The following is a 72,089-nucleotide window of genomic DNA, read 5'->3' as shown; positions in this document are numbered from 1 at the left end:
GAGCATTTTTCATGTGTCTGTTGGCTGCATAGATGTCTTCTTTTGAGAAGCTTCTGTTCATATCTTGTGCCCACTTTTTGATAGGGTTGTTTTTTTTTCTTGTAAATTTGTTTGAGTTCTTTGTAGATTCTGGATATTAGCCCTTTGTCAGATGGGTAGATTGCTAACATTTTCTCCCATTCTGTAGGTTGCCTTTTCACTCTGATGGTAGTTTCTTTTGCAGGGCAGAAGCTCTTTAGTTTGATTAGATCCCATTTGTCTATTTTGGCTTTTGTTCCCATTGCTTTTGGTGTTTTAGTCATGAAGTTCTTGCCCATACCTGTGTCCTGAATGGTATTGCCTAGGTTTTCTTCTAGGGTTTTTATGGTTTTAGGTTTAACATTTAAGTCTTTAATCCATCTTGAATTAATTTTTGTATAAAGTGTAAGGAAGGGAGATTCAGTTTCAGCTTTCTATATATGGCTAGCCAGTTTTCCCAGCACCACTTATTAACTGGGGAATCTCTTCCCCATTTCTTGTTTTTGTCAGATTTGTCAAATATCAGATGTTGTAGATGTGTGGTGTTATTTCTGAGGCTTCTATTCTGTTCCATTGGTCTACATATCTGTTTTGGTACCAGTACCATGCTGTTTTTATTACTGTAGCCTTGTAGTATAGTTTGAAGTCAGGTAGCATGGTGCCTCCAGCTTTGTTCTTTTTGCTTAGGATTGTCTTGGCAATACGGGCTCTTTTTTGGTTCCATATGAAATTTCAAGTAGTTTTTTCCAATTCTCTGAAGAAAGTCATTGGTAGCTTGATGGAGATAGCCTTGAATCTATAAATTACTTTGGGCAGTATGGCCATTTTCATGATATTGATTCTTCCTATCCATGAGCATGGAATATTTTTCCATTTGTTTGTGTCCTCTTTTATTTCATTGAGCAGTAGTTTGTAGTTCTCCTTGAAGAGGTCCTTCACATCCCTAGTAAGTTGGATTCCTAGGTATTCTATTCTCTTTGAAGCAATTGTGAATGGGAGTTCACTCATGATTTGGCTCTCTGTTTGTTTGTTAATGGTGTATAGGAATACTTGCAATTTTTGCACATCGATTTTGTATCCTGAGATTTTGCTGAAGTTGCTTATCAGCTTAAGGAGATTTTGGGCTGAGATGATGGGGTTTTCTAGATATACAATCATGTCATCTGCAAACAGGGACAATTTGACTTCTTCATTTCCTAATTGAATGCCTTTATTTCTTTCTCTTGCCTGATTGCCCTGGCCAGAATTTCCAACACTATGTTGAATAGGAGTGGTGAGAGAGGGCAACCTTGTCTTGTGCCAGTTTTCAAAGGGAATGCTTCCAGTTTTTGTCATAAATAGCTCTTATTATTTTGAGATACATTCCATCAATACCTAGTTTATTGAGAGTTTTTAGCGTGAAGGGCTGTTGAATTTTGTCAAAGGCCTTTTCTGCATCTATTGAGATAATCATGTGGTTTTTGTCATTGGTTCTGTTTATGTGATGGATTACGTTTATTGATTTGCATATGTTGAACCAGCCTTGCATCCCAGGCAGGAAGCCGACTTGATTGTGCTGGAGAAGCTTTTTGATGTGCTGCTGGATTAGGTTTGCCAGTATTTTATTGAGGATTTTCACATCAATGTTCATCAGGGATATTGGTCTAAAATTCTCTTTTTTTGTTGTGTCTCTTCCAGGCTTTGGTATCAGGAGATATTGGCCTCATAAAATGAGTTAGGGAGGATTCCCTCTTTTTCTATTGATTGGAATAGTTTCAGAAGGAATGGTACCAGTTCTTCTTTGTACCTCTGGTAGAATTTGGCTGTGAATGCATCTGGTCCTGGATTTTTTTTTGGTTGGTAGGCTGTAAATTATTGCCTCAGTTTCAGATCCTGTTATTGGTCTATTCAGAGATTCAACTTCTTCCTGGTTTAGTCTTCGGATGGTGTATATGTCCAGAAATTTATCCATTTCATCTAGATTTTCTAGTTTATTTGCATAGAGGTGTTTATATTATTCTCTGACGGTAGTTTGTATTTCTGTGGGATCAGTGGTGATATTCCCTTTATCATTTTTTATTGCATCTATTTGATTTTTCTCTCTTTTCTTCTTTGTTAGTCTTGCTAGCAGTCTATCAATTTTGTTGATCTTTTCAAAAAAACAGCTCCTGGATTCATTGATTTTTTTGAAGGATTTTTTGTGTCTCTATCTCTTTCAGTTCTGCTCTGATCTTAGTTATTTCTTGCCTTCTGGTAGCTTTTGAATGTGTTTGCTCTTGCTTCTCTAGTTCTTTAAATTGTGATGTTAGGGTGTCAATTTTAGATCTTTCCTTCTTTCTCTTATGGGCATTTAGTGCTACCAATTTCCCTCTACACACTGCTTTAAATGTGTCCCAGAGATTCTGGTACATTGTGTCTTTGTTCTCATTGGTTTCAAAGAACATCTTTATTTCTGCCTTCATTTCGTTTTTTACCCAGTAGTCTTTCAGGGCAGGTTGTTCAGTTTCCATGTAGTTGAGTGATTTTGAGTAAGTTTCTTAATCCTGAGTTCTAATTTGATTGCACTGTGGTCTGAGAGACTGTTTGTTGTGATTTCTGTTCATTTACATTTGCTGAGGAGTGCTTTACTTCCAATTATGTGGTCAATTTTAGAATAAGTGTGACATGGTGCTGAGAAGAGTGTACATTTGTTGATTTGGGGTGAGAGTTCTGTAGATTTCTATTAGATGTCTGTTGTTGCAGAGCTGAGTTCAGGTCCTTGATATCCTTGTTAACCTTCTGTCTCATTGATCTGTCTAATATTCACAGTGGGGTGTTAAAGTCTCCCATTATTATTGTGTGGGAGTCTAAGTCTCTTTGTATGTCTGTAAGGACTTGCTTTATGAATCTGGGTGCTCTCGTATTGGGTGCATATATATTTAGGATAGTTAGCTCTTCTTGTTGAATTGATCCCTTTACCATTATGTAGTGGCCTTCTTTGTCTCTTTTGATCTTAGTTGGTTTAAAGTCTGTTTCATCAGAGGCTAGGATTGCAACCCCTGCTTTTTTTTTTTTTTTTTTTTTGCTTTCCATTTGCTTGTAGGTCTTCCTCCATCCCTTTATTTGGCACCTATGTGTGTCTTTGCACATTAGATGGGTCTCCTGAGTACAGCACACTAATGGTTCTTGACTCTTTATCCAATTTGCCAGTCTGTGTTTATTAACTGGGGCCTTTAGCCATTTACATTTAAGGTTAATATTGTTATGTGTGAATTGGATCCTGTCATTATGATGTTCACTGGTTATTTTGCCTGTTTATTGATGCAGTTTCTTCATAGCATCGATGGTCTGTACAATTTGGCATGTTTTCGCAGTGGCTGGTACTGGTTGTTCCTTTCCATGTTTAGTGCTTCCTTCAGGAGCTCTTGTAAGGCAGGCCTCGTGGTGACAAATCTCTCAGCATTTGCTTGTCTGTAAAGGCTTTTATTTCTCCTTCACTTATGAAGCTTAGTTTGGCTGGATATGAAATTCTAGGTTAAATATTCTTTTCTTTAAGAATGTTGAATATTGGCCCACACTCTCTTCTGGCTTGTAGGGTTTTTGCTGAGAGATCCACTGTTAGTCTGATGGGCTTCCCTTTGTGGGTAACCTGACCTTTCTCTCTGGCTGCCCTTAACACTTTTTCCTTCATTTCAACCTTGATGAATCTGACAATTATGTGTCTTGGGCTTGCTCTTCTCGAGGAGTATCTTTGTGGTGTTCTCTGTATTTCCTGAATTTGAACGTAGGCCTGTGGGAGAAGTTTCAAATAAGCCCAATTCAAAATGAAAATGGAGACGTTACAACCAACACCACAGAAATACTAAAGATCATTCAAGACAACTACAAGCATCTCTATGCACATAAACTAGAAAATCTAGAGGAAATGGATAAATTCCTGGAAACATATGACTCGCCCAGCTTGAATCAGGAAGAAATAGAAACAGGCCAATAACAAGCAGTGAGATGGAATCAGTAATTTAAAAAAATTGCTAATGAGAAAAATGTCCAGAGCCAGATGGATTCATAGTTGAATTCTCCCAGACATTCAAAGAAGAATTGATACCAATCCTACTGAAACTATTCCAAAAGACTGAGAAAGAAGGCATCCTCCCTACCTCATTTTATAAGGCCAACATCATGCTGATACAAAAGCCAGCAAAGGACATAGCAAAAAAAAAGAAAACCACAGACAAACATTACAGGTGGTAATACTGGAGGTTTTTCCAGGTAACAGAGCAGAGTTCTGTGAGTCAGCACTAACAAGGGCATGGTGGTGGTGAGTAGCAGAAGATGTGCCTAGAGAGAACGGCTGTAATGTATGACCCTTATGTATCCTGCAAAGAAACCTGACCCATTATCTTGTAAAGTTGTCAGACTGGTGTTTGGTTGGTGAGAGGGGCTAGTGATTTATAATGGGGTCACAATTCAACAACTGCAAAGCCTCTGATTCCATTTTTACCTACAGAGGTAGAAACTACCCAGATCTCATCTTTTCAGTCTGTTTAATGAGATCTCCTTAATCACAGAAGAGTCACCCATATGTTAGACATATGCAATCCTTGGTCCTTCTTTCTGTCTTTTCCCAAAATGATTTCTGGCCCCTGCCCCAGGACAAGCTTTCCCTCAGCAGCTCTGTCCGCTAGCACTGCATGTGTGGTCCCTCACAAACCTAGGGTGCTTTGTCATGATCTCTGTCCCTTGCCTTCCATCAGTCCTTCCTCCATTCTGAACTTCCAGAGTGGGCTTGCATGAATGAGCACTGGGTGAGTTGGATGGAGGAATTTCTCTTCAAATCCATTTGTAATGGTGATACACTTTTCCCATGGTACAATAAAGGGATGCCTTGCAGGTTTTCAGAGATTCAAAGATTCAAAGATAAAAGATATTCAAAGACAAAAAGATGTCATTTTGCTTGAGAAAGTATTTCTTTTCTCTTTGTTTCCAGAACTCAGGCATGAAGCCTTGGGGATTCCATCAAAAAGCACTTCTCTCAGGGATGTGATGCTGAATTTTCTTTACTATTATCACAGAGAGTGTCTTCAGGGAGCAATTTCAAAAACTTCATTTGCATGTGAACCTTTCAACAATGATAATTCTCATTTCAAGTGTCAGAGAAAGGAAACTAAAATGAAGATTTTGCTTCATTCTGTGTATCTATACCCAATATAATTTTCAGGCCTGGGTAGATAATCATGAGCTATATACTTGGTGCCATTGAACCCATCTAGAGATGCACTCAGGCCAAAATAATCTTTCAAATTGCTTTCATTAGCCACACTGGTGAGAATGTACCTCACTGGCATTTTCCCACCTCTAGACATTAGTGTCAGTCCAAAGCCGATATCCAACAATACCCAAAAGGTCTGGGATGTGTTTTGCAGAGTGTAGGATTACTCTGCGAAAATGCTTGGAGAAAGATGTAAGTACAGTCATGCCCTTCAGAATGACATCCCTGTCAATGCTCAACTGCATACATGACGGTGTCCCCATAACATTATAATGGAGCGTGAAAATTTCTGTCACCTAGTGACATCATAACCTTTGTAAACATTATAGTGCAATGCATTATTCACATGTTTGTGGTGATGCTGCTGTAAACAAACCTACTACACTGACAGCCATTTTAAAGTATAGCACCTACAATTATGCACAATATATAATACTTGATGATGATAATAAGTGACCATGTTACCAGCTTATTTATTTGTCATGCTATACTTTTAATCATTACTTTAGAGAATGCTTTTTTTACTTAAATAAAAAAGTAAACCATAAGACAGCCACAGGCAGGTCCTTCAGGAGGTATTCCAGGAGAAGGCATTGTTACCATAGGAAATGACAGCTCCATGCATGTTATTGACCCTGAAGACCATCTGGTAAAACAAGATGTGGAGGAGGAAGTCAGTGATATTGATGATCCTGACTTTGTGTATGCCTAGGCTAATTTGTGTGTTTGTGTCTAGTTTTTAACAAAAAAAAATTTAAAGCAAAAATAAATAAATAATTTTTAAGATAAAAAACTTATAGAATAAAGATGTAAAGAAAGACAATTTTTTTCTAATGCTGTACAATATGTGTTTTAAGTGTTACTACGAAGAGTCAAAAAGTTTAAAAATATTTAAAAGTTTATAAAGTTAAAAAAGTACAGTAAACTAAGGTTAATTAATCATTGAAGAAATAAAAATGTTTGTATAAATTGGGTGTAGCCTAATTGTCTAGTATTTATAAAGTATACATTAGTGTACAGTGATGTCATAGGCTTTCACATTCACTCATCACTCTCACTGACTCACCCAGAGCAACTTCCAATCTTGCAAGCTCTATTCATGCCAAGTGTGCTACAGTAGTTTTACTGTGCATTTTCTACGTTTAGATACACAAACATTTATCATTAAGTTACAATTGTCTACAGTGTTTAATGCAGTAACCTGCCATACAGGTTTTAGCATAGGAGCAATGGGCTATACCATACAGCCTAAGTGTGTAGTAGGTTGCACCATCTAGGTTTGTGTAATTATACTCTATGATGTTTGCACAATAATTAAACCATCTAACAATGCATTTCTCAGAACATCTTCCCGTCATTAAGCAACACAGACTGTATACCCATGGCTAAGTTTCACAGACTTTTCACAAATGATTCTAGCCTCTCTTTCAATCTATGGTTTCTGTGGTTGTGAAATAGCTGAGAATAGGTGGGAGAATTTTATAAGCTTGTGTTTCCCTACCTGAGGAAATTGACTTTTTTTACATTCCTGTACAAATAAAATATTTTCTTTTTATAAGAAAAGAGCACTTTGGTTTGTTAGCCATATAATTCATTACTTAACATCTACCAAATCCATGAGACATTGCTACAGATGTCTGCACAACAAAATATCAGATTACCACCTACATCCTGCAGTATGTATGGGAAATTGCTTCCATCTTATCTCTGACAGTTATGCACCATAAACCAGTTTCTACTACCCTAGAAACCTAATTCCACAGCAGTTTTACTCATCATCATCCCTAGCCTACATTGGGAGCCCTGCAGAGCTTTCCAACCATGGCAATGACTTTTTCAACAGTGTATTCCTCAATGCATTAATAAAATGAGGTCCCTGGAGCCCTAGGGTGATCCAGAAGAGAGATTGTGGGGTGGCGGGGGGAGCAGGCGGTGATGGTTAGTTAGGCAGTGACAGAGCGGATTACACATGTGGCATCAGTTACAATATATCTATCTTCATATACTTTCAGACATCATCTTCTGTAGTCTGTCAGGTTGATCAAACATTTTTACCTCCATAACTGTAGAGAAAAGAAAGAGAGATCAGACTGTTACTGTGTCTATATAGAAAGGGAAGATATAAGAAATTTCATTTTGACCTGTACCCTGAACAATTGCTTTGCCCTGAGATGCTGTTAATCTGTAACTTGCCCCAGCCACTTTGCCCCAGCCTCTTTGCCCCAACCTTGAGCTCACAAAAACATGTGTTGTATGGAATCAAGGTTTAAGAGATCTAGGGCTGTGCAGGATGTGTCTTGTTAACAAAGTGTTTACAGGCAGTATGCTTGGTAAAAGTCATTGCCAGTCTCTAGTCTTGATAAACCAGAGGCACAATGCACTGCGAAAAGCTGAAGGGACCTCTGCCCTAGAAAGCCAGGTATTGTCCAAGGTTTCTCCCCATGTGATAGTCTGAAATATGTCTTCCTGGGATGAGAAAGACCTGACCGTCCCCCAGCCCGACACCTGTGAAGGGTCTGTGCTGAGGAGGATTAGTAAAAGAGGAAAGTCTCTTGCAGTTGAGACAGAGGAAGGCCACCGTCTCTTGCCTGTCCCTGGGAACTGAATGTCTCGGTATAAAACTCAATTGCACCTTTGTTCTGTTCTGAGATAGGAGAAAAACCGCCCTGTGGCAGGAGGCGAGACATGTTGGCAGCAATGCTGCTTTGTTATTCTTTACTCCATTGAGATTTTCGGGTGGAGAGAAACATAAATCTGGCCTATGTGCACATCCGGGCATAGTACCTCCCCTTGAACTTAATCATGACACAGATTCTTTTGCTCACATGTTTTTTTGCTGACCTTCTCCCTATTATCACCCTGCTCTCCTACCGCATTCCTCTTGCTGAGATAGTGAAAGTAATAATCAATAAAAACTGAAGGGAACTCAAAGACCAGTGCCGGCGCAGGTCCTTGGTATGCTGAGTGCCGGTCTCCTGCGCCCACAGTTGTTTCTCTATACTTTGTTTCTGTGTCTTATTTATTTTCTCAGTCTCTCGTCCCACCTGAAGAGATACACCCACAGTTGTGGAGGGGCTGGCCCCCTTCACATAACTATAACTGCTTTCAGTTTAACATTCAGTTAAACAGCTTAAAAAATTATTGCCATTATTCCAGGAACTCAAGCGATCACATTAAATCTCAAATCCTTGGTGAATATGCCCATGTCAATCAACTTGGCCATATGAAACTTAATATTTTTTTCTCTTTGGTCCCATGTCTAAGAATCCATTCCTGAACTTGTTCCCCAGGCACTTGCCAATAGAAATTGATAAGGTCCTGTAAATATTACCAGATCATATTTTTTTTTTTTTGAGACAGAGTCTCATTCTATTGCCCAGACTGGAGTGCAGTGGCGTGATCTTGGCTCACTGCAAACTCCGCCACCCGGGTTCAAGTGATTCTCTTCCCTCAGCCTCCTGAGTAGGTGGGATTACAGGTGTCTGCCACCACGCCTGGCTAATTTTTTGTATTTTTAGTAGAAACAGGATTTCACCATGTTGACCAGGCAGGTCTCGAACTCCTGACCTCATGATCCACCCACCTCAGCTTCTCAAAGCACTGGGATTACAGGTGTAAGCCACTATGCCCAGCCTACCAGATCAGATTTGATATCTCACTGTCTGGGCTATGACGATTTTTAAGTTTCATCACGAACCCAGAAGCAATGTGGATGATGGGATTAGGCATTGAGGAGAATGGTAACAGCGTATGATCTGCTCTTTCAGGTGCAGTCAATAAAATGTATTCATCCAGGGAAAGTCCTTGTTCTCTCAGGTTCTGGAGGAAAAAAACTATTTTTAAAGAGAGGCTCAAGAGAATTTGAGGTTCAGAATTCTCAGACTTGTCTTTTTCAGCCTAAATGCCCTCAATCCTATGTCTCAGGACATCACATCTTTCTCATTAAGTACTTGCTGATGTTAAGCATTTATTTGGGCTACATCTTTGCAATGCCAGCATTCAGGACATAGCATTTTTTTTTTTTTTTGTGGACAGGGTGTTGCTCTGTCACTCAGGCTGGAGTGATGTGGTGAAAACATAGCTCACTGCAGCCTCACATCCTCAGGCTCATGTGATCCTCTCAGCTCAGCATTCTGAGTGGCTGAGACTGCAGGGGCACACCACATGCGGCTAATTTTTTATTTTTTATAGAGATGAAGTTCTCACTATGTTGCCCAGGCTAGTCTGGCCTCAAGTGACTCTCCTGCCTTGTCCTCCCAAAGCACTGGGATTACAGGCATGTGCCACCACGCCTGGACCATAGTACTTGTTTTTAACTATATTTTTCCAAGGACTGCAGAATATAAGAACCATTTTGACTTCCTGTTTGTTTTTCAGTTGGATGGTAACAGATTTTAATTTCAGCAAATTCAGCTCATCACATAATATTTATAATCACTATATTCATGCCCTTTGTCACAGTTAATTTCTCCCTCAATGCCTTGTCCTTGATCTGCCTTTCATACTATGATGCCACTGGTGATCATTTAAGTAAATTTGATGTCACAGGATTTCATACATTATTAATGTCTCAGTTCTGTCCATCACATGTTTCTCCACCTAATCTTCAAATATGTAAACAACCCAATCCCATGTGAATATTTATCTTCTTGGACTACTTCTAGGACCAGTGGTAGTCATAAATCTTGCAAGTAAAGATGGCCATTAAAATTGGTTCATTTGAGCCAATTTTAATAAAGGGATTACTACAAAGAAACATATGTGATGTAGGTAATTCCAAGGAAATTCTGGGAATAAGCCTATTTAATGGTTAATTTTAGGTATCAACTTGACTGGATTAAGGCATACCTAGAGAAATAATAAATCATCATTTTAAGGTATGTCTGTGAGGGTGTTTCCAGAGAAAATTGGCATGCAAGACGGAATGGATTAAATGAGGAAGACCTGCAGTTAATGCAGGTTGACACCATCCAATCAACTGGGGGCCCAGATAGAATAAAAACAGAGGACATGTGAATTGGTTTGTCTCTATCCTAGAGCTGGGATATACTCCTTCTCCTGTCCTTGGGTATCAGAACTCCAGGCTGTCTAGCTTTTTAACTCCAGGATTTACACCACAAGCCTCTTGGGTTCTCAGCCCTTTGAACTTGGACTGAACCACACTACTGGAATTCTAGGGTCTCCGGTATACAGTCTGCCTTTTGTGGGACTTCTCATCCTCCTTGATCATCTGAGCCAATCTTCATAATAAACCCCCTCTTGTAAACCTCTATGTCTGTCTATCTGTCTATCTATCTATCTATCTATCTATCTCCTATTTGTTCTGTCTCTCTGGAGAACCCTTACTAATACACCCTAGAACTAATAACTTCTGAGAGCGTTTACCACCTCTATCCTTAACTGTACAAGAAGAGAGAGAGGTTATAGGCATTGAAGAAAGAGTTTTGAAAAAGGGTCACCTGTTAGGAGCTACGGTCTAAGGCCATGGATACACCAGCTGTGCCATGTCTGTAGATAAGGAGCCTGGGGGAAACTCTCTGCCTTCACTCTCCTCCCTGCCGTTGATAACCATTGGGTAAACCTATTAAATAGTAAGCAAAGATCCCACTGATGCAATTAATACAGGTGAACATCCTGGAGCAGAAAAAGGAGTTTAGAAGGATGGAGAATGGATTTGGAGGGAAAAATGAGATATATCCAACATACAACAGAAATACTAGTAAGGAAGATCATTTGTGCTTTAATATGCAAATATAAACATATGAATATTAATAACACACATAATATATGTGTATACATATTATAGTTAAGCTTCTACACAACTCAAGGGAGAATGAGAATAAAAATTAAACTGATTATATTTTTCACAAGGGAATCATAGTCTCCAAAATTTTTCCTCCTTTCTTAGTAATAATCCCCAATTTGTCAATACACAATTTTGTTTAATTGCCTTGTTAGCTATTCTCCAAACTGTGAAACCCTGAGGGGTTTCAGGAATCTGTAACCCTGGGAATTCATATTCTGACATAAAAGAATCTGGGAAAGGCGAACTTAAATTCTATTGAGATGATGGTGTTGCTGAGAATTTTAGGTAAGTTGCTTAATTCAAATGTTAAATGTAGATGGAAAATTTTTCTTCTTCCTCATAACCAGTCCAATAACCATTTACATAGTAATATACGATAAGTGTTAAAGAAAGCTTTTTTTTTTTTTCCTTGAGACAGAGTCTCACTCTGTTGTCCAGGTTGGAGTGCAGTGGTGGTGCTTTCATGGCTCACTGCAGCCTCCATCTCCCAAGCTCAAGCAATCTTCCCACCTCAGCTTCTGGAGTAGCATGGACTACAGGTACATCCCACCACATCTGGCTAATTTATTTTTATTTTTTGTAGAAACAAGATTTCATCTTGTCACCCAGTCTCGTTTTGAACTCCTACACTCAGCCTCCCAAAGTGCTGGGATTGCAGGTGTGAGCCACTGCCCCTGTTTTGAAATATATTCATCATCTTCCTGTTTTAATTTCTAAAACTGCTGGCAGCTCACACACAGAAGTAGAATTTCACACTATTAGATTCAAAAAAAAGAGCAATTAACAACACAGAAAATTGCAAGGGAAGAAAAAAAAAACAAATGCACAAACAGACAACGATTAGGAGCCACTAACAAAAGAAATAGTCTTGTTAATATCTCAAGAGCAAGAATGAGAAGAAAGAATAAAATAGAAGATATTATTAGTCTAACGGCCAAAAGACATCAAGAAAAGCTTAACATGTTGCTTTTAAAGTTTGATCATCTTTAAGAAAGTGTGAAGGCATATGGTAATTTTAAGGAAACCTCTAACAATAGAAGCATATCTCTAAATACAAAAAGTTGTATTTTAATAATTTTGGATGAAGAATGTACTTTTAGCTTTTAATATAAAAATATAATATTAGTTAGGAAGGATAGCATGTTAGCTGGTTAGTATTTCCTGCCAGCTATTATAGTCTTCTTGTTCTGATTAAGAAATACAGAAGTTGGCTTGTCAAACCATCCTCTCTACCGGTGTACATAAGTAAGTATCTGGGGAAACACAAAGGAAATGTGTGTTTTACCATTTTGTGTGTGTGCGTGTGTGTCCCAGGGTGTGTTATGAGCATTGTTTTTTCCAGTGAGAAGAATTATATACTTTTCTTAAGAGTCTCAGAGGTAGCTGAGCTCAATAAAAATTATCTTTTCTGAGTAATGAACCTCAGAGCAAAACATGTGAACAAAGGGATGGAAGAGTCAAAGGGAAAGAGCATCACCCTGGGCTCCATAAGAATAGTTAGACCTGTGAACTATTGAGCACAGTGTACTGGTGATGGGATGGAGAAGAGAATGCTGATAGGAGAAGAAAGTACATCAAAGTGTCAGTAGGTGATAGTATGTAAAAATTTAATACATTGAAATGTTTTACATAAAAAAGCAATCCATCCCAGCATTTTGGAAGGCTGAAGCAGGCAGATCACTTGAGGTCAGGAGTTTGAGACCAACCTGGCCATCATGGTTAAACCTTGTCTCTACTAAAAATACAAAAAAAATAGCTGGGTGTGGTGGCACATGCCTGTAATCCCAGCTACTGGGGAGGCTGATGCAGGAGAGTCACTTGAGCCTGGGAGGCAGAGGTCTCAGTGAGCCGCCGAGATTGCACCACTGCACTCCAGACTGGGCAACAGAGCGAGACTCTGTCTCAAAAAAAAAAAAAAAAGCAATCTATTGCTTTACAACAGTGTAACATCATTAGTTACAATGTACTAAGCACATTATATACAATATCTCTCTAGATTTTTCTACCATCATATGAGGAAATTATTATCCCATTTAATAGATAAGAAATAAAATTAAAGCAATTTAAACAAGTTTTCCAAGGTCCCTATTATAGAAATTGTTGCCATCAGGATTCAAATGTAGATCTGTTTATAGATCATCTTATAAAATTTATAACTTTAAAATTAAAAAGAATAAAATGTATAACTTTAAAATTAAAAAGAATAAAATGTATAACTTTATGCATCAAATCTTTACAATTGTTAATTTCTTGAGTCTTCACAATATTCTAATTCAGGCAGGGCTCCTGGAATAAATACTAATATTAATAACACTATCAATTAATAATGTCAACCTAAATAGCAAACAGAAAGAGGTTCTCTACAAGAAAAAGATACTTGGGGGGAAAAGATAGCATTGCAATGAAAATATGTATGCCCTATTAAAACTGTGAGCGTAGTCACAGAGGTAAAGAAAGACAAAGAATTTTAAAGAAAAAAAAATGATGAGGACTATTAATTATTTTGAAATAATGATCCTTAGATACAAAGATCAATAACAAGGGTGATGCCAGTCCAAGGTTGGACAAGCAGTTGCTAGGCAGATATTCGTGCAGAAATACTTTTTATGCAAGGTTGTGATGGACTTTGTGCAAGGCTGTTATTTTTTGCAGAATCTTTTGTGATGGTTTTGTTCTCAGGCATACAAGCTTGAGAAACCTCTCTTCATGCTTTCCCCAGCTCGCTTTATCAGTTTTTTATTTTTATTTTTTTTTTGTATATTAGTGACTCCATTTTGATTCTGACAACTTTCATATTGTCTCTCTTTTGATCAAGACTTTCTCCAAAGGCATCACTCAACGATAATCATGTAGTTAGATTTTGATATCCCTTGGTGCTGAAATGGACCTATCTCAGGGCTGGTGTCATCCCACCTTAGGGGGAGAGTTTGGTGACTAGCTGTCAGTGTTAAAACCTCTTTAGCCACACTGAGCAACAAGGGAAGTTTGAAGGGAGTGGGTCACAGGCTAAGTCTACCTGGTGTTTATTATTAAGTTGAATTTTGTCTGTTCTGTAGTCTTTTGCAACCATACCAAAGTGCTGGGCCAACATTATATCCTTAGGAGTTCTACTTCTGCAAATATTTAACAAGTAACAGCTACAAAGTTTAAAAAGGGAAAATACAAAGTAAAATTAATAGTAATATCACAATTCCAGTTTATATAATAGTTTTCCGTCATAAACCCAGGCTTAAAGACAACCAACCGAATAAAGCAAATGACATTAGAGAATTAGGTGAGACTTGTTGTAATCAGATGGCCTGTTTTCTCATTTTGCGTATGTGGGTCCCAACTTCCCCAGAGGAGTTTATCCAAGTACATAATGTAGCATTAGCAATAGCACAGACATTTTCTTATTTAACCAGTGGATAATAAATAATTTCTTATATTAGGTTTTGTTAAGATATCAGCATAAACTACTGATTGTAAAACTTCAATTACACTGTTATTTTGCCAAGTAAGAAAGGTAGCGTTAAGAGGAGTAAGAGTCTCATTACGACATGGAGTCATTCTGATCTCTTTAGGAAAGCTGTATACAGTGACCCAAAAAAAAAAAAAAAAAATGTGAACTTCTCCTCCTGTTAGAATGTCTCTGGTCACGACCTCAGGTAGCTTGGTGAACTTTTTGGGTGGCCCACACATCAGACACAATTCTTGTCCCTTAAAATTCATCTTGTTTCAGCTTATAAGGCTTTAGGAAAAAGTTGGGTTTTGTTGTTAGCTGTAGCCAAATATTGGAGGAGAATTCAGGTTCTAATCCTGTCTATAGATACATAATAAGAACTTAAAAGTAATGCACAGAACCACAATCTAATAACAAGTGTATTATAGCTCTTCTTTAGAAACAATTTTTCTCTATACATTCAGGATCTAATCTAGTCAACAGGTGGATAACAAGAACTTGAAAACAATGCATAGGACTACAAACTAATGTTTATTATACCTTTTTTTTTAGAATCATAATGTTTTATTTCTGTATTGATGACATAAAAATCTCCAAGTTGACACCTTGTTGAGGCTAGGAAGCCAAACCAAGATAGATTTTACATTTTACTTCCATTCTTAAGGTTCCTAGGCCTGCCAGGAAGTGACAATTATTATTTATTCACTGTAAGGATGAAAACCCTATGAGGCCAGGCATTTAAAGTTCATTCTCAAATATTTTATTTTAGTCAAAACCTTGGCAATATAACCAATGTTTCCAGTTTTATTCTCTTAAAAAGAGAAAACAAAATTTTATTGAATGTATGTTAACAATCCTATTGTTATAAAGCAATAAGTATACTCATGAATAGTTTCCAAATATTGGAGGAATCAAGTAGGGAGAAAAATAAAATGCTTCCACCTTTGTTCACAAAAATATACTTTACTGAATTGTTATAAACTATAGATAGTGTATGAGAGAAAATATCCTTAAATCTAGAAAACAAATTGTTTAAGAATCAACAATTATTTAAATAAGTTCTAAAAACATGAACATCGATTATTTAATTTTATATAATTAATTTTTTGTTTTGCTTCATCTTGATTAACTGCTTCATGAACTCATCAGTTTCTTTGTTAGAGCTCTGAACATTTTGATTTTTGTCTTTCAATCTTAAGGGTATCAGAAATCTATGTTCAAGAGTACTTGTTATAGTCTTTTCCATGAAAAGCAATATAGGTGACTACAAATGATTTTACAGAAGATTCAAAACAACTGTGGATGACAAACACTTAGAATAGCCATGGTTAAAAATGTAATGAGAATTCACAATTGACAAGGGATTTTAATTCAGTTATTTTTATTTATGTACTTCTTTTTTTTTTTTTTGAGATGCAGTTTTGCTCTTGTTGCCCAGCCTGGAGTGCAATGGCACGATATCTGCTCACTGCAACCTCCACCTCCTGGGTTCAAGCAATTCTCCTGCCTCAGCCTCCTGAGTAGCTAGGATTCCAGGCATGGGCCACCATGCCTGGCTAATTTTTTTGTATTTTTAGTAGAGATGGGGTTTCTCCATATTGGTCAGGCTGGTCTTGAACTCCCAACCTCAGGTGATCCGCCCGCCTCGGCCTCCCAAAGTGCTGGGATTACAGGCATGAGCCACTGCGCCTGGCCTATTTATGTACATTTTAAGATGACAACAAGAACCATAACTGATAGCATCACATCAGGACTTCGAGACTTTTATAAATTTTATATAATCTTTAGAATACTCACATTAATAACATATTCACACACACATAACTTTAGAAAAGGTTTAACATAAGAAACAAAATTATGACTCATAACATTAAACTTAGCATGTACATAATTTTTGAAAAAATTAGACAACAATATATCTATAGATGTAACTGAAAGAAAATCTAGTATCATTTGTCATTTGACAATTCTTCAATTTACCAAATAAGCCTAACCATTTAATACTTCTACAAAATGAGAGATACATTCTTTAAGTCTCTCCAAGGACTTAACTGAAAATCTCTAAGTTAATTATAGTCAAAAGATTTAATTTAGGATTTTGATCCAAGGGAAGCCTACCAGATGTCAAAGGTTCAAAACACTTGATCAAAATAGAATCACAGGTCTCTGTAAAATACCAGTCATTAACCAGAGTAATAATCAAAAGACTTCAAAATCAATGCGAAAGTTACATGCGTATAAGAACCTTAACCCTGTTAAACCTCAGTTTTTCTAAGTAATCAAAAATCTAATAAAGACAACGCAGGAAATTATCTTTATAAAATTTTAAATCTTTATTTTTTATAAAGCCAGTTATTAAAAAGGTAAAGAAAAACGTACCGCAGTTTCATTGTTTTTCCTTAAGGGAAGCTCATTTAGATAATCTGGAAGTCAAACCTGATGAAAAGGACACCTGAATTTAACCAGACACAGGAGGAGTGTGTCCAGGTTGTAAGCTTATACTATGTTATAGAGGAATGTAAACAAGAAAACTAATATATTGAAGAGAGGAATACATGGCTCTTATTAACAACATGGAAAGTTTCCTGGTCACAATTCACACACAGCAAGAAAAACCTAAAGTATGAAATCAAATTATACTGAAGGAAAACATTGGTTTTCTAGGCCTTTAAGATAAGTATTTCAGCATCAGGCTATAACAACGGTGTTAGAACCAGGAAGGAAAAGTTACAGGAGTTGATGAAAAGGTTGAAAGAAAGAGCTATCACTCCAGCCAAGCAAAAAAACAAATAAACAAACAAACAAACAAAAAAACCACACATTTTTAAGGGAAGAAAGAGAGCTGAAGACAATGATTCATGACCCGCCAATTATGTGCAGCAAGATACAGCAAAAGTTAAACTTCTGAGACATAAATCTGAAATGTTTCCAGAAAAAATTTACCTCCAAAAATTAAAGTACCATTCTGAATGAAAAAGACAGCATTTCAAAACTAAAACTAGAGAAATTAAATAAATCTCAGGAAGAAATATGGCAGAAATAGAAATTGTCTGTAGTTTAGAATATCACCATTAAGAAAATATGTTTCAGAATTAAAAATCAAAAATTTTTGCAGTCTTACTAAGAGCAAATCAATATATTAAGAAAATCTTTTTCTAATATAGGGGACCAAATTTTTTAGTTTAATATTAGTATATTTTCAATATTAAGTCTCATTTTTTAGAAAGTCATAAATTTTTTTAAATTATAGCCAACTTGATCACATACAAAATTTCTTTTATAAATTCCCCCTTTCACAAACACCATACCTACTCAGACCATTTACAGCATGCTTAAATTTTCTGTTATGTCTTATACTTAATCTTTCTTAAATAACCAGTCATTTTACTTTAGAACAAAAAGTTACCACAAAAGATTCTTTCTCATACAAAATTTTGTTCTTTTCAACATTTTTTGCAAAACTATATTTTCATACCCATAACTTTTTTCCTATCTCTTTCTCTCTCCTACTTATTGGTACTTTTCAATCACATTGTGGCCTATTGTTTTATACTTGTTAAATTTATATTTTGCAAAAAAAAACTTCAAATAACTCTAAATTAGGCAAAATTATTCTTTTTTCTTGATAAAGAATATGCTTTTATGCCTTTCTTATAATTTTTTATTACAACACATCTTACTTTTTTGAGAGATTTTATATTATAGTTCTAGAGATATTAATTAGTATTTTTAATTTAATAGCCTTTTTTTGTCTCTTTTTTTTCTTTTTATTATTATTATTATTATTATTATTATTATTATTATTATTATACTTTAGGCTCTATGGTACATGTGCGCAATGTGCAGGTAAGTTACATATGTATACATGTGCCATGCTGGTGCGCTGCACCCACCAACTCGTCATCTAGCATTAGGTATATCTCCCAATGCTATCCCTCCCCCCTCCCCCCACCCCACAACAGTCCCCGAAGTGTGATGTTCCCCTTCCTGTGTCCATGTGTTCTCATTGTTCAATTCCCACCTATGAGTGAGAATATGCGGTGTTTGGTTTTTTGTTCTTGCGATAGTTTACTGAGAATGATGATTTCCAATTTCATCCATGTCCCTACAAAGGACATGAACTCACCATTTTTTATGGCTGCATAGTATTCCATGGTGTATATGTGCCACATTTTCTTAATCCAGTCTATGATTGTTGGACACTCGGGTTGGTTCCAAGTCTTTGCTATTGTGAATAATGCCGCAATAAACATACGTGTGCATGTGTCTTTATAGCAGCATGATTTATAGTCCTTTGGCTATATACCCAGTAATGGGATGGCTGGGTCAAATGGAATTTCTAGTTCTAGATCCCTGAGGAATCGCCACACTGACTTCCACAAGGGTTGAACTAGTTTACAGTGCCACCAACAGTGTAAAAGTGTTCCTATTTCTCCACATCCTCTCCAGCACCTGTTGTTTCCTGACTTTTTAATGATGGCCATTCTAACTGGTGTGAGATGGTATCTCATTGTGGTTTTGATTTGCATTTCTCTGATGGCCAGTGATGGTGAGCATTTTTTCATGTGTTTTTTGGCTGCATAAATGTCTTCTTTTGAGAAGTGTCTGTTCATGTCCTTCGCCCACTTTTTGATGGGGTTGTTTGTTTTTTTCTTGTAAATTTGTTGGAGTTCATTGTAGATTCTGGATATTAGCCCTTTGTCAGATGAGTAGGTTGCAAAAATTTTCTCCCATTTTGTAGGCTGCCTGTTCACTCTGATGGTAGTTTCCTTTGCTGTGCAGAAGCTCTTTAGTTTAATTAGATCCCATTTGTCAATTTTGGCTTTTGTTGCCATTGCTTTTGGTGTTTTACGCATGAAGTCCTTGCCCGTGCCTATGTCCTGAATGGTATTGCCTAGGTTTTCTTCTAGGGTTTTTATGGTTTTAGGTATAACATTTAAGTCTTTAATCCATCTTGAATTGATTTTTGTATAAGGTGTAAGGAAGGGATCCAGTTTCAGCTTTCTACATATGGCTAGCCAGTTTTCCCAGCACCATTTATTAAATAGGGAATCCTTTCCCCATTTCTTGTTTTTGTCAGGTTTGTCAAAGATCAGATAGTTGTAGATATGTGGCATTATTTCTGACGGCTCTGTTCTGTTACATTGATCTATATCTCTGTTTTGGTACCAGTACCATGCTGTTTTGGTTACTGTAGCCTTGTAGTATAGTTTGAAGTCAGGTAGCATGATGCCTCCAGCTTTGTTCTTTTGGCTTAGGATTGACTTGGCGATGTGGGCTCTTTTTTGGTTCCATATGAACTTTAAAGTAGTTTTTTCCAATTCTGTGAAGAAAGTCATTGGTAACTTGATGGGGATGGCATTGAATCTGTAAATTACCTTAGGAAGGATGGCCATTTTCATGATATTGATTCTTCCTACCCATGAGCATGGAATGTTCTTCCATTTGTTTGTATCCTCTTTTATTTCCTTGAGCAGTGGTTTGTAGTTCTCCTTGAAGAGGTCCTTCACATCCCTTGTAAGTTGGATTCCTAGGTATTTTATTCTCTTTGAAGCAATTGTGAATGGGAGTTCACTCATGATTTGGCTATCTGTTTGTCTGTTATTGATGTATAAGAATGCTTGTGATTTTTGTACATTGATTTTGTATCCTGAGACTTTGCTGAAGTTGCTTATCAGCTTAAGGAGATTTTGGGCTGAGACAATGGGGTTTTCTAAATATACTATCATGTCATCTGCAAACAGGGACAATTTGACTTCCTGGGATGAGGAATAACTCTAAATTAGGCAAAATTATTCTTTTTTCTTGATAAAGAATACGCTTTTATGCCTTTCTTATAATTTTTTATTAAAACACATCTTACTTTTTTGAGAGATTTTATATTATAGTTCTAGAGGTATTAATTAGTATTTTTAATTTAATAACCTTAAATTTAGTGAAAACCTAGGAAGCCAGAAATCTTGAATTATCTGTCATATCAGTATTTTATATATGAAAATTTTTATAATTTTTAAAAACATGTTTTTCTATAACATAATTTTATGTATATTCATGGAACCAAATCTATTTAGTCTTTCTATATTATTTTAGAATCCAAGAAAAGAAACTTATATTTATGGTCAGAATTTTGTTTTATGATCTTATTTGGAAATGACTCAGACATTTAATGAATATCATTTAAATCAATATAACATAACTTTAAGATTTCAAATTACATGAAAACCATATTTACAGACATTTACCTCATTTCTATTATCTTATTTACAGTTTACATAGATTAGTTATGAAAATCGAGATATGAAATAAAGCTAATCATCATTTCTAGTTATTTTCCTATTTGTATAACTTATGAATATCAGGTGTGCACCTAAGTAGAAATCTTAAATTATGTGAATATTTTGCGTATAACTTAGAAGATATAGCTATTTTTACTAAACAAATATATTAAACTAGCCTTAATTATCAAAGAGTTGACAAAGATTATTCTATTTTAGGCTGAGTTTATAGTTTTATAAACTTTGGGTCAAACCCCAACACCCTAAAACATCTAGCAAAGACAAATATAAAACTCTACCAGTACACCTGGGCAAAAACATATGTTGACAATTTACTGATAATTTTAAAACCAGCTTATTTATTAAAGATGTACTTAAGTCATGTGAACTAAAAAGCATTTGGGTTATTATACACTTTTTATGAGTGCTCATTTATCTAAGCTATGTGAATAGAATTCCTTAAGAAATTTTTTGCCGCAGGGCACAGTGGCTTACACCTGTAATCCCAGAACTTTGGGAGGCCAAGGAAGGCAGATCACGAGGTCAGGAGTTCAAGACCAGCCTGACCAATTGGCATGGTGAAACCCCATCTCTGCTAAAAATACAAAAATTAGCCAGGAGTGGTGGCGGCACGCGCCTGTAATCCCAGGAGGGTTACTCAGGAGGCTGAGACAGGAGAATCGCTTAAACCGGGGAGGCAGAGGTTGCAGTGAGCCGAGATAGTGCCACTGCAGTCCAGTCTGGGTGACAGAGTGAGACTTCATCTCAAAAAACTAAAAATAAAAATAAGAAATTTTTTGCCAACTATGACAGATTTTACCATGTAGAAACAACGTGCAACATAATACATGTTCATACACCTATACACACATAAACACATATATGCACACACAAAGATGTGATAACTTTCATCAATACGTAATCTAACGAAGGCTGCAGACAAAAATTTGGCTGAAGCAATTTATATAGTAGCTTGGGTTTTATTGTTGTTTGTTGGTTTGTTTTTCTTAGCCTCTTTAACATTTCTATTTTATTTATTCAGTCTGAAATGAGTTTAGAGTTAAATTTTCAATTGTTTACATTGTAGCTAGGACTGGTTGAATTGTATTAGAAAAACAAAATCTCCAAACAGTGTTGAACTAGCAACAAATTTTTTTTTTTTTTTTTTTTTTGCAGGTCTGTTTTGCTTGATTAACAAATGCAGGCAAGAAAGAATTTTAGCAGGATTTGTTGTTTTTTTGGCAGGGGCTGGGGGGGTTAGTCTTTGTGTCGCAGAAAAAGCAAATTTTTCATGCCAGACAAAGATGACTTATATTGTTTTGAGTTCAAGATTTTGACCTGTTAGACCTGAGAGCCTAACATTTATATATATTTATCTAGTTCTTTTTATAGATTATTAGTTTTTCAATAAATTATTCCATCACCATAAACAAATTTTAGTCAGGTAAATCTAAATTTACATTTTCTAATGGTGTCTAGGTTGTTGGTTACCATGGAGCTCTTGTAATTTGTGAAGCTATTAATTTAAAAGCCCTTTAATACTTTTTAAAAAATCTTGACTAGAATGCCATAAGTGGTGAGTTTTATGTCAACCCCAGTAGAAAAGTCAGCAGATTCAAAGTAGACAGTAAGAAAAAACAAGAAAGAGAGACAGTGAACTTAGAAGTCTCTACATGCGTAGCAGGATAGTTGCAGGTCTCTAAAAAGAGTTTAAATAATGAACATTTGAGCTCTGAATTTTTCTTGATGTAACATTGCTTGTCAATTTTAAAATATGCATAAGCATGGGCCATAAAATGTGGCCAGCAGGAGTCCCAAAAACTTGTCATGCCTTTATGTTTAAAAAACCCATTCTGCTTCTTACTCATCTCTTGAGAGCAAAGAAAATACTATCATTCCTATCAGGAAATGTCAGGAGTTTAGAGCAGTGTTTTAGATGGTAGCAATTGCACTAATGGCTTTTAATTAGCCTTTCTGCACCCACCATTTAGAATATATTTTTGCTTTCAGAATAATTTTTTAAAAAGCAAGGGAAAAGAATCAAACAAAATCAAAAGAAACCAAGATAAGAGTGTTCATAAAAACTTCAACCTCGGCATGGAGATCAAACAAAATATTCAACTAGGCACAAAGACCAAAAGTGAATTCACCACAAAAGACATGCCTTCTAGATAGAATGTAAATTCTATAGAACCAGAGTACTCAGTCCAGAAAGACACATGTCTTTACACCAGAAAAGATGTACCACAAAAGACAAAAAGCATTTTATCACCCCAGGAGGTATGCATAGTCCCTCATTAGGTGACTTTATAAAAAAACAGATCCTGACTAAAATAAAAAAGCCTCTACTAAAAGAGGCAGGCTCAGCCTAAGAGAAGACTCATCAGGGCAGAAAAGTGAGCCAACGAAGTGGAGGAAAGCACAAAGGCCTCAAGTGAGCACTGCACATCAGTTCAAGAATCACCAGTTTCTTTGGATCATTATCTTTTTCGGGTTCTATTTCTGACACCATATATGTCAACCTAAATAACAAACACAGAGAGGCTATCTAAAAGAAAAATAGGTTTATCTGAGAATAGAGTGTTGCTGTGGGAATACAAATGCCACAGTAAACTGTATGCATATTCGGGGAGGTAATGGAAGACAGATTTTTTAAAAAATGAGAATTATGTGATTATTTTGAAATAATAATCTTTGGCTACAAAGATTGATGACAAAGGTGATGCCTGTTTTTTTTGTTGTTGTTATTGTTTTGTTGTTTGTTGGTTTTGCTGAAACACGCAGAGGATTTTTATTTATCACAAATGTTAATACTTATATTTACTTGCAGAACAGAGTCACAGAGAGATATGCAGGCAAGGTATCAGCAGGGTTCAAGGGTTTCACACAACATTTAGTATACAGTAGGTTGCTCACTAAGGACTTGTCATATTTTGCTCAAATGCCAACTTTTGGTACCTTAGATTGTCGATTAGTCATTTCTTATATAGATGACTTTTTGGATAGTTTTCATACTACATTTTTACCAGTTAAGGATTTCAGTCCATTTTTTGTTATTTTTTTCTATCATAGTTCAAGGTCAGAAAGTAGGAGCGCCATCCCCTGTCCCTTCCAGACAACAGAATAGTATTCTTATTAGAAGTTCCTAAAACGGAGCAATTCCAGCATGTGAACTGTGATAGGACATAGTCAGGAAGATGAGAAACTGTAGCCATCATCCAGGGGTAATATATTCCATCTCTGTTGCTCCTTGCAGCCTGCGGGTCCTCTTCAGCGCCCTCTCCATTAAACCCATTAACATGTAGGATCCTCATCTGTTTCACAATGGTGCCTTTACCAGATTCTCCAGCACCCAGCAGTAGCAGGCGGTCCGTGGCCCAGTCGATGCTTGGCTGGACAGGCAGTTTCTGGGCAGATGTCCTTGCAGAAGTACTCTTTTTGTGTAAAGTTGTGATGATCTTTGTGCAAGGGTGTGGTTTTTGCAGTCTTTTATGATAGTTTTATCAGGAATACGAGCATGAGAAACCTCTCTTAATTGCCTTCGCTGGCTCTTTTTGTCACTTTTTAAATTATTTTTTATGTATGTATGTATGTATTTATTAATTACACAGACATGGTCCCACTGTGTTGCCCACACTGTTTATGAACTCCTGGGCTCCAGAGACCCTCCCTCCCCAGCCTCATAAAGTTCTGGGATTAAAGGCATGAACCACCATGCCCAGCCATATTTGTCACTTGTTTTTATTTAACACTAGTGACTTCATTTTGATTCTGGAAACTTTTATAAATACAACTGATACTCATTTTAGTATTTCTCAAAGTAATCTACAGACAACCCACATTACAAGCGCTTGGGCTGCTTTAATGAAAGCAGATTCCTGGGGGCTGACCTGCAATCTCCTAAATTAGAAACACTGGGGCGCCCTTAGGCGCAAAGAATTTGAGAACCACTTGTTACTTGAGTGTTTATAACATGCTAGACACTGTATGTAGTCCTTACTGGAGTAAACTCCTTTACAACAACCCTAAGAAGAGATGAATTATCCCTGTCTTACATATGAAGAAATTGAGGCTTTACATTGTTGACTAGTGATGGAGAACTTGAATCCTTCTCAGTTGTTGAAAGACAAATGCTTTTTTCAAGGATATCCCATCTGTCTCTAGTGTGAGCAGTCAGCTCTGATTTCTTAGGCATGCTTCCTAAACATCATGACATATAATGACAGGCGATCTGTTGCTCAGATGAAAAACAATTTCTTCACAGACACTCCATTTGGGAACAAATATTTGTTTAGGCTAACTATATTGTGGACTGATTTCTTTGTTTGTCGCTGCACCTGTCTGCAAAAAACACAAATGACCTGGGATTGCTGGTGCTGGGAAATGCATGTGGAATACCAAACAATTCTGTAGTGGTTTTAGGGTATAATGACATCATTAGAGGACACCGAGAACATCAATTCTCTTGACTTGTTTCTCTTCAGAGTCGGGGTTACCCATTTGTTTATTCCGTAAATATTTATTGTACATCTATTATATGCCAGGTACTATTCTAAGCAGTGGAGATATGTAACATACAAAAGAAACAAAAATCCTTGCTCTATCCTGTGGGCTTCTATCTCTGCTTTACCCCAGTGACCCAGTTAAAAAAAAGTAAATAGAGAGCTGTACTGCCACAGGTAATTTGACCATTTAGCAACATTTTCCAGTTATTTTGTATTTCTTTACACAATTCCTAGAAAAGCCTATTCATAAAGTAAAATGCAAAGTTTTGAAGTAGTGGAGTCTCAATAAATGAAAACATCCTTTAAAGAGTGGTTCATTCTTTATTTTATATTCAATATGTTTTATTCAATTATGGTCATTATACTTTTAATATGAAATTGTCTAAAATGCATTCAGTGGAAACTTCTTCAAGCTAGCTTCTGGGTCATTTAAACATGTCCCTGTAATTTTTGAATATTTTCTTAGTTTCTGCCACAAGATGTCCCAGACTCATCTTATGCAATTCTTGACCAAAACTTGGGAGTTTCAAGGAGTTCTGGGTCCTTTCACTGGAAAAATGGTGTTTAGTTACCAAAACTTGTGTTTTGTGTGTGCTCATAGCTGCTGGATTTTCTTTTTCTTTTTTTTTTTTCTTCTTTATTTTACTTTAAAGTCTGGGGTACATGTACAGAACGTGCAGGTTTGTCTTACCTAGGAATACATGTGCTGTGGTGGTTTGCTGCACCTATCAACCCGTCATCTACGTTTTAAGCCCCACATGCATTAGGTATTTGTCCTAATGCTCTCCCTCCCCTTACCCTCCAACCCCCAACAGGCCCCAGTGTGTGATATTCCCCTTTCTGTGTCCATGTGTTCTCATTGTTCAACTCCCACTTATGAGTGAGAACATGTGGTGTTTGATTTTCTCTTCCTGTGTTAGTTTACTGACAATGATGGCTTCCAGCTTCATCCATGTTCCTGCAAAGAACATGAGCTCATTCTTTCTTATGGATACATAGTATTCCATGGTGAATATGTGTCACATATTCTTTATCCAGTCTATCATTGATGGGCATTTCTTAAGTGTGTGGTTGGATTTATTATTATCACAAAGATAAGAGGACTACTGGATATTTAGTATTTAGTAGGCAAGTATGAACACATCCTGCATCCATAGGGACAGCCCTACGCAAAGAAAAATGTTGCACTCCCTACATCCAGACTCCCAATGCATATTTGTGCATTAGAAAATATTGTTATAATTACATCAGTTTGAAATCTACTCTGCTCTACAGACAAAATATATTTTGCAAGGTTCTTCTGTATAACAATTCAATAAAACCAAGGAAAGATTGTCATTTATTTTGTTTGGAACTTTGTCAAGACTTGACCAATTTGTCAGGAAAATATCACTAATGTCAATGTGACTCCTGATATTTGAGTCACCAACACATTAATGATGATTCTACATGTGTTGATTTTACTATCTATATCTCACCAAGTGATTCAGCATTTATGTATTGAATATTCAAATTATTTTATAATAAATCCTATAATTATTTCATATAATAATTGTATTGTGAATTATTTTTCTTTATATCTCCTTTACATTAGACTTAGTATAGTTTACATACACATATATATATGTTTATACTTAGGTTACATTAACAACACATATTATTTCAAGAATCTAAAGGAAACATTTCTAAACATTTGTTTGACAAGAAGATTTTTCCAATGTGATAGCATTCAGAACTATTGCTATAGACAATATCCACTTGGGATAACTGTCCTTTTAAGAACCATGTCCATGGCTACTTACAGAGGCTGAAAGATAATGCTGAGTCTCAACATTTTATACCCCAAATACCCATAAAAACATCACACATTTTTTCCTTGGCAGGAACAGATAAATTCATTGGTCTTTACCTGAGCTTCAAGCTAATTCTCAACCTGATTCCTTCCCTGGAATTTATGATAAATGTACCAAAGACCCCTACAGAGTAACTAAGCAGGTAATTTTTTCTGTGATTGTGGAAAAATACATTGTTATCACCTTCTAAACCATAGGGTCCTTTCCAGTTTTCACAGGCTCTGAACAATTTGTCCATCCATAGCTGGGAACAGGAAAATGATTTTTTTTTCTCTCAATGTCTAAATTAGATGAGCTCTTTCCTAGTTTGTTTTTATCCCATCATCTATTTTTATTTTGTTATTAGCATTTAACATTAATTGACGCTGTACTTGTTTTTTATGTATCTCTCCCTTCTAGAATAAAAGCTCAGTAGGATAGGAGTGAGCCCTATCATCTTCACCGCTATATCCCACTGTCTGGAACAGCACACAGGGCTCAAAAAATATTTTGTTTTTCAAGAAAAAATTAATAAACATTTCAATTAATGCTTTCCTGTTATTAAATGTATTTTATTGCAATAAATATATTGAAGCTCAGAAAACTCCCATCACCTGCCCAAGGCAGCCAAAATTTCTGCTTAGTGTTGATTATATGTCATGTGCTTAGCATAGAAATTGCCGTCATTTGGTGTCGGTTGAGGCAATTAAACTCTTTTCTACTCTATTTGTAGGCGTGGTATCCATAAGCCATGCAGAGGAGCAATCACACAGTGACTGAGTTCATCTTGCTGGGCTTCGCCACAGATCCAGGGATGCAGCTGGGCCTCTTCGTGGTGTTCCTGGGCATGTACTGTCTGACTGTGGTAGGAAATAGCACCCTCATCATGTTGATCTGTAATGACTCCTGCCTCCACACACCCATGTATTTTTTCATTGGAAATCTGTCATTTCTGGATCTCTGGTTTTCTTCTGTCTACATCCCAAAATCCTGGTGATCTGCATCTCTGAAGACAAAAGCATCTACTTTGCTGGCTGCCTGTGTCAGTTCTTCTTCTCTGCCGGGCTGGCCTATAGTGAGTGCTACCTGCTGGCTGCTATGGCTTATGACCGCTATGTGGCCATCTCCAAGCCCCTGCTTTATGCTCGGGCCATGCCAAGGAGATTGTGCATCTGTTTGGTTTTATATTCCTATACTGGGGGTTTTGTCAATGCAATAATATTAACCAGCAACACATTCACATTGGATTTTTGTGGTGACAATGTCATTGATGACTTTTTCTGTGATGTCCCACCCCTGGTAAAGCTGGCATGCAGTGTGAGAGAGAGCTACCAGGCTGTGCTGCACTTCCTGCTGGCCTCCAATGTCATCTCCCCTACCATGCTCATCCTTGCCTCTTACCTCTCCATCATCACCACCATCCTGAGGATCCACTCTACCCAGGGCCGCATCAAAGCCTTCTCCACATGCTCCACCCACCTGATCTCCGTTACCTTATACTATGGCTCCATTCTCTACATCTACTCTCAGCCAAGTTCCAGCTACTCCCTCGAGAGGGACAAAATGGTTTCTACCTTCTATACTGTGCTGTTCCCCATGTTGAATCCCATGATCTACAGTCTGAGGAATAAAGACGTGAAAGAAGCTCTGAAAAAATTCTTCAAGTCAGCGTAATCCAAAGTCTGAACTGACATAATGTTCTCAAATCAATGCTAAGTGATAACAAACTGCTCAGAGAGGTTACAGAACTGGATTTTTATTTCTTTTTTACCATTGAACAAAATTCAACAAGAAAAATTGTGTTTCTTTGTATTTTGTTTGTTATGATTTTGAGATCATACTGTAATATATACTACAGTATTGTAGATTCAATTGAATATTGATACATTTTTTAAAATTCAGTATCTCTGATTAATGCAAAATGGAAGAGTGATACTTCTGACATTCTAAAGTAAAATTAAATTTTACTTTGTTCTTTCCCATAATATTAACCCAATTATTTTTCCTGCATAGTGAGTATTATGGAGATGAAAAGAAAACATAATATGGATCATTGATATTTGTGGGATACACCCCAAATCATTCTAGTCAAGTACTCAAACAGCTTCTTTTGTGATAGAGGAATAAAAATGTTAAGATTATTTCGATGGAAAAAGGCAGGATGTGTTGGAAAATAAATGCGGCTGAAGAGAAAGATGAGAAATGTCAAAGTAAAGACAAATGAAATGGCTACAACTATTTGTCTTAAATTTTTAAAATTTAATTAATTTTTTAAATGTGCTCATTCCAGCAAATGTTATAACCTTTCTTTAACAAAGTGCTAACCTCTGAGCTGCAAGCTTGTGATTTGAAAACTGTAACCATTAATCCTTAACTTGCCATCTTCTAAAGGCTACTAAATGAAATATCAACCCAACCTGCCATCACAAGGGGGTTCAGTTATGGAGTTTATATCAGGGTCTAGGGAAGTGGGCTCAAGGCCAAGGCTAGTTTCCATGTGGTTAGCAAAATGTTTGATTTTTCAGGGTTTCAGGCATCGACCTAAACAAGTTTATCAGTTCTTAGGAATGTTCAAGGCCCAGGCTGGGTTCAGGCCAGGGACAAACATGCAGCTTATGTCTTTTGGTCAGGACAAAGGGAAAAGAAAGGTAACAAGGGAACGGTGGTTACTGTTGTTGTTCATTTGTTTCATTTTGTTTGATGTTGTCACATCACTGTGTGACCTGAGAGAGAGTACTGTGGAGTACTCACTCCTTGTAAGAGAGAAGACTCTTTTAGGATGATATGCAATTCTAAAGACACATATTTATTCATTAATTTTGAGATAGTTTTTTTGTTGTCGTTGTTTGTAATCTGAACAACTCTTAAACATCTTCCTAATATTCTCTTTATGTAGAAGGCATGAGATTTACATACTCCCTATAATTACATACTCCCTATAATTGAGCATACTCCCTATATGCTCAATTAGAGCTTTCTGAAGAAATTTTGAGGAAATGATTTTCTTAAAATAAATATTTGTAAAATCTTGAGCATATTTCCAGAAGTCTCACCCTTTCAGATATTCTTGTCGCCTAGTAAAGATTGCTTAACAAGCTTCAAAGTCAAACTATATTCATTAAACCACATAATCTATTTTGTTCCCCAAGATCTCCCAAAGGCAGCAAACACAATGAAATCTATGAAAGATTTAATACTGCTGAGGCAAAATACCATATTGCAGAATGTCAAACAACCCAATATCATAAGTTTTAAATATTACTTTGTTTTGTTTACATCATAGCAAACTAATAACAAAGAGTCATGTCGTCAATGTTTTAATGTTTTAAATATGACTTATTGAATTTAATTGAACTACAGAAATGCAAATGAACATATTTATAAGCCAGTAATCTGGAAAATTCAATAACAGCATTTGCAAAGAGAATAACCTTCATGTTTGTGGTCGTACAGTCTGTGTTGCTTTCCTGAAGGCCTCTTTGATATCTTTGTTTCTCAGGCTATAGATGAGAGGGTTGAGCAGTGGGTTGATCACAGTGTAGAACAGAGCAGCTACTTTGTCCCTCTCTAGGGAGTAGGTGGAACTAGGACTTGAATACATAAACAACAATGATCCATAGAAGAGCATGACTGAGATGAGGTGGGAAGCACAGGTGGAGAACGCCTTGCGTCTTCCTAAAGCTGAGTGGATTCTCAGGATAGCCAGGAGGATGTTGACATAGGAAATCAGGATAGCAAGAATGCTGGAGAGGACTGTGAAGCCCATCACACCAAGCAGGACTTTTTCGTAGACCCTGGTGTCTGTACAGGATATTTTTACCAATGGTGGTACATCACAGAAAAAGTGGTCAATGATATTTTTACCACAAAAATGCAGGCGAAATGTATTGGCAGTATGGGCTATGGCGTTCAAAAATCCTCCTATGTAGGAGCCAGCAACAAGCCCAGTACAGAGGGCAGTGGACATGGTACCTGAATAAAGCAATGGGTTACAAATTGCTGCATGGCGGTCATATGCCATGGCTGCCAGGAGATAGCATTCAGTGTAGGCTACAACACAGGAAAAAAACAGCTGAGCCCCACATCCAGCCAAGGAAATGCGCTTATCTTCTGAGACACAACTGGCCAGGATTTTGGGGGTATACACAGAGGTATACCAGAAATCCAAAAATGACAGATTGCCAATGAAAAAGTACATAGGCGTATGTAAGTGGGAATCAATTCGGATTAAGATAACCAAGGTCATGTTTCCTGACAAGGTTATCAAATAGAGCATCAGAAACACTCCAGATAGAATTGGCTGCCACTGGGGGTCTGCTGAGAAACCCAACAAGAGGAATTCAGTCAGGATGGTGTGATTTCCCACTTCCATGTCCACAGAGGTGAAAGCCTGACTATCATGAGAAGGGAAAATCATCACTTAGTGATTTTTCTAGTCACAGAAGTTGACAAGGGTATCAATTAAATCAACAATTACTAAGAAGCTTGTAGATTTTTCTCCCTTACTATCTAGAATTATAGGACTTCAGTCCGTGATTTGGAAAAATTACTGGAATTGGAGTCAAAAATAATTTGAAAATTAGGAAGTTTACTTATTAACTATTTAATGCAGGGCAAGACCCATATTCTCATAAAACATAAAAAAAATGAAACTCACAAGGATAACTAATTACTTCTTCTTTTTTTTTTTTTTTTTTTTTTGAGACGGAATCTCACTCTGTCACCCAGGCTGGAGTACGTGGCGTGATCTCCATTCACTTCAACCTCTGCCTCCTATGTTCAAGCAATTCTCCTGCCTCAGCCTCCCGAGTAGCTGGGATTACGAGCGCCTACTGCCACACCCGACTCTACTAAAAACGGCGTTTTACCATGTTGGACATGCTCGTCTCGAACTCCTGACCTCAGGTGATCCACCCGCCTCAGCCTCCCAAAGTGCTGGGATTACAGGCGTGAGCCATCGCACCTGGCCGACTAGTAACTTCTTGACAGACTGATTGAATAAGGAAAACATACATAAAAATAACACAGCCCAATATTGAGTACATTAGTGGGCACTCAAAAAATTTCACTATGTTTCTATAAGTTATTGAAAACTTATTATGTGTCAAGTATTTATATTAACTATTAGATTATTAAAGCTGCTATTTACATTACAAATATAAATACATTATGACCATGTACCAGTTACTATTCTAAGCCTCATACTTAACCCCTTGAGTCTTGGATGGCTTGGTGGTTTGCTTTGGCCAATAGATTGAAAGACAGGCAGCTCCATGTGGATTCAAAGCCTGGATTTCAAGAGGCTTTTTATGTTTCTCTTCTCACTTTTAAAATCCTACCACCACCACGTAAATAAGCCTGGGTTAGTTTGCTGGATAAGACATCTGGCTGCGCTCACTCTGTCACCCCAGCTGACTGCAAGTTGTCCCCCAAACATGCAGGTGGGGCCCTTCTATATGATCCAGCCTACAGTGGTGCTAAGAGCTACCCACAGACATGAGCAAGCCCAGGTGAGAAAAGACAGGTCGGGCATAAGCAGAATTGCCCAAGTGATGTGGCATCTGAGTTCAAAACCAGATCTTCTTACTTGGTAGTTCCATAATCTTGGAAAAGTATCTTAACAATTCCCCACCTACATGTATTTACCTCCAAAAGGGTGAGAAAACATCCTTGTTAAGAAAACAGCCCATTTTCTGGACAGAAAATCAATCTACAAAATTTTAACTATCATTATTCTGAGTGGGAGGATAATTCTCTGACTTAATTATAAATTCTGAGCTTGTAAAACATAAATAAATAAATAAGACTAAGTTTATACAAATAAGCAATTTCAGTCAGAATAGTGGTATCATCCAGTATCTTGCTAAAATCCTAGAATTTAATATTTTTGTCAACTATTCCCAAGTAACTTGGCGAAGGAGTTACAGGGTTTAGGATTGTGGGGTCCAATATTTGGTACATATCCCTGAAACTAATCACTGTATGATTTAGGAAAGTAATTCCTCATCTCAGGAACACAATTCACCCGTCTGAAAATTTTGGTTGATCCTATTTTCAGCACCAAACTTCCATGATTCCAATTTGCTCAAATATCTTATAGAAATTGTTACGTGCCAGGTGCAGTGGCTCACACCTGTAATCCCAGCACTTTAGGAGGCTGAGGCAGGAGGATTACTTGAGGCCAGGAGTTCAGGACCAGCCTGACCAACATAGCAAAATCCTATCTCTACTAAAAATCAGCCAGGCATGGTGGTACACAGCTGTAATCCCAGCTACTTGGGAGGCTGAGGCAGGAGAATCGCTTGAACCCAGGAGGCAGAGGTTGCAGTGAGCTGAGATTGCACCATTGCACTCCAGCATGGGTGACAGAGAGATACTCTGTCTCAAAAAAAAAAAAAAAAAAAAAAAGGAAAGAAAAACTTTCATGAAACAATAGATAGCCTCACTTGTTGCAATACAGTGTGGCAGAGCAGATTAACAGTCCTTATATACACACATGTATCTTGGGATACACAGGACATTACCACTGTCTTGGTTGAAGTGATAAATTAAATTTGCTGAAGGCAACTGCACCCTTCTTTTCATCTCAAGATTTGCATACACATTCTTGTGTCCTTAAAATACAATCCTATGAAGTTGTGCATATTTTCTAAACACTGCATTTCTTAATTTCTTTATCTGCAAATAATTAATGGCTCAAATTTTTTGACTCATGAACCTCTTTGAGAACTTGATAAACTCAGCAATGATAATTCTCAAATATGAATATGTACATATGTAAAAACACGCAAAATTTTAATGGGTTCACAAACTCCCAAAAATCTATTAGTTTGCCGGTTATGATTTCAGATTTAAAAATTCTACTAATGGAAGATGACTAAGTTCGATCGGGTGTTAATATGCTGTAATAAGAGACGAGTAATAGGTAAGTAAAACTAACCATGTTTAAAGTTGAATTCCTAATCTTCAGTTCCAAAAATTGATTTTTTCATTCCCCATATTGGTTAATTAGATTCCACTCTTCCAGGATCTGAAGTCAAAAACGTGGAATCAATCTACCCTGTTTCTTTCCTATCTACTTTTCCATCTTTCAGAAAATTGTGATTTTCCTACCTTCAAAATGTATCCTGAATCTGACCAATTCTCTCCACCTCCATTGCTACCACTCTGTTCAAACCACTATGATCTACTGCCAAGAATATTGCCATCACCTTCTAACTCATCTACACCCTTGTTCCCTACAGTATACTTTCAATACAACAGCCAGTGTAGGCCATTAAACAAATAAATAAGTTGCTTCTGTATTTAAAACCCTGTAAAGGCTCCCAATTTATTCCAAGTTAAAACCCATAATCTGTCTCTCCCTTACCTAAAGAACCTTATCTCCTAACACTCACCACACTGACCTCCTCCTTCCTTCTGCCCCAGCCTCGATAGCTTCTCACTTTTTCTCAAATGTGCCGTCTCTGTCCCAGCATCAAAGATTTATTATTATTATTATTATTATTATACTTTAAGTTCTAGAGTACATGACTATCTGTTCCCTCTGCCTGGAACACTGTTCTCCAGATGTTTTCAGGGCTCACTCATTCATCTTCTTTAAGTTCCTTTCAAATGTCACATTCTGGTGAAGGTACATACTAACCACTTCTTTTAAATTCCATGCCCCTTTCCCTCCAACAGTCTTCACCCTTATTACTCTACTCCAATTCTACTGTGTTATCCCCCTCATCTATTGTCATCCTCTAACTCCTGTTTATTAAATCTATTGCTTGCTTCTTCTCACCAGAATGCAACATCTATATGGCAAAATCTTTCTCTGTCTTGTTTATTGCTGTATCCCAGCACAAAGAGCAGTTCCTAGTCATGAATTAGCACTCAGTAAATATTTCTAGAGTGAGTAATTGGTTAATTAGCTTCATATCTTGAAGCTGGTTTAACAAAGTACTTTCTATTTCTTTTTTTTTTTTTTCTTTGAGACGGAGTCTCACACTGTCACCCTGGCTGGAGTGCAGTGGCACAATCTCCGCTCACAGCAACTTCTGCCTCCCAGGTTCAAGCGATTCTCCTGCCTCAGCCTCCCAAGTAGCTGGGATTACAGACACCCACCACCATGCCTGGCCAATGTTTTGTATTTTTAATAAAGACGGGGTTCCACTATGTTGGCCAGGCTGTTCTTGAACTCCTCATCTCTTGATCCGCCCTCCTCAGCCTCCCAAAGTGCTGGGATTACAGGCTTGGGCCACCGTGCCCGGCCAGTACTATCTATTTCTAACCTGGTTCAAAATATTCAGAACAAGACCTATCCTCAAGTGGACTTTCCCAGCACAGTGTACTGTATCAAAATAAGAAACAAGAGTAAATAAAAGAGAAGTCTCACTTCCAAGACCTAATTTGAAACAAGTTACCAAATGTCTGTGAACGTGAAATAAAAGGCACAGAAAATGTCTGAGCCAATCATGCTAAAGAATCTCCTATAGAAATGGCCTATCAAGATGCATCTTCTCCTGCAGCAGCCCAGGTCTCTGATCCCTTCACTGGAGCAAGAAAAACTCTTTGGCAGGAATGTGCCTTCCTGGCATATCAAAATTAGTACCAAGAAGTGAAAATGCCATACACTAGTAGTTTAGAGTGGCACAATCACCGGGGTCAAAAAAGAAAGTCACTTTTTTTGTCCTCTTGATTTTTTCACTGTGTAAGTGAATATATGATGGCCCAGCATAGATACAAGACTGAGTTTCAAATTCTATGTGAGAGCAGGATGTATCACTGAATGGAATTTGATTTACTAGGGAGTCTGCACGTGCACCTGTGTGCATGTGTGGTGCAGCAGTAAATCCTTTGACAGCCATGCCAGATTCTGTATCCCCCTTCTGATTTGCAGCTGAGGTCAGAGAAAGGCCAGACTTCCTAGTTGCCCCTGATCCCAGGTGCTTACCCTTGGTTTGGAAGGCCAGCTCTTGGAAGTGACACTTTTCCTTCTCTTCTGGTGTTTAATGTGCCTTTGTTGCACTCAATATATGTATTTCCTCAACAGCCCTTTGAGACACCTCCCTCACACCAGCACAGAAATACGTACCTCTGTCTCCAAAGATGCAATTAGAGTTCATCTGGAGTTTGGGGATGTTAAATAAATTAGAAAATGATGAAATGAGGAATATTTCATTAAAAGTTGACTCTCTTAATGGATCTAACTCATAATATAATCCTGTTATATTGGGTGTGTCTTATAATTGAATTTTTCCAAATTGTACTAATTAGACTTTTCTAAAAAGTATCATGTGGTCTGTATTTTTTTTCCATGTCACATGCTCTTTTCTCTGTCCAGGCTAGTCACCCTTGTCTCCGTCCACTGGCAATCTACTACCTATCCCACACATGCACAATGGTCTGAATTGTGTCTTTTGGAAATTCACTTGTTGAAGCCCTAACTTACAGTACCTTAGAATATGACTATATTTGAAGGTGGGGTCTTTAAAGAAGTGATGAAGTTAAAATGCGGCAGTTAAAGTAGGCTCAATCCAATCTGACTGGTGTCTTTATAAAAAGGAAAGTTGAACATACACAGATACCAGGGATGTAAGTGAACACAAAGAAAACCATGTGTGAACACAGCAAGAGTGTCACCTGAGAGCCAAGGAGAGAGATCTCAGAAGAACCCAATCCTGCCAGCACCTTCAACTTGGCCTTTTAGCCCTCAGAACTGTGGGAGAGTAAATTTCTGTTTTGTAAGCCACCCAGGCTGCACTATTTTGTTATAGCAACACTTGCAAGCTGATACACTCAATTACCAACACTAGGGCCTTTTTATATTGGAAAAACCTCATGTTTTATTTGTAAAAAGACTACCATAACTAGGAAATTTGATATGTCACAGTGAAATAGTCTCTAATTTTTAATTAATTTATAACATAACATTAAAAAACAACATACAAAAATTCATATATACTTGATTGTTATCAGTTATTGTTTTCCTGGTAAAGATTTTCATTCTAAATCTTCCCTCAGATATAAAGTTTTCTGAAATCTCTCTCTGGCCCTACTTCTCGATCTGTTTCTATGTCCTACCTACATCTCCCTTTCTGCCTGTCTCATGTAACTGCTGCACTTCTGTCCTTAATTCTTTCATTGTTGAGGAAAATACTCTTTTATTGAAAGTGCACGGTGGTTCTAAGTATTGATATTCATTCTCTATTTTGTCTATTGCTAAGGAAATCTGTCATCTTTGCATCACGCAAGCTAAAAAATGAGAACCAGAAAGGAAAAAAACAAACTTGTTTCTAGGAGAATTTTACAGTAGATACTCTTCTTTTTTTTTTTTTTTCTTTTCATTTTTGTTTTTTAATTTTAAGTTCTGGGCTACATGTGCAGGATGTGCAGGTTTGTTATATAGGTAAACATGTGCCATGGTTGTTTGCTGCACCTATCAACCCATCACCTAGGTATACATATACACCAGGGAATACTATGCAGCCATAAAAAGGAATGAGATCATGTCCTTTGCAGGGACATGGATGAAGCTGGAAGCCGTTATCATGCAGGAACAGAAAACCAAACACCACATGTTCTCACTTATAAGTGGGAGCTGAACAATGAGAATCCATGGACACAGGGAGGGGAACAACACATACTGGGGCCTGTCGGGGTAGGGCAGTGAGGGGAGCACATCAGGACAAACAGCTAATTCATACAGTAGATGTTGCAACAAGCAGCTGCAACAAGACTGGCACATAACTCTGGAGACATGGCCTGGAAATAAAGCAGGGGCTTGGAGATTGCCTCGTAGCAGTCATAACCCATGGCAGCCAGCAGGTAGCACTCACTATAGGCCAGCCCATATCTACTATAGGGCAGTAGATACTTTTTGTGTGACTTCCTAACTCACTCTCTCATCTAACAAGTGAGGTAAATACGTTTTTTGTTTTCGTTGTTATTTTTTGTAAGTTCTGGGTTTACATTCTTTTTTCAAACCAATGACCCTCATTATTTCAAGTAAATCATTTAATCTATTTAATCCTAACAATGATTACATAACAAGTTATATTATTCTCATTTATTGTTTAAAACACTACAGATATAGGCAACTTATGAAATGTCAAATGAAAAAAAATTTAATCTGCTTTGTTTCAATATTCTCAGACTCCTAACAATTTTATAGACTCCATTCCAAGCTATCTTGCACAGCAGCTTTTGCAAATGCCCCAGCCTCATTTATTTAAAAAATACATTCAGATACCTTAGCGCCAACTTAAAAATGAAAATGCAGACTTCTGTTTCCAAGTTATAAAATGATTTTATCTTTTATTTATTTCTGAGAATATAAGCTGAAAACAATGACGTGGAGATAATCTGTTAAAAGTTGTTTACCAATATTTTTGTTTAAGAAACTTAAGTCTATCTAACATTTTCTTCAAGGCATCTTTGACATCCTTCTTTCTTAAGCTATAGATCAAGGGGTTTAGCACTGGAATCACCACAGTATAGAACACTGACCCCACTTTATCCCTTTTTAGGGCATAGCTAGTTCTTGGTTGGGAGTAAATAAAGAAGATTGTACCATAGTACAAGGTGAGAGCCGTCAGGGGAGACCCACAAGTGGAGAAGACCTGGAGGCGGCCCTTAGTGGAACGGATCTTCGAGATGGCTGCAATGATGAAGAGATGGGCGCAAGAATAAGTGCAGTGGGAGTGACGACATTGGAGGCAAGTATGAAATGCAGCACAGCCTGGTAGCTCTCCTTCACATCACACACCAACTTTACAAGTGGGGGCAGTTCACAGAAGAAATCATCAATGATATTGCTGCCACAGAAGCTCAAGGTAAGTGTCTCACCGGTGATGATGGTTGTTGATGGTTGAGTTTCCAAAGCCGCCAAGGTGTGAAGCCGCAACAAGACTGGCACATAACTCTGGGAAAGTGGCCTGGGAATAAAGCAGGGGCTTGGAGATTGCCACGTAATTGTCATAAGCCATGGCAGCCAGCATATAGCACTCATTATAGGCCAGCCCAGCAGAGAAGAACTGAGCCAGGTGCCAGGAAAGGAGATGTTTTTGTCATCAGAAATGCAGGTCAGCAGGATATCGGGGATGTGGACAGAGGAATACCAGAGATCCAGAAGGAACCGGTTTCCAGTGAAGAAATACGTGGGTGTGTGGGGCCAAGAATCAGCACAGATGACAGAAATCAGAATGATGTTGCCTAAGAGGCTGATGACATAAATGATGAGAAAGATGAAAAAGAGCACTTGCTGTAACCCCAAATCTTCTGTGAACTCTAAAAGGATAAACACTTTTACTTTGGTGAAATTTCTCTTATCTATTGATTTTGGGTTTCTGTCATTCCTTTCTGTGAAAATATTAACACATATGCCATGACTTAAGATAGCCCTCACTGTACGCTTCCCCTATCATTTCCTTTCTGGAAAACTGAAAAATTCAATTGATTCGTATGAGTTTATTGTGAGACACGTTTATGCTGAAGTTGGTATTCCATATCGGTTTATTGTGAGACATGTTTATGCTGATATTGGCATCATTTCATATCAGTTCATTGTGAGACATGTTTGTGCTGAAGTTGGTATCATTCCTTTAGTATGGCTGTGAAAGCAGTTCTAAGCTGCCATGAGAGATTAGTTGTTAGGCACAGAACATACTGCATATCACCTGTTTTATACCTAATTTTTCCTCCTCTTTGGGAGAAGGTGAATTGTGTATCTTCTCTTCTTGATGGGGGAGCTTGAAAGAATGCTCTGACTTCTTTCCAGGTGTTTAAATTATTTTGTCCTTTGTCAGAGATTTGCATGAAAAAATAATCTTATTATTCTAACCACATTTTATAATGTCATTGGAAGTACATTATTCGATAATTTCCTTGGAGGAAATAATTGTATTTCATTCAAATTTTTGTTCATAAAACTAAGAATTCAAGTTTGCGTAAAGTAGAACATATGTAATTTGAATAAAAAGAACAGAGGTGCTTACAAAATGGTATTTTCAAACCACAGCTACCTTCATGACCCTAAAATGTGGCTGGAAATGAAATAAAAGTATTAATCATTGGAAAATTGTGTTCATAATTTGAGTTGAATTTCCTACAGAATTAATAAGTTTTTTTAAAAAAGAATGAAACTACCTAAAATGAATTGTTTGTGAAAGTATGATAGAAGGAATAATGACCCACAAAGATATTCATTTTCTAATTGCAGGAACGTGGGAATATTACTTTATATGGAGAAAGGGTCTTTCCATATGTTATTAAGAGAATTGAGATGGGGATATTATCAGGGTGGGCACAAAATGTAATTACAAATATCCTTACAAGAGGGAGACTTGACTCAGACAGAAAAGGAGGTAGTGAGTGTGATCATGCGAGAAGAGGTTGGAGTAATGCAACCACAAGCCAAGTAATGCCAGCAGTCACAAGGAGCTGAAATAGAAAAGGAGTGGATTTTCCATTAGAACATCTGGATGGAGCATGGCCCTGCCGACATCTTGATTTTGGCCCAGTGGTACTGACTTCAAACTTCTGAACTACAGAACTGTAGAAAACAGATTTTTGTTGTTTGAAGCCAGGAAGTTTGTGGTTATTTGTTACAGCAGTAATAGGAAACTAAATAGAAAGTTATGGAAACAACCCGAGTCTTCTTTCCCTCAGAGGTGGGAGTTGGAGAGGACTGTTGCCAGTCATGAGAGACTCAACGTCACTTAGAGGGCCCCCACTACCACCTACCACAATCAAAGAAGGGTGACATTATGATTGCCAGTGTTCTGGGCTGGCAAGACATGTTAAATTTCTACTAGAAGAGCCAAGGCTTTACAAGTCTCCATTTCTAGGAAAAGAAAACACAACAACCTAGTCTTGGCTATTTTGCTAAAACATGGACTTAACATTGAGCTAGAAAAATAAAAAATAAAAAGCGTTTTCTTGGAACTGTACTTATATGATGAAAGACAATTTATTTTCACTAGGCTTTTAAGAATCTATTTTTTATTTAAACAAATATCAATGCTATATTTATTGTCAAATTACAAATTATTCATATGAACAAAGAGGATTGCATTAAATAATATTTGGGTTGTCTTTGTGTATCAAGGAGGTCAAGTTCTAAGGTTGTTTTTAACAAAGCGTGTTCCTAGAAACAGCTTAGTACCAAGAATCAGGAGACCTGGATTCTGAATTTAGTGAGCTGCTGTCAATATTGAAGAAACTGGACACTTCCAGAACTCTTTTTTTCTTACCTGCCTTTCTTAGTTCAACAGGACTTTATGACATTACAGATGTGAGAAAGCACTTTGAAAATTAGAAGTTAAACCTATGTATTGCATTCCCTAAACTATGTGATTTGTTCATCTCAGTGATCCTTCCCTCAGATACATTTGCTTTACCTCCCAAGGATCTCCAGTTGCTCCCATGCTATGATTGCCTAGATTTTCGTGTGTTCTCCTGCAGAAACTACACTTTCTGTGGCTTTTAGAAAAGCTGGGTAATTCATTTCTGGACCTGTTTTCAAAATTCCATTGAGAATGAAAGTTGTAAGAGGCATTTCTTCTCTAGCCTCTCATTTTCATCTGCAGTTATTAATGTATAAAATAAGCATAAGTATAAATGTATGCACATATTCATATATAATTCAATGATTTTACAAATAAAAATGGTTGAAGGTGGCTTAGTGTGACGCATAAGACACATTAAGCCATCTTCCATATTTACACAGGTAAATAAATTGAGAAGATGCAAACAGAAAAAAAAATAGAACTAAACGTAAAATTCAGGCAGGGATAAAACTTATTGCACACCAACATGTCCTATTCACTGCTCTGTGTAGAGCACAAATTCGACTCAAAATTTCTCATAGTTCATATAAACAATTAGTAGTATGCAAAGACAAGCAAATGAATCAAAATTTCAGCAAACATGCTGCCATTTTTAATTCTATTTTTTTTTTTTTTTTTTGAGACAGTCTCACTCAGTTGCCCAGGCTGGAGTGCACTGACAGGATCTTGGCTCCCTGAAACCTCCATTTCCCAGGTTCAAGTGATTCTCATGCCTTAACCCCTCATGTAGCTGGGACTACAGGCATGTGCCACAAGACCTGGCTAGTTTTTGTCTTTTTGGTAGAGACTGGTTTGTCTTTTTAGTAGAGACTGGTTTTTGCTATGTTGGCCAGGCTGGCCCTAAACTCCTGGCATCAAGTGATCTACCTGCCTTACCCTCCCAAAGTGCCAGGATTACAGGCGTGAGCCACCACACCTGGCCCATTCTGCCATTTTCGATATTAACTTTGAAATCATTCCTCCAAAGATTCCTTGTGAAGAGAATGATTAAATACAATGCATAACACATTGAATAAATACATACACACATACACAAGAAAGAGTTTTCTTAAGCTAAATGTACTTGTCATTCGTTCATAGACTTAAAGCCGGCTGCATGCATTGCTGAAATCAAGGCATGCTTAGAAAACTTCTTCCCACAAATCATCTCTCTCATCTTCAACTATCTGACAGCTTCCTTCATCAGGATGATTTTTTAAATAAATAACTCTGGGAGTGGTCACACCAAAAGGAGCTGAACTCTTAGTGATTGCTCAGTCCTCTCCAGGCTTAATGCACCTGCTGTCTGTGCAATTCAGTTTGGTACTTTTTCAGATACTGCTTTAGCTATATATTAATTATAAATGTAAATGTATAGTATGTTTCCCCAAAAACATATATATATATATAAACATAAAGAAAAAGAAATACTTGAAAGTCATGACAATATAGACCTCTTGTAAAAAAAAAAAAAAACTGTCAAATAACCATTTAACTAACTACCTGCTTCACTGAAAGAGAAAATAAAGTCTGAACAAAAGACATTTGAGGACACTTCAACTGTCTTCATCAAATAATATATATTATGTATAGTTTTCTCACCCCTCTTAAGGAGCTTCTATCCCATGCACTATCTGGTATAGAAAAAGAAACACTTGGCCAGGCACGATGGCTCACGCCTGTAATCCCAGCACTTTGGGAAGCCGAGGCTGGTGGATCATCTGAGGTCTGCAGTTCAGGACCAGCCACGCCAACATGGTGAAACCTCATCTCTACTAAAAACACAAAAAGTAGCCAGATGTGGTGGCAGGCATCTGCATTCCCAGCTACTTGGGAGGCTGAGGCAGGAGAATCGCTTGAACCCAGGAGGCGGAAGTTGCAGTGAGCCGAGATGGTGCCACTGCACTCCAGCCTGGGTGACAAGAGCAAAATTCTGTCTCAAAAAAAAGAAAGAAAGAAAGAAGAAAGAAAGAAAGAAAGGGAAATACTTTAAAGTCATGACAATATTGACCTCTTATTAAAAAAAACTGTCAAATATGCATCTAACTACCTGCTTCACTGAAAGAGAAAATAAAGTCTGAATAAAAGACATTTGAGGACACTTCAGCTTTCTTCATCAAATATAATTATAAGAAAGAAAATCTTATTCTATTTCACAAAGTAGATTTAAGTCATGGTTTAGTTATATTAAGAATCATTTTGTCTTTTGTCTATATTGTGATTTACTGACCTTCCTCTTTTGGTTAATTAACTACAACACTTATTTTTATGAGAATGTCATTTGAATTTTAACCGAAGTTCAGAATTTCCCATATTACCATAGAATACAAAGTGTCATTTATTCACTCTACAGAAATTTTCTCACCAGTGATTACAATACTGGGAGGTCATATAATCCTGAGCATCCTTTTGGGATTTGCTGAAGCAAAAAAAAAAAAGAGGATATTGATTCACATTTATGGAGCAATTCCTACGTGCCTGGCACTGAGCTAAATGGTGGAAGAAATACAATTATGAGGCAAAGTAATATCTTAGGTGAGCTTAGTAATGGCTAACTGGCAAACTAAAGATGGAGAAGGTGTAAGTATTAATCCCATGTCTACAATTCACTAATCGTGATACCCAGGGAAGTGTATTTAAACTCAGTAAAGCTCAGTTTTTTAATATATGAAATGGAAATAACTTGTCTTCATCATAAAGTTGTTGTGAAGATTAAACTAGGTTTTATACATATATAAAGGTTTTTCAATACATGCCAGTTGAAAGTATTAAAAAATCAGAAAAAGCAAAAAGAATTAAAAATTAAAGTACATATGTATATACATATATATGTATGCATACTTATCTACGTATGTACTTTATGGGTGGGAAAGGAGATAAAGGACTTGTTCTTTTCTATTTGTTTCTTCCTGTTTCTATCAGTGACGTCCTAGAAGTGCTTCTTCACACAGACTAGCAATTTTGCTCAAGTAGTAGCAGTTGGTCCCAGTTTGTAGTTTTTTTCCAATGTTTGTTAAATCAGCCTTATTAAACCACCTCAAAGTTACCAGCTCTGGCTGGGCAGAAAGCTGGAGAGGAAATACGACAACTGATAAAACCCCTTCAATCCTTTCTGAGAATCTGTATCTTTTTGTCCACTTACCCCAGGAACCATTTACCAGGAACCACATATGTGTATCCAAAGACCATCTTTCTAGATACCTGTGCCTTAAGTCTTTTGCCAGCAGCTACTCTCTCAGCTGCAAGCTGAAGGCAGTTGCAGGAGGACTTTCTCAGTTTTCATTGATGAGTGACTGAACAAGAAAAATTATCTTAGCCTAATTTACTGTATTTTTTCATGATGCTGATTTTGGATGAGCTCAGAAATAAAATCAAAGAGAAATAATTCAGGTCTCACTTAGGTTAATAAACATTAAATCTTGACTATGGACAATTTATCAATTATGTGCTGATCACTAGAGATATAGCAGAGAACAAAGTAGAAATAGTCCTTGTCCTTGTGCTGCTTATAGTTCAGGTCATCATGACTACCGTAAAGCAATTATATATTGTGATCATGAGACTGAAATGGCTTGCCCCAAACCATGAGAGAGTTAATGGCAGAACCAGTATAATCAGAACTTCTCACAATGCATTTTGTAATCTGAGATACTCTAGCACTTAATCCTGTATCTCGTTTATTAGCCTGAATATTTTCTCTAACACTGCTAAAGCAAAAGTTCTTAATTTGGGTTCATTGATCACTGGGGAGAGCACAGATAGGCTTCAAGGACTCCAAAATTCCCCCTGAGAATGTGACGGGGAAGTTTTGATTGCGTGCCTATCTGCTCGAGGGAGCCTGTTAGATTCTCATTAGGGTCCATTGTTCAGAGCCATGTGCTACCGATTTCAGATTTGCATCACCCGAAATAAAAGCCTTCCACAGTGATGTTGACAATTTCTGCAATGGATTTTACCAAAAGAATTTGTATAGCAAAGTGTAGCCTAGATGAAATTTCCTTTAGAATATATATTTCTTACCTTCTATACTAGACTGCTGAAAATAGTTGTCAGTGAAACATGAACACCATTTAACATTATATAATTTCAACTTGGCAGAAGAGAAAACCTAGATGAAATAGTATGAAAACATTCCTAGGAGGTGGAATGAAGGAAGAATATACTGTGACATTTAGCTTTAGATGTTAAGAGGGGAAGAAAAGGGCAAGTCCTAAATGAAGGATTACTGTTATTCATATGAAAGAATTTCAAGTAAGAGCAGAGTGATTGAGACTCTTAAGTGTGAATGATAGCATCAATGGAAGCAAACATGTGTAGGACAATGGTTCATCTTTTCATTTATTTTATTTAATTTTTTTAATGTCCCTGTTCTTAAGGTGTTTATCTTGTACTGAATGACACAGGTGAGATACTCACCAAGCCCATCTGCTCTTTCTGAACACATAAAAAACTGCATTTCCCTGAATGCTTTGTAGTTATGCCAGGATCATGTGATTACATTCTGGCTAATGAGATGTGGATAAGAGCGAAGTCCACAATTTCTGTTTCTGGCCATTAAACTCCATACACCATCATCCATTTACTCTCTTCTCCTTCTGCCAAACTGTGATCATCATGTATTATGGATGGTGGCCTCAAAAGAGGGAAGAAACCTGCATCTCAGTCACTGCTTAGTGGAAAAAGGAGTCTTAAGAACTTACCTGTATGATGATCTAGCCTACCCCTAGTAAAATAGTTTTGATTATTCATTTAAATATCAAACAAATACTAAAAACCCAACAAGTAAACAAACAAACATTGTAATTGCCAACAATCAAAACCAAACAGAAAGGTAGTCCTTTAAGGAAGATAATTTAGTTATGGAAAAATGTTAATTCAAGCAAGATTTTAAAATAAGTGCTGCAAACAAATGTAAAAAAAAAAATCTGTTAAAAAGGATTATCTTCTGTACTTTCCATTCAACTTTTCTGTGACTATAAAACTCCTTTAAAATAATAATATCTATTTAACAAAACGTTGGGGTTGGTGGATATACCATGGGAAGAAAGTTGAATTTCAAGGGGGCTGGATATGAAGTAGAAGGTTGTAGGGGCTTTTCATCATTTTCCTCTATATATTTCTGTGTTTGACTTTTTTTAGTAACATGCGTGCAGTTGTATACCACGTAATATAACTAATAAAGAACAAAAAATTGGTTTGGGTAGTATTTATAAATATATTTAAGAAAATTAGTATTTTTATTATGAATAATATATAAATATTTGCATTTTCATATAATTATGAATCCATATATGGACAGCAAAAAACCCATTCCAACTTCGGTTTAGCAGGGCAAGTCATTTTCTTACAGAATATGTGCCATCTTGTAGTGAGTCAAAGCAATGTTCCATGTTTAGTACATCCATTCATGTGCTGGACAAGAGGTGGCACCTTCCAGTAGCCAGGCTCTGTTGCTCTAAATACTTTTACAGAATTCTACTCTTCACAGTATCCACGTCCAAGAATATCTACTTTGTAGTGCTTGTTATGTTGTAAAAATTTAAATGTACTTTGTGAATGCAAGTTTTTGTATATCCTCCCTAAGCCATTAATCTCAGGAAGGCTGAGTCCATATCTGTTTTTGTTCACCAATGTATATGTCCCTGCATAACCTCCTTTATAGCACTGCTAAAGTAGCACTTAATAAATATTTGTTCAGTTAGGTAATTAACTGATTAATATACAGATACATGGTCATCTCAAGGTATTTATTAAATTGAGAAAAAAGAAAGCTCAGAACCACGTGTGCAATGTCTGCCCATCTGCCTTGGTGTGCATGTTAAAAATTTATTCATGTATATGCTTGAAAACAGATGAAAATCCTCTGGATGAAAACACAAGGAACTATTAAAGAGGAGCACAGTTAGAGAGGGAAGCTGGAGGTCTGGGCTGGGACAATTGCTCAGTTCTTCTTGTGTATTCTTGTAATCTGCATACCTTATTGGAACATTTACCATGAACATACATTAGTTTTCAATATAAAAGTATAACACCAAACAATAGATAGTATAAGTATTTCCAAACTTATACATATGTAAAGTATAGAAAATTGCTTATATTTCTTTTGATTTGTAAAAGGGAGAAAATAAAATTCCACATGCCTCAGATTATCTTAAACATTAGCGCTATAATATCTAATTAAACTAATTATTTCATCATGTTCAAGCCTCCTCTGATGGTAGTATACTTTCTCTATGATATATTTGCTTTGATCTACATGTATGTGTGGGTCTATGCATGCATATGCGCTTGCATAATATACATATTTATAAGGTTCGCAAAGTTTACAAATGTAAGAAATAGAATACAATCACATGAAATATACTTCACAGCTATTATTCATTCAGTTTATATCAAATACTTGCAGATGAAAGATCTAGGAAAAATTTTCTAAAAAGTTTGCTAACAAAGAGAACAAAGTGGAAAACATTGAGAACATACACTATTATTTCTGAGTGGTCGATGCTATCTTCCTTTTTTGTTGGCATCATCAGAAAGTACCAGAAAGCACTGACTCTCTTTGAAAAAAAAATTGCCAATTGCCATATCACAGTATTCTAAAATTCCACAAGAACACAATTGTCTTATTTGTCTTCTTTTTAAATGGTTTTGGGAAGAGTCATGAGTTCATCATAAAATGTTTAATATTCCCCTTCCAGCAAGACCACTATTTGAGCTTGCCTACCTGACTGCCTGCTTTCCTGTCTTCCTTCCTGCCTGCCTTCTGTCTTTTCTTTATTTCTTTATTCCTTCCTCCCTTCTTTCCTTCTATCTTTATGAGGTACCATGATACCCTAGAAATAGTCATTGCCCAAAATATCAAGAGGACTCAATTTTAGATCAGGCTGTGTTTCCAATTCTGTCACCTTGAACAGATTGATTTTCCATTCCCCTTACTAATTCCCTCACTTAACAAAGAAATAGCTCAGCCCAAATTATCTCTAAGGTGGTTTTTAATTCTAACATTAAGGCAACCCAAAAGAACCACACAAGAATTTAGGGTCTGAGTGAAGAGTAGTTAACACTCCAGGGAAACTATTACAGAAAAATACTGACAATTCCTTCCAAGGTGATACTGAGGCTCTAAGGCCATCAATTGCTCCATGTTCCCTCTCTAATAAAATGCCTTGGGCATCATTAAGATTGATTGGGTGCTCAGAAATGGGCAATTACCAAACTTGAAAAAAACTATTTGCCTTAATACTAAATAAGTTTCAGAGGAACTAATTAATCAAAAAAATGTTAAATAAGAAAACTTCCTGGGTGATGATTGCTATCCAGCTCTGAAAGTTACTCCTGGGATCATGCAGATTGGGCAGCAAATAGGGACTAACAATAAGAAACGCCTTTGTAAATTGATGTAGTCGGGAGGGCCAGTTTCTAACATTATTGGTTCATTAGTTGCTATCTTGTCTTCTTGGGGCTTGTTCCCTTGCCCTGGAAAAAATGAAAGTGTATTCCAATTCAGCAAAACCCAGCAAGCCTAAGGAATTAAATTAATTTATAAACATTGGAAGCTGTAGGAAAGGCTGTAATTCACACCCTGATTATGTTGAAGAGCATGGGTCTTTCCGTCTCTAGGTTGGAACACCAGCTCTCGATCTCCTGTGAGTTATTTAAAATTCTTGAGTTTCACTTCCCTCAAATGTCAAAGAAGGTTAAATAATAGTATGTACAATGGGAAACCAGTGAAATTATGCATTTAATGTGCCTGGGACGTAGAAAGAGTTCAATATATGTCCATTGATATTATAGTTCAGCCCACTGTCACTCTCACCCAGTTTGAGTGTGTGTAATAAAATATTCATAACATAAAATTTACCATTTTAACCATTATAAGACTTAATTCAGTGTTAATTCAAAGTTAACTATTTTAAGTGTCAATTCATTTTTAATTCAGTGGCATTAAATACATTAACATTGTGTGTAGCCATCACCACCATCTAATCTCCAGGAATTTTTCATCTTCCCAAATTGAAACTTTCTCTGCTCTTTAAACAATTACTCCACATTGTCCCCTACTTTCAGACCCTGGTAACCACTATTCTATTTTCTGACTGTATGAATATGACTACTCTAGGTACCTCATACAAATGGAATTATACAATATTTCTTCTTTTGTGTCTGGTTTATTTCACTTGGTACAGTGTTTTTAAAGTTTATCCGTGTTGTGGAACGTGTGTCCAAATTTCTTCTTAAGACTGAACACTATTCCTTTGCACATATATAGTATTACATTTTTTATCTACTCATCCCTGAATGGATATTTCCATTGTTTCTACCTTTTAGCTATGACAAACAATGCTGCTATGACTGTCAGTCAGCTTTTTAGCTACACAAAGAGAAAGCAAAAGATTTTCTTTTGAGATAAGGACGAATATAGTCATGTAAGATACCAGCCAGTTTATAAACATTCACTCAACAAATCTTACTAAGTGCCTACTCCATAACAGGCATTCTGCTAGAGGAATTGTGATGAACAAAAAGAGCTTTCCATCAGCATGCAAATTATAGGTGCCCCAAGAAATATCGGGACTAAAATGGAGCAGCTGGCCACCTGGTGTGGAAAGCTCTGGCCATGGCAGCCTCCTCAGGCACTCCAGAAAGACAACAGAGAAGGTCTGATGCTGAGTGGATGGTCCCCATAGAGGCTAATCCAGCATCCATGGCTCTGCTCTCTGCTTTGCTATAAACTGCATGTTGTAGAAAAGCAATTACCCCAATGGCCCTATTGTGGATAAGGGACCATGATGCTGCAGGACATGTACATGTTCCAAGTGTCGGTGGAGATACAGCCAGGCAAAAATTGGTTGATAGGTGGAGCTGGTAGTGTCTCCTGGCAAATGCAGCTCCACCTGGACTCCCAAATTCATCTTCATGGTTATTAGATATGTTTGTACCTCTCTTCTGATGTGTCACTTTACTGATGTCTAGGCTGCAGCATGACTAACAACTAGTGAACATTCAGCAAATTATACACTCATTTGATTTTTAAATACATAATATGTAAACATTAGATTGCATTTTAAATCCATTTTCATTATAACAAGAAATCTCAACTTTCATTTATCAAAAAGAGAAAATAAAGATTGTTTTTATTTTAGACACATTAAATACATATAAACTAAATATCATACATATTTATTGTGTACAACTTGATATTTTTATGTGCCTATACACTGTGAAATAACACAGTCAAGATAAGTGAAGAACAGCTTTAAACATCATTTCTTTAAGTTGAGTTTCAGCTTCCTTAAAAATTTGAATTCCATAAAACTTAATTTTCAAATTATGATTAAAAATTATTCATCCAGAACTGTTCATACTCATTTCAATCATAAAACCTAAGGTAAAAACTGTTGTACTTATGGAAGAAAACTAAAATTTCTCCTTCAAAAATTGGAGAAAAATTGTTTCTAATTTGTGTATGAATTAAAATCATCTGGCCGGGTGCGGTAGCTCATGCCTGTAATCCCAGCGCTTTGGGAGGCCAAGGTGGGCAGATCTCCTGGGGTTAGGAGCTCGAGACCAGCCTGGCCAACATGCCAAAACCCTGTTTATACTAAAAATAAAAAAATTAGCCAAGCTTGGTGGCGGGAGCCTGTAATCCCAGCTATTCGGGAGGCTGAAGCAGGAGAATCACTTGAACCCGGGAGGTGGAAGTTGTGGTGAGCCAAGATCATGCCACTGCACTCCAGCCTGGGCCACAAGAGTGAAACTCTGTCTCAAAAACAATAAAATAACATAAAATAAATAAAAAATAAATAAAATAGTCTTCCTAATCATTTTATATTTTATATTTATTGTTACATTACATTTTACAATTAATGAAATGCTTGAACTAGCTCCATTTAGACACCCTAGTTCTCTCCTAATTCCTCCAGTGTTCTGTTCTTATATTAAAAATGCTCTTCATTATTTTACCATGACATGAAATATGTTAAGCACCAATAATAATAGCAAACCACTAGTGCTCATTATGTACCAAAGCACTGTGCTAGACATTTTACAAAAATTAACTGCGTAACTACTATTATTATCACCTTCTCTCTACATAGGAGGCTATGGAAGCTCAGAGAGGTTAAGTAATCTGCCCATCTCCATACAGCTATCAAGTAGCACAGTCAAGATTTGATATGTGTGGCTGTAAGGCACATGCTTTTATCCGATACTTAGTATACTGTCTCTCTAAAGCTGCATAGAAATAGAGTTTCTCAAGCTGCAGTTTGAGTTCTATTACCGGGAAATGAAATCATCTTAGTAGGTTATGACTAGCATTATTTAAAGGAACAAAATACAATAAATACATAAAGCATGGTTGTCAAACTTTTCTATAAAGGCCCATATAGAAAGCATTTTAGGCTTTGCTGGCACACTGTTCGTGTGACAACTACTCAGCTCTATTTGTTTCATCCATCCAAACCTGAGGCTAGAGTAACCCCAAAAGTGACTGCGGGGGAGGTCTCACAAGGGAGTGCCCAAAACCCTCCCGAGATGGGGCCAATTGGGATTCCAAAGATAGAAACACTAAACACCAGGGTGATCCATCCAAAGCATTTATTAGAGAAACTTACAAAGTGCTGCAGCAATCCTCATGACAGATGGCAAGAGAAAGGGAGGTTCTTCTAGGCATATGCCCAATGAATGTGTTGTGTTATGGAATTTATAGGAGAGTTTAAAGAATTCGGCTCAGGACCAGGGCTAGTTTCTTTCAGTATCTGAGACAACAACCTAAACAAGTGTATCAGTGCCTGGAAATGTCCAAGCTTGAGTTCAAGTATGCAGGGAAAAACATGGAGCTGGTAAGGTCACAAGAGCAATCAAGATACTCCATATATTTTGGTCAAGACAAAGAAAAAATGGGAAAAATAGGGGAACCCCACATTGCCCTTGTAGTCCCAAAGCATCCAAGGACTATTCATAAATCAGTAGTTGTGGTTTATATATTATTACCTTACATGTGGATACATTTTTGGTTATCACACCTGGAATGAGGGGTGTTAAAGGCATCTAATGCAGAGGGCAGAATGTGGTTAAATGTCTTACAATGCAAAGGATATCCCCACAATTAAGAGTTATCCAGGCCAAAATGTCAGTAGAACTGTTGTTGAGAGATTCTAATATAAAGATGGTTGTGTTCCAGTAAAACTTTTTTATGGATACTAAAATCTAAATTCCAAATAATTTTCATGAGTCATAAAATATTCTCCTTTTGACTGTTTCCAATCATTTAAGAATGTAAAAACCATTCCTGACTTGCAAGTTGTACAAAAACAGGTGTCAAGCTGGATTTGATACACAAATCATAGCCTGCTGATTTCTGAAACAGAATATTTAAAGTGTATTGAAGGAGTAAAACTAAGTAAATTTTGTGGAACTCTTCTTCCAGTTGCATATTTGTATGACTCTACTGGGTCTTTGTACATTTTCTTCTGTGGGACATGTTTGAAAGATAGTGATTGGGAGAAATGATTCTTTTCTAAGTAAGAATTTAGATAGCAATATCCCTCTAAATTGTGGCCAATTCATTGTGTTCTCCTTGAATTAGATTCTTATTTAAAAATTATGGTTTGAAACTCTACAGGAAGCACTTTAAATGAAGACAAGACTGTACAGTTTGGCTGAACTCAACCAAGACTTGACTGTGGAGACCCACACGTAATGTTGTTCAAGACTAAATCACTAAACCTTTGGCAAATAGTCTATGAATTGACTCCTTTGTTCTGATGAGACTTGTCTTTCTGAAGCCCATGGAGCAATCTACCTATAGGCTCAGGGGAAGCCATGTCATAGCTCCAAAATGTTCCCAGAATTACACGTTTTTCTCTTATTATACCCAGTCTTTTTATTAAGACTCATTAGAAGTTGCAGACTGACCTCAACTATGCTGTGGGTGGCTCTGGATAAGATAGGCTGGTTTGCAGGTTTGGCAAACCAGAAATGGCAGAGGGAAGACTATCCACAGCAGGGAAGCAGAAGAGACTTGCAGCAATTAGACCTGGAGCCTGTCAGTGGAGCAGAAGCAGCCAGAGGCAACCGAGGAGGCAGGAGAGCACCAGCATGCATTGTTTCCCCTGGAATGCCCTGAACTCCATGGAGAAGAGACACTGGTACAGTTGCATTTCTTGCAGCCCAGAAGGATGAGAACTGGAGTCCATTATAATTTGACATTAAAGGAAAAAGCATGTCATTTTAAGCTATAAGCTAAAATATCCAAGGGATGCTTGGGTTATGCACAGACTCAGCAACAAACACGTCCCTGAATAAGAGGTGCCACCCCATCTTACTCTCCGTTTGGAGTTCTTTCCTTTGGACAAGTTATTTGTAATGAAATTCCTGAGTCCAACTACAGAAGCATTTTAAAGCCTCTTGATAAATATTTACAAATTTATTTTGCCATTTACAAGAACAAAGTGCATTTTACTTACCAAGCTGTGAGATACTTTCCCATGTTTGGTTTAAGCATTTTCTCTTGACATTCTAGTCAGAACTGTCCTCATATATCTATGAGCCCTTTGTAAAAATACTTAGTAAGAAAACTTCTAGGTATGTATTTTCTACAAATATTTTCCCACATTTTAAATTGATTTTTAGTTTTTTTGACAATGGAAGTTTTATGATATGTGGTCAAACCTATCTAGCATGTTTTTTCTACACCCCTTTTAAGCCTAGAGAATACACCAGTACCCCCATATGTTTTGCTAGTATTATGCTTATCCTTACCATTGGTTATCTGAGTTGTTTTTCAGAGCAAATATTGACTAAATTCTTTCTTCCTCATGCCCTTCTCATTCTTTTATTTAAGAAACAAAAATTTTAAAGATCTATTTTTAAGTGGCAAAGCTTCTCTCTAACACTTCTCAAAACTCAATTTATTTTACCTCAAGTGACAGGAAAGATTTACATTCCTATCATGTTCTTTCTTTCCCTACATAACATTGTTTTTCAAACTGTAATCCTGAGACAGAACTGCTGCCTATAACTCAGACAAAGGGTTCCATTTTCAAATAACATTGGTTCTGTCAATATAAACAGATTTATTTAATGCTATAGTTCTGGAAACACTTTCTATGCTAAAGTTCTTTTTGAATCACCAAGGGGAGGGAAGATGGAACATACAAGACACAGTCTTCTCCAAAATACTTTATTATGAATTTGTTTTGTATGTCTACCAGTAACTCACACAGTTGGGGAAGGACTATCTGAGGCAGGCTACTTTGGGAAAATCCTCCAGTATTTGTGGTATCTTTCTCTCCCTCCATCCCAGTCACTCAGGGGCCAAAGAACAAGGAAGGTTGAGGTATAGTAAAAAGGACCTAATCCCAAACTAAGGCGCTGACTACAGTGGAGTCCTGCTTACTTATTAGTATATTCCCCACAGCTCACTGGTTTCAAGTATTGGTAGACACAGGCTCCATAACAGTTAAGTAAAGAGTGACTACCTCATTTAGCTGACTGCATTCCATCTAAAGTCCATTTGGAGTATTTAAAAATGTCACAAGAAACCATCCATGACAAACATGAACCAAAAAAGAAAAAACAATATATAAAAATGTAGAGTCTAGGAGGGCAATGTGTGAGTCCAGCATGAGGCAATGATGTTAGCAATATAGACCCATGTATTCAGTGCTTATTACATCCCAAAGGATATGTAACATGCTTAATGACCTATTACCTTGTTAAATTTTCATGAAGTCTCATCCCAGGTGTGTTTCCATTGTGGCATACTGTTCTTCGCTTCAAAAGAATCTTTCATCAAGCACCTTACTCTTAAACACTTTCCCATAATACCAGAAAAAAATCAACTTCTTATAAGCAACATTCTAGGATAAATATTATCCTCAATTTACATACAAGAAGAGATTTAAATTAAAACTCATACAGATAATTCACTAGGTATCTGTATTCTTATCTTCATCTTCTGATCCAAGATACAATGGAGAAAGGAGTTTTCATGTCCTACACCTCATTTACTTTTCTGCAAACTGAGAGCATTTGTTATAAAGGGCAGGATACAAATATGAGTTACATTCCGACAAAGAGTTGTTGAGTAAATTAACTTAAACAAGTTTTTTAATTTATCTTTTGTTTCTATAGATTTTTGGGGGAACAGATGGTGTTGGTCACATGAATAAGTTCTTTAGTGGTGATTTCTGAAATTTTGGTGGGTGCACCCATCACCCAAGCAGAGTACACTGTACCCAATGTGTAGTCTTTTATCCCTCGCCCCTTCCCACTCTTTCCCCAGAGTCCCCAAAGTCCATTGTATCATTCTTATGCCTTTATGTCCTCACTGCTTTGCTCCCACTTATGAGTGAGAACATACGATGTTTGGTTTTCTATTCCTGAATTACTTCACTTAGAATAATAGCCTCCAATTCTATCCAGGTTGTTGCGAATGCCATTATTTCATTCCTTTTTATGACTGAGTAGTATTTCATGGTATATAGATACCACATTTTCTTTATCCACTCATTGATTGATGGGCATTCTGGGTCCATATTTTTGCAATTGCAAATTGTGCTGCTACAAACATGTATGTTTTTCGTGTGATGACTTATTTTCCTCTGGGTAGATACCTAGTAGTGGGATTGCTGGATATTACTAAAATAGCAAATCTACTTTTAGTTCTTTAGGAATTTCTACACTGTTTTCCATAGTCCCTGAATGTGTCCCATCTCATCTGATTGCAAAACAGTATTTCTAACAGTTTTCTTATTTGTGGAAAGAAAAATAAAGGTCTTTATTTTTCAACTCATTACTATAGGAATATAAAACAGAATTCCATATTTATGTACATTTTCTTTTCTCTGTTATGGGAAATCTCAAAGTAAACTAAGAAGTTATAAAGGTATCTTTATAAGTGTTGGTGATGAAGTGTCTGCTAATAACACAAATCAAATTATTTTACATGCAGCAACATTTAGAGATTGTCACGTGTCAAAAACAATCAATGTGGCAATGATAAAATTATTATTGAGCATTTATTATATCTAGGCAAAAAACTAGATACCTAATATTTATTATCTGATTTAAATTATAACAGGATAATAAATGTTGTCTCTGAGTTTCAGCACAGGTCCCCAAATCAAGGGCAAACTGCTGGGTGTCTGAAGTCACTGAATTCTAAAGCTAGTATATGGACATCTGCTTGCTAAGGGGATGGGAGCATCCCATACTGGTTCCTCCACCATTAGTAGATTTGATCATTCACCTCTGAACTCTCTAAGCCTAGAGGAAAAGAATTTGGGAAGAGGAAGTGAAGAGAACTGGGGGAGAATTTCCTTGGAGAGAATTGTCAATGGCCATTCTTTTACCTCTACCTAAACCAAGTGACAGAGCCTACAAAGGTCCACATTTGGTGGAAGAGCCTACTCTTCCAGAGTATGGAGGGAACAGGAGGCATCTGTGTCCCCATTAGCCAGATATGGGTCTCATTGAAGCAGGAAGATTCTGTATCATCTTAAAAAGGAACACTTTCAAGGCAGTCTCCTGGGGGATGAGATGATCATGGTATAGAAGTTAATGCCAAAGGCTAAGAAACTGCTGGAGGAACCGTTAATGTCCAGCCTGAGAAGATATTGGCCTCACAAAAAACTAAAGGGCTGAATTAAGAGGTCAAGCCCTCAGGAGTCACAGAGGAAGCAGGGACTCTGGTTCCGAGGAAGCTATGAAAGCATCTCCCAAGAGAAAGAACTAGCAATCATGCATACATTGTTAGAATGTGCTAACTCCAGATTCCTACTACTCCAGTCATCTTTTTTTGCTCTCTTTTGCCTCTTCTTTCAATCCTGGCATTTGATCCTGGGCTAGCCACACAGCAACTACAGAGTCAGAAAGGAGGAACAGCATTAAATGGGGAATCTGATTTGCCTCCTTTCTCTACTAAAGGCTCCGGAGCCTGAGATGGGGTAGTGAGGGTGATTAATTGTGATAGGGTGTACAGCTTGACGTTACAGTGGACTCAACTTTTTTTTTAATACTTAAAAGAAAATCACTTGTTTCTTACTTCTGAGTGAAAGAAAAAACTATTAGAGCTAGCTATCTGCAATGTCAGTAAATGGAAGGAAGTTTTAAGAAAATAATAGCATTTTAAAGGGCCAATTACAAAAAATAATAAAGCTTCTGCTTCAGCTCCTTTGTACTTCAGCTCCTTCAAAAAACTCAGCCAATTTGGTATTATCCCAAGGTTATAGGCAGAATTAAAAGACAGGCCTAAAACCACAAAACTTCAAGTGATAAAATGAGGATTAGAATTCAGTTAGACCTAGACTGTCTCAAAACCCAAGCTCTTTCCGCACCTATGCTGCCTCCATCTCACCTTCCATTATTACATGTTAAAATCTTGCAATGGAACAAATATTGGAGAATCTGGCAGACTTAGGGAAACAATCTAGTTCCAAAAGTTTTCTGTTTCATTGAATAAGTTTCATGAGGAAGCAGCAAAATATGTTTATAGTTTATGTAGTAATTCCACATCTATTACCTAATTTAATCTTCATAGAAGCCCTATGATGTGGTGGATATTGTCATTACTTCCATTTATCTCATCCTGGACTTGACTGACACATCAGAAGTGTAATTACCAGAAATGTATCTTAGATCCACTATCCTGTAAATTCCATGGATGCAGGAGTGATATTCATATTTTTCACTATCATATGTAGCATCAGAGTCAGTGCTTGGCACACAGAAGCAGCTTGATAATTATTCATTAAAATAAATTAATATATGAAGTCGTCCAATTTTAAATCCTGTAATTATTTTTATTATATCACACTTCTTCTCTACCATATCCAACAAATATTCTACTATCTGGGGTAGAAACTTTATGTTACCTAGGAAATTTATTTTCACCCAAGGTTCCAGGAGTCCAAATAGAACTACCATAAGTACATTTTATGGCAAGCCACATTTTGGATTTTTATAAACCACAAGATAATAAAAAAGATTTTTCCCAAGCCTCCGTAACTAGCCAATAATCTAGCTAGAATAAATTGATGTCTAAGGCCCTTCCAGCTAAACATGTTATAATTGTGTGGGCATTCATTAAGCAATTGTCTGTTTTCAGAAATTGTGCACTCTGAAATAATCAATAAAAATAGCTCATAATACTTTGTATGTATAATGTACTCTAAAATATAGAAACTTTATTTATTTACCTAGCCAGTAGAATATGACCTTCAGTGAAAACTTTTTAATTATCCTTGCCGGATTCATTTTAGGTGAATACGTGGGGCTAAGACTTCCTTAAAAACCTTAGGATATTTCTGTAACAATTTGGCTATGATTTTAATGTCATCTAGGAAGCTGATTTATTCCTCAGTGAAGCTCTCTCTTTTTTGTCTCTTCATTACAAAATCAAGAGGTAAAGCTAGGTTGGGAGAGACAAGATAGAATTGGGTAACCTTCCTAAGACTCTAAGAGGACATGGATGGAGCCCCTGGCATGGGTGCCCACTCTCCTCATGCTGTGGTGACGCATCACTGGACTACAGACCACAAGGATGCTCAGTACTCATCATGTCCAGGAGTCATGCCAGTCAAATTGAGCTGCATGGATGTGGTCCTTTATGATGCTGGAAATCTGCTGATCTCACTAGAGCCAGCAGATCTATAAAGGGCTTACTGTCTACTATAACATTTCTCCATACATTCTTGGCTGGGCCATTACCAGGTTATAGAAGACATTATCATATGCACGACAAAACCACAAACTATCAAATTTCAAGACATCCTCTAAACATCTATCAGAAAATTGAATCATGAGAAAATACAGAACCGATTTTATCAGAAGCTCTTTCAGGTATGAAATTCATTAGAGATGCATGCAGGTCTCTTTATTGCCATACATGGGCCCAGTGGCCCGCCTTATTTGTCATACAGTTCAAAAGAGATCTGTCTTCATTCCCAGAGATATGCATAGTTCTTTGTGTCAAAGCCACCCTAAAAAACCTGGTGCATACAGCCAAGAGTTTCATTCCATTCATGAGGCCAACCACAAAATCCCACATCTTTTTTTTTACAAATTCCTATTGACAGGAGTTAGACATGCATACAAAACTTACAGCACTGAATTTTTATATTCTAATACCAGAGAGTCATCAAAAAAATACATTAGCAGGGTGATTTAAAAATAACAAAAAATAAATAATAAAGTAAAGCTTTTTTGAAAATAATTGGACCATGAGATGTCTGAGGGAAGTAAAATTAAATGGACCACGAGTTTGAACTGTAATATTGGTATGTTATAGGGAAAAGATTACATATAGGGCCAAATAAAGCCACATGGATTGACTAAATAAATGAATAATTGGATGGTTGAATGGATAAAGGGATGCTAAACAGCCCCCAAACACTTGCAAGTGTTTTGGAATCTTAGGAAGCCACACAATTACTCTGTTCTTTTAAATTTTTCTCCCTAATTTCCTTCTAGATAAGAATTTAGGCCTTGCAAAACTTCCTCTGAGTGAAAGTCCTGTGGATGGCATCTTTGACTTCCTTGTTTCTCAAGCTGTAGATAAGTGGGTTCAACATAGGAATCACTGCTGTGTAAAACACAGACACCACTTTATTGAGATCCAGGCAGAAACTTGCACTAGGACATACATAAATAAAGAAAAGGGTACCATACAGGATGAAAACAGCTGTCAGGTGAGAAGAGCAAGTAGAAAAGGTTTTGTACCTCCCATCAGCAGAGCGGATCCTCAGGATGGCCATGAGGATGTAAATGTAGGAGATCAGGATAGTCAGACCACTGAAGACTCCCACAGCTCCAGCCATGATGAGAACTGCCAACTTATTGAGCCTTGTATCAGCACATACAAGGGAAAGTAAGGGGGACATATCACAGAAGAAATGATTGATGACATTAGGTCCACAAAAAGGGAGATGCAATGCATTTGTTGTGTGAGTCATGGTGTTCATGAGTCCAATGACATAGGGACCCACCACTAGCTGGATGCAGAGCCTCTGGGACATAGCAACTGAGTATAACATGTTCTTTAATGCATTTTTTATGAGAGCTAAATTTTTGATGAGTCTGTTGACTATATGCATGCAAAACAAATTTACCTCTCCCCTGAAAACCCTTTAGGTATCACCTCTTAATTTTTTTATGTCTAAAATAGTATTAACAGTCATTATTACTAATGATATTAATTTTTACTATGTTTAATATTGTTAAGTATACTGATAATTATTTGACTTTTCCCCCTTTGAGGGTAGCAGGTTTTATTTTCTTCATACATAAATAATTATTTTATTAACCTTACAATAAAACCATCTCTTTCTTCTAGGACTTGTCTAGGTGTGAGCTTCTTTTTCTTGATTTTTGTCCAGACATAGTAAAAAATTTAAATCTAAATATGTGACTTTCTTTTTTTTCTTTTTTTTTGAGACGAAGTCTCATTCACTCTATCTCCCAAGCTGGAGAGCAGTGGCACAATCTCGGCTCACTGCAAACTCCATCTCCTGGGTTCAAGGGATTCTCATGCCTCAGCCTCTCAAGTAGCTGGTATTACAGGCGCACTACCACACCCAGCTAATTTTTGCATTTTTAGTAGAGACGGGGTTTCACCATGTTGGCCAAGCTGGTCTCGAATTCCTGACGTCAAGTGATCCACCTGCCTTGGCCTCTCAAAGTGCTAGGATTGCAGGCATGAGCCACCACTCCCAGACCTAAATATGTGACACTTTATTAGCCCAGGGAACTTTCTGTAGCCTTGATCATCTTTTCTGCCCTGATTATTCTGACTTATCCTAAAAATACACATATTATCTGTTGGGTGAATCTCTATTCTATGTTTTTGATATCGGTATGTGTCTTTTCATCCTTTTAATTATGTTTTCTTTCCTCTCTGCACTTTGTAAGAACTTTTCAAGAAACCCCATCTCTACTAAAAATACAAAAAAAAATTTAGTTAGGCATGGTGGTGCACACCTGCAATCCCAGCTACCCAGGAAGCTGAGGTAGGAGAATTGCTTGAACCCGGGAAGCAGAGGTTGCAGTGAGCCGAGATTGTGCCAGTGCACTCCAGCCTGGGTGGCAGAAGGAGACTCCATCTCAAAAAAAACAAAAAACAACAACAAAAAAAAAAAACAAAAAAATACTCTCAAACAAAAATTTGATCCTCCAAGTGTCGATTCCTTTTAAAGCCTCCATGTAGCTTTTATTTCTACAGCTGCATTGTAGTTTCCTTAAAGTTCATAAATCCTCTTCATTATTACTTTACTATGATTTTGCCTATAATATTTTGCCTCTTCTTCATGGAAACAAATACATCTGAGATCTTACCAGAATTCTATCTGACTCTATTTACCCTCTCTCTAATGGTTGGTTAAAGCTCTTTTATTTGAAGAACAGGTAAATGTTTATTCCATGAGGGTATTTGTATTTTCTAATTGTTTTGAAATTGTATTTACTGATTTAAATAAGAATCAATATTAATATTTTAATTCTTCCTATGTTGCTTATCACACAATTATTTTAAATTTCTTTATGTACATCTGTGCTGAATAATCTTTAGAATCTATATTTCTAAGTTTTTGTAAAAATGTATTTTCTATAGCCACAAAGACAATTTCTAGATAGCGCTTTTCTAGCCATAATGGGATAATTACTCATGACTAAAGTTAAGATGTTAAACTTACAAAACAAACCAATATGTCAAAGAAAAGGCAGATGATTGGCTTTATTTTCAATGTATGTGTCTGTGCTTTTAAAAAGTATTTTCTTCCTTTACCTAAATGATTTTCTGGGTGTATCAGTTGGTTTTCACACTGCTGATAAAGACATACCCGAGACTGGGTGATTTATAAAGAAAAAGAGGTTTAATGGACTCACAGTTCCACACGGCTAAGGAGGCCTCACAATCATGGCAGAAGACAAAAGGCTACATGGCAGCAGGCAAAAGAGCAAATGACAGACAAGTGAAAAGGAAAATGCCATATAAAACCATCAGATCTTGTGAGACTTATTCACTACCATGAGAACCGTATGGGAGAATTTGCCCCCATGATCCAATTACTCCCACTGAGTCTCTCCCACAACATATGGGAATTATGGGAGCTACAATTCAATATGACATTTGGGTGGGGACACAGCCAAACCATATCATTGGGCAAGAAACAGTTGGCAAAAGAAGGAAAGGTACAAACTATGCCAGGCCTTATCACAGAATATTCACCTTATGCCATCAAAGATTTGCACATTTTTAGTTGAAAATGAGGGTAAAATCAGAAAAAACAGTTATGTTATTAGTTTTTTATGGTAGTATCAGATTGATTCTGAAAACTGTGTTTCAAATTCATGCAATCAATAGCTAAAGCAAAAATGCTTTATACAATAGCAGATTTTATATTTTACCATCAACATTATATTTGAGAATCAATAAGATAAAACAAGCAGACAATAATACGAACAGACAAATTGACAATATACCTGTTAAGATAGAGATAACTCTAATTCAAAAGATTATTATATCAAAATTGCTTCCTTACAGTGGTTGAGGAATCTATAGACATTGATAACAGAGAAGAGTTAATAGCTCTAGTTACACTCTCTGAAGATGAAGACTTGAGCTGCAAATATGTCCCAAACAAACTAATGAAGATATATCATTCATAGTGCTAAATGAATATGTGATATGCCTATCCCCTTGATATCTCAGCATCACAAATTATTGCTTTTCCTCACTCCATTGGAAGTAGGCATAGCTGTAAAACTTCCTTTGATCATTGCAATTTGAACAGAAGAGGCATGTGTTACTCTTGGGAAGATGCAAAGAAGAGCCCCTATATTCTCTTTCCTCCCAAACTGAGGAGGAAAGTTCCAGATGATGGAGCGTTCAACTACCCGAGGTCTTTGTGCACAGAATACACCAACATGATATAAGAATGTACTTCGAGGAAAAAATAAATGTATTTCTTAATTAGTTAAAGGCTCAGAAATTGGAAGATGGTTGGTCATTACAGAATAACCTAGAATATTCCAACAGATATCAGATATTTTGAAAATGTTATGGAAACAATACGTAAATCTGAACTTACTGAAAACGCTTCATCTCAAGAGTCCATTTTGAAAATACTGAGATTAAAGAAAGACATACCTTTCATTACATGAAGGCTCTGGTTTTTAAAAATTTGCCCTTATTTGATTACAGATCTCAATGAAACTGTAAAGAGGAACTAGGATGCTGACTTTGAGAGTTCCTCAATGAAGTGGCAGTGAGTCACTCTACCGTGAAACCTAAAATGTACAATCTTCACTCAGATACCCATTCTTTCTAAACAGCCTTAAATTGCCCCAATATTAAATACAAGCTGACAATTAAGAAGCACTAGATTCCCAGGCAAGATGGACGAATAGGAAAAGCTGTGGTCTGCAGCTCCCAGTGAGACCAATGCAGAAGGCAGGTGATTTCTGCATTTCCAACTGAGGTATCCGGCTCATCTCATTGGGACTGGTTAGACAGTGGGTGCAGCCCGGGGAGGGCGATCAGAAACAGGGTGGGGTGTCGCCTCACCTGGGAAGCGAAAGGGGTTGGGGAACTCCCTCCCCTAGCCAAGGAAAGCTGTGAACATTTCAATAAAGAGAAAGAAGAGCTTGGGAACCAAGTAGAATTTAATTTGACATCTGTGTCTGCCATTTCCTCCCATGTAGCTTCAGGAAAGTCACTCCACTATTATGAACCTCAGGATATCTTATCTCTTGAATGAGAATAATTTCCACTTGACAAAGTTTTTTTTTAATAAAATAATTTTTAAAGGGCTTACATCACCTGTTGCTAAAAAGTTTTATAACATTATTTTCTTTTAAAGAGTGTTCCAATACCCCAATTAACATTAGCATTTTACAATTACCATTATTATTAATATGTAAGCATTACCCCATGAAGAGGAAGTAAGTTACTTTTTAGATATTTTTAAATTCCTGAATAATTAGAGTAAAATACAAATCATTCTAAACATTCTAATCTGTGGTCGATGTTAAAAGGTAGAAGCAGTAATTTTTAAAATATACATATTTTACTCACTTTTATTTATTTGAAAAGTAGCAAATGACAGACTAGGAAGTATTTTCAGCTAATGATATGCCTTTTTTATGATCGCTATGATGATGAAAGGAGCTATTAAGAATATTCAATGATTGAGTCAAAAGCTCTTAACTATGTGTTTCTAGAAAAGATATGCCATAATTCTGTTACATGTCATAGGAAAATTATTTTCTCCCTTTATATTTTAGTTTCACAAATCAAAAGATACGAATGTGAAAGTATATCAGCGATTTTTAAAGATTGATGTGCCATTAACTTGGAGGATCTAATGAAAGCTCCGGTCCTTTCCTGTGGAATAAATGTGCATAGACCTTAACAGACAAACTTTGGACTTCACGGCCCTCCAAAATTCCAAGCCTAACATCTTAGTAATGTTTTCAATTAATAAAGGAAACGAGACAATTTTGTTAATTGATAAGTTGATGCTGCCATCTAGTGGCAATGCTTAACAACTTAAGAAGAAACCACGACCGTGTTATTTCGCTGGGAATGTTGTTTACCCTTAAACGTATTCTGTATTTGCTGAGGGCATGTTAACAAGAGTTGACTTAAGAGTTAAAGATATACAATATATTTCTTAGTGAAATATTTTATATAAACTTAGAGTAACTTTTTAATTAAAATTTAGTTTTGAAAAATATAATCCTTATACAAATCTGATAATTTCTCAGGAAAAAAGTTCTATAGAAAGTTGTCACTGGAGTAACTCAATTGAATTAGTTATTTCTTTTTCTTCACAATTTCTTACCTAAGATTACTAAAAGGAAGGGGAAAAGGGTGTTTCATAAGGAATATGAAAATGTATATTTCATGAGTACCGAAAGCAAACATTATAAAAGCAAAATTTAATGGGTTGGGAAATTGAACTAGTATTTAAAATTAGGTTTTGAAAACTCAGGATGTAAGGTCATTTTGAGAAAATCTTTGCTAACAGAGAAATTGGAGAAAGATGAATCAACATTAATAGTTAATCCTTCCTTGCATTTCTTTCCACATGGATCTGAAGGAAACGAAAGCCTGTCATGCTCCGTTGGATTTAACAAACTTTTATTGAATAACTACTCTGCACCAGACACTGTAGAACGCTCTCATGATACACAAGTAGTAGCTCCTCGGGACATATGATTAGGAAGAATTCCTCTATTTCTAGGTAAATAAAATTGGTTTTAATCAGGAGCAGATGATGTCCCATGCCTTTCCAACATCCGTAAAGATGACTATATGAATATCAATGATAATAAAAAGAATATCAGCAATAACAATAATAGAAACATCATCCAATACTTCTGAATACTCACCTGCAATATTTTATTTAATTTTGATAGTAATACAATGCCCTAGATAATGTTATCCCCATTTTATAGCTAAGAATACAAAAAAATTTCCATAAATTATGTGTAATTTTGGATACTCATTTTATTTTGAATTTCGCAGTATGTAGCCTCACTTATGTCACCTTAATATAGTTATGCCATTCATATTTAAATTTATGAATATAATATAGATATTAGATTCTCCAGAGAGACAGAACCTATCAGAGATAGATAGATGTAGACACAGATTGAGATATAGATGCATAAGAGGGAATTTATTAGGGGAACTGGTTCATGATTATGAAGGTTAAGTCCCAGACAGATAATCTGCAAGCTAGAGACCTTAGGATGCCAGTAGCATGGCTCAGTCCAAGCCAAAAGGCCTCAAAAACAAGGAAGCTGATGATGTAACTTTAAGTCTGAGGCTTGAGGACTGAGAACCTGGGACCACTGGTGCAAATCCTGGAGTCCAAATGCTGGAGAGCCTGGAGTTCTGATGTCCAAGAACAGGAAAAGAAGAGTGTCCCAACACTAGGAGAGAGAGAAAAAAATAGAATTTGCCTTTCTTCTGTCTTTTTGTTTCATCCACAGCCCCAAGACGATTGGATGGTGCCTGCCCCCATTGAGTGAGGGACGATTTTCCCACCTCAGTCTACCTACTCACATGCCAATCTCTTCTGGAAACACCCTCTCAGATACACCCAGAAATAATTATTTACCAGCTATCTAGGCATCCCTTAATCCAACCAACTTGACACCTACAACTGACCATCACATCCCCCTCTCTCTTTCTCTCTCTCACATACACCATGCACACACATCACTGAATCTAATATTAAAAATAATCTTTTCCTCTCTCTTTCTTCAAAACATTTTTAAATCTTTTTCTTTCTTTCCTCAAAGTTCCATTTTAAATATGTTTGTCTTCCCAATCAGATGTCCCTTTTCCCTTCTTTTGGCAAAAGAACCACTCTTCTAGTGGTTCTAAGATAATTTGTCCCTCCCACACCTGGTGTGGCTGTCAACCACGAGACCCTGAATCTTCAAAACCACAGAGGTAGACCCCTGATCCAGGAGAATAAGTCAGTTGGAGGATACCAGTACTCTGGACACAGCTACCAGGTAAGTAAAAAAAAATTGAGTCAATCAAAGACAGTTTTTGTTTCTTTTGAATGGTATCAAATAGTGACAGAAAAGAAATGAGTAGAAAACTTCTCCCAACTATATTGTCCCAATTTTATTTTCCTTTAATGCGCTAAAGCTTAAAAGCCAAACCAATAGTCGACCAAAGGTGTTATGTGGATGTTCTTTCCCTACTCACCCCCAAAAAAGGGATTTTATCAGTTCAGATTATGTTTGCCTACATGTGATAGGAAATTTAAAATAGCAGTAACTTAAACAAGTGGTTTGAACTTTATTTTTCTTTCTTATAAAACAAGTAAGTAAATAGCCAATGTAGGGCAGATATGGCTGCTATACAGTGACAGGAGCCCGAATGCTTCCCCATGGTACAAAATGACTGCCACTGAATCTACATTTAGGTCACAAAAAGGAGACAGGTGACAGGAAGAATGCTAACCTGAAACATCTAAGGAGACTTCCCAGAAGAACCTCACACATTTTCTTTTTACATTTCAGTACTTTGTCATGTGGCAACAGTCACGTACAAAGGAGATTGGAAAATGTAATGTTCTATCTTGGTTGCAATGTGCCCAGCTAAAAATGTGGCTTCCATTAAACAAGAGGAGAATGAAAGATGGAATTCCTCTTTAGTAGTATTTGCTACAGAGGTAAATGTAATTTATTTGGCTTCTTTTCTTCTTAGCCATTTTTCCCCTTTTAGATGAACTTCCTATCATGATGGCTTTTGTATGTTAGCTAAAAGCACAAGTTTTGCTGTCTGAGGACCTGAGTTAGAATCCCAACCCCACTATAAATAAACTGTATGATCCTGTCTCCATCATGAGATATATTTGATCCTTCTTTTTTTGTAGGGTAATGATTCCTAGCTCTTCCTTTTTTGTAGTAGTGCTGATCCCTAGCTCTTCTTTATTTGTAGTAATACTAATCCCTAGCTGGTTCGCTGTTAATCACATGCTTCTCTCCCTCCAAAGGAGAAAAGAACTTTTCCTGTCTCATTTACTGCTATATATCCTCAAGACTTGGAATAACGCCTGCTAATCAGGAGTCACCATATACATATTTTTTAACTTAATTTTGACAACTAAAAATCCTGTTGTGAAGAATATCTAACAGCACATAATTTATTGTAAAATATTTAGGATTTATTTAGTTAAAAGCAAGCTAAAAATAACATTTAATATAAAATCTTGTAAAAATCTTGTAAAAATATATATACCTACATATAATAAAATGCTGGAAGAATATAAACAATGGATTTAGCATAGATTATTTATACAAACAAAATTACATGACAAGAACGTGTGTTTTTCTAGATCCCACTGTCTTATAAAATAGACTATCTGCATTTTTATATTTCAGAATCCTATATATATGGTACAAACATATAAATTTTAAATAGTAGAAAAAAATATATTTTGATGTATATTACCATTGTTTTCATATGTGAGTAGTGAAATTACATGTGAGTTTTACTTTCTTTGTGTTCTGCTTTCCATACATTCTCTAATAATTTTAGGTCTCTAAAAGTATGTATTTATTGCTTTTCCTAGGCAACAAGAGAAAATATTTTTTAATTTAGGCACATATATTTTATATTCTTATTAGACCAAAGGCGTTTTGATTCAATTAATACATTAAATTATATAATAATCTTACTAAGTGGAACCATTTTCTCATTTCAAGAAAAATTTTGTTCACTACTTTTAAAATACGGTAAAAACTGGTTGGAAAAAGTGATTTCTGAAATCTCTAAGTGGGTGCAAAGATTCTCATCACACTCAGGCTACAGACAGTCTGTTTTCTGTCAACATCATTAGATTTGCCTTCAACCCCATTATTTTTGGCATTGGAATTGCTCAAGTGCAATTCAAGGGGATTGCAGTTACTGACCCATTGTTCTGAGTCCAGACAACACCCCTTTCCATCTTAACATGTCTATTGATCTCTCCTTCAATGAGACACCCATGAAATATTGAGATCCTTGGGGAAAATAGAGTGTCCACACATATCATCCCAATGTGTTCCAGGGAAGTTTGTAAACACCTGGAGAAGACCTGATAGCACCTGATTCATTCTGAAATTGGGGTTCTGTATGAAGAGTTATTTTAGATGCACGGGATCAGCTCTGCATCCACTTTCCTGATTAGAAACTCTTCCTTAATTTCAAAGAAACAAAAAGATGCTAAAACTATTTTAAAATTTTATATATTATATTTCTTTTTCAATTTTGAAACAACAAAAAAGTAACATGAAAATAGGCTGTAAATTTTCTGTATTTTAATTTACCTCTAACTTTTCCATACCCAGTGCCTCTGAATTTTAAAAATGTTTCTGTTTTACTCATTCACTTTCTTGCATTTTATTTCTAGTTTCTATAATAAGCTATTCCCATTTATTTTTACCTAAAAGAACTAAGAAAAAAACTAAATATCAACAAATAAATAGCTGAAATGACTTAAAAGTCAAATACACAGAGAGTCATCTGAAAATTATTACCAGGATTTGTCTCTGTTTGAAATAGTAAGATTCTAGGGTTTTTATTTTTATTGTTGCTCCTCTTTTGCTTATTTAAATTTTATATTTTCTGTGATAATGATGATTTATTTTGTTTTTAGAATATAAAAATAAAGAAAATAGGCATAAAATAAATTCAAAGGAATATAAGAAGAATTCCTTTTATTTAAAAAATTATTTTTAAGCAAAGTAAACTTTTATATTTTCAATTTTGTAGATAGGAGTGGGGAACACATGTTTTTTCCCCCAATAAATCACTCCTGGTCTGGACATTTACAGTATTAAATATAACTAGTGTGCTAGTAATAACAGTCACTAGATGGTTCTTTTTTTTTTTATTTATTTATTTATTTATTTATTTATTTATTTATTTTATTTTATTTTATTTTTTTTGACCTTTTGTACATTAAAGTTTTATTTCTGTTTTCTTTTTTTTTATTATTATTATTTTTTAATTTATGAAGTATTTGTTGATCATTCTTGGGTGTTTCTCGGAGAGGGGGATATGGCAGGGTCATAGGATAATAGTGGAGAGAAGGTCAGGAAATAAACACATGAACAAAGGTCTCTGGTTTTCCTAGGCAGAGGTCCCTGTGGCCTTCTGCAGTGTTTGTGCCCCTGGGTACTTGAAATTAGGGAGTGGTGATGACTCTTTTTTTTTTTTTTTTTTTTTTTTTAATTTATGAAGTATTTATTGATCATTCTTGGGTGTTTCTCGGAGAGGGGGATATGGGAGGGTCATAGGATAATAGTGGAGAGAAGGTCAGGAGATAAACACATGAACAAAGGTCTCTCGTTTTCCTAGGCAGAGGACCCTGCGGCCTTCTGCAGTGTTTGTGCCCCTGGGTACTTGAGATTAGGGAGTGGTGATGACTCTTAAAGAGCATGCTGCCTTCAAGCATCTGTTTAACAAAGCACATCTTGCACCGCCCTTAATCCATTTAACCCTGAGTTGACACAGCATATGTTTCAGAGAGCATGGGGCTGGGGGAAAGGCCATAGATCAACAGCATCTCAAGGCAGAAGAATTTCTCCTAGTCAGAACAAAATGGAGTCTCCTATGCCCACCCCTTTCTACACAGACACAGCAACAATCTGATCTCTCCTTCCTTTCCCCACACTTCCCCCCCCCCTTCCTTTCAACAAAACCGCCATCGTCCTCATGGCCCGCTCCCGATGGTCGCTGTCTCTTCGGAGCTGTTGGGTACACCTCCCAGACAGGGCAGCCGGGCAGAGGCGCTCCTCACCTCCCAGACAGGGCGGCCGGGCAGAGGCGCTCCTCGCTTCCCAGACGGGGCCGCCCGGGCAGAGGCGCTCCTCGCTTCCCAGACGGGGCCGCCCGGGCAGAGGCGCTCCTCACTTCCCAGATGGGCCGCCCAGGCAGAGGCGCTCCTCACTTCCTCCCAGACCGGGTGGCAGCCGGGCAGAGGCGCTCCTCACCTCCCAGACGGGGCGGCCGGGCAGAGGCGCTCCTCACTTCCCAGACAGGGCGGCCGAGCAGAGGCGCTCCTCACTTCCCAGAGGGGGCGGCCGGGCAGAGGCGCTCCTCACTTCCCAGACCGGGCGGCCGGGCAGAGGCGCTCCTCACTTCCCAGACGGGGCGGCCGGGCAGAGACGCTCCTCACTTCCTCCCAGACCGGGTGGCGGCCAGGCAGAGGCGCTCCTCACCTCCCAGACAGGGCGGCCGGGCAGAGGCGCTCCTCAATTCCCAGACTGGGCGGCCGGGCAGAGGCGCTCCTCACTTCCCAGACGGTGTGGCGGCTGGGCAGAGGTGCTCCTCCCTTCCCAGATTGGGCAGCCAGGCAGAGGCGCTCCTCACTTCCTCCCAGACGGGGTGGCGGCCAGGCAGAGGCGCTCCTCACTTCCCAGAGGGGGCGGCCGGGCAGAGGTGCTCCTCACTTCCTCCCAGACGGGTTGGCGGCCGGGCAGAGGCACTCCTCACCTCCCAGACAGGGCGGCCGGGCAGAGGTGCTCCTCATCTCCCAGACGGGGCAGCCGGGCAGAGGTGCTCCTCACTTCCTCCCAGACGGGGTGACGGCCGGGCAGAGGCACTCCTCACCTCCCAGACGGGGCGGCCGGGCAGAGGCGCTCCTCACCTCCCAGACGGAGTGGCCGGGCAGAGGCGCTCCTCACTTCCCATATGGGGTGGCGGCCGGGCAGAGGCGCTCCTCACTTCCCAGATGGGGCAGCCGGGCAGAGGCGCTCCTCACTTCCTCCCAGACGGGGTGGCGGCCAGGCAGAGGCGCTCCTCACCTCCCAGATGGGGTGGCCGGGCAGAGGTGCTCCTCATCTCCCAGATGGGGCAGCCGGGCATAGGTGCTCCTCACTTCCTCCCAGACAGGGTGGCAGCCGGGCAAAGGCACTCCTCACCTCCCAGACGGGGCAGCCGGGCAGAGGCGCTCCTCACTTCCTCCCAGACGGGGTGACGGCCAGGCAGAGATGCTCCTCACTTCCCAGACGGGGTGGCCGGGCAGAGGCGCTCCTCACTTCCCAGACAGGGTGGCCAGGCAGAGGCACTCCTCACCTCCCAGACGGGGCGGCCGGGCAGAGGCGCTCCTCACTTCCCATACTGGGTGGCAGCCGGGCAGAGGCGCTCCTCACTTCCTC

At 37.4% G+C, this 72,089-nt stretch overlaps 2 protein-coding genes and 2 pseudogenes across 2 annotated transcripts in view; 1 reads left to right on the top strand and 3 right to left on the bottom strand.

The window, feature by feature from the left end:
* The first annotated feature begins 27,856 nt into the window (after positions 1 to 27,856).
* Positions 27,857 to 28,791, top strand: LOC129007445 (olfactory receptor 9G1-like; annotated as a pseudogene).
* A 1,747-nt stretch (positions 28,792 to 30,538) lies between these two features.
* Positions 30,539 to 31,522, bottom strand: LOC134740326 (olfactory receptor 9G4). The gene has a single exon (XM_063672228.1). The coding sequence runs from the start codon at positions 31,520 to 31,522 to the stop codon at positions 30,539 to 30,541; it is 984 nt and encodes a 327-aa protein (XP_063528298.1).
* A 6,946-nt stretch (positions 31,523 to 38,468) lies between these two features.
* LOC134740296 (olfactory receptor 9G19-like) lies at positions 38,469 to 44,606 on the bottom strand (annotated as a pseudogene).
* Positions 44,607 to 59,899: 15,293 nt separating this feature from the next.
* LOC129008596 (olfactory receptor-like protein HbA1) overlaps positions 59,900 to 72,089 on the bottom strand; it is a gene marked incomplete at its 5' end in the record, with an annotated part of 22,049 nt that continues 9,859 nt past the window's right edge. Inside the window, 1 exon segment of the mRNA XM_063672227.1 lies at positions 59,900 to 60,457. Coding sequence (XP_063528297.1) covers positions 59,900 to 60,457 — 558 coding nt within the window.

Source organism: Pongo pygmaeus, chromosome 9 (assembly GCF_028885625.2).
Source record: "Pongo pygmaeus isolate AG05252 chromosome 9, NHGRI_mPonPyg2-v2.0_pri, whole genome shotgun sequence".
In the NCBI taxonomy this organism is placed as follows: Eukaryota; Metazoa; Chordata; class Mammalia; order Primates; family Hominidae; genus Pongo; species Pongo pygmaeus.
The sequence above is the reverse complement of the archived record's forward strand: the minus strand, read 5'-3'. Positions and strand labels throughout refer to the sequence as shown.

What these genes read in the sequence shown, in the direction of transcription:
- LOC134740326 (XM_063672228.1), bottom strand. Translation starts at nt 31,522, where the DNA reads ATGATTTTCCCTTCTCATGATAGTCAGGCTTTCACCTCTGTGGACATG.